Source organism: Oncorhynchus gorbuscha, linkage group LG25, assembly GCF_021184085.1.
Source record: "Oncorhynchus gorbuscha isolate QuinsamMale2020 ecotype Even-year linkage group LG25, OgorEven_v1.0, whole genome shotgun sequence".
Taxonomy (NCBI): domain Eukaryota; kingdom Metazoa; phylum Chordata; class Actinopteri; order Salmoniformes; family Salmonidae; genus Oncorhynchus; species Oncorhynchus gorbuscha.
In genome coordinates, this window is record NC_060197.1 from 23,668,350 (window position 1) to 23,740,438 (window position 72,089).

The following is a 72,089-nucleotide window of genomic DNA, read 5'->3' on the forward strand; positions in this document are numbered from 1 at the left end:
GAGACATAAACTGAACAAGTTCCACAGACATGTGACTAACACAAATGGAATGATGTGTCCCTGAACAAAGGGGGGGTCAAAATCAAAAGTAACAGTCAGTATCTGGTGTGGCTACGAGCTGCATTAAGTACTGCAGTGCATCTCCTCCTCATGAACTGCACCAGATTTGCCAGTTCTTGCTCTGAGATGTTACCCCACTCTTCCATCAAGACACCTGCAATTTCCAGGACATTTCTGGGGGGAATGGCCTTAGCCCTCACCCTCCGATCCAACAGGTCCCAGACGTGCTCAATGGGATTGAGATCCGGGCTCTTCGCTGGCCATGGCAGAACACTGACATTTCTGTCTTGCAGGAAATCACACACAGAACGAGCATTATGACTGGTGGCATTGTCATGCTGGAGGGTCATGTCAGGATGAGCCTGCAGGAAGGGTACCACATGAGAGAGGAGGATGTCTTCTCTGTAACGCACAGCGTTGAGATTGCCTGCAATGACAACCAGCTCAGTCCAATGATGCTGTGACACACCGCCCCAGACCATGACGGACCCTCCACCTCCAAATCGATTGCGCTCCAGAGTACAGGCCTCGGTGTAACGCTCATTCCGTCGACGATAAATGCAAATCAGACCATCACCCCTGGTGAGACAAAACCACAACTTTTTGCCAGTCCTGTCTGGTCCAGCGACTGTGGGTTTGTGCCCATAGGCAACGTTGTTGCCGGTGATGTCTGGTGAGGACCTGCCTTGCAACAGGCCTACAAGCCCTCAGTCCAGCCTCTCTCAGCCTATTGTGGACAGTCTGAGCACTGATGGAGAGATTGTGCATTCCTGGTGTAACTCGGGCAGTTGTTGTTGCCATCCTGTACCTGTCCCGCAGGTGTGATGTTCGGATGTACCAATCCTGTGCAGGTGGTGTTACACGTGGTCTGCCACTGTGAGGACGATCAGTTGTCCATCCTGTCTCCCTGTAGCACTGTCTTAGGCGTCTCACAGTACGGACATTGCAATTTATTGCCCTGGCCACATCTGTAGTCCTCAAGCCTCCTTGCAGCATGACTAAGGCACTTTCACACAGATGAGCAGGGACCCTGGGCATCTTTCTTTTGGTGTTTTTCAGAGTCGGTAGAAATGCCTCTTTAGTGTCCTAAGTTTTCATAACTGTGACCTTAATTGCCTACCGTCTGTAAGCTGTTAGTGTCTTAACGACCGTTCCACAGGTGCATGTTTATGAATTGTTTATGGTTCATTGAGCAAGCATGGGAAACAGTGTTTAAACCCTTTACAAAGAAGATCTGTGAAGTTATTTGGATTTTTACCAATGACCTTGTAAAAGACAGGGTCCTGAGAAAGGGCCGTTTCTTTTTTTGCTGAGTTTACATGTACATATTACCTCAACTGTGCCCCTGCACATCGACTCTGTACCGGTACCCCCCTGTGTCATGCAGGTGAAAGAGGATCCAAAAGCGACTTAACAGAAACAGAGTTTATTTAAGTCCAAACAGGGAATAACAGAAATCCTCTAGTCTGTAGAGGGGAAATAACTGGAGAAGCGGCCACAGACTGCAGGTCGCTTTAGGCGCAGGCCGTATGACAGAGACACCTGCTCACACGCAGCATCTGATGAAGGCAAAAACACGACAGGACAGGGCGATACACAATCACAGCCACGACAGGACAGGGCGAAACGCAATCACAGCATGGTGAATACTAAACAAGGAACCGACGGGACAGGAACGGAACACAAAGGAATAAATAGGGACTCTAATCAGGGGAAAGGATCGGGAACAGGTGTGGGAAGACTAAATGATGATTAGGGGAATAGGAACAGCTGGGAGCAGGAACGGAACGATAGAGAGAAGAGAGAGCGAGAGAGTGAGAGAGGGAGGGGGAGAGAGAGGGATAGAAGGAGGGAAAGAACCAAATAAGACCAGCAGAGGGAAACGAATAGAATGGGGAGCACAGGGACAAGACATGATAATAAATGACAAACATGACAGTACCCCCCCACTCACCGAGCGCCTCCTGGCGCACTCGAGGAGGAATCCTGGCGGCAACGGAGGAAATCATCGATGAGTGAACGGTCCAGCACGTCCCGAGACGGAACCCAACTCCTCTCCTCAGGACCGTAACCCTCCCAATCCACTAAGTATTTGACCCCGTCCCAGAACGCATGTCCATGATCTTATGTACCTTGTAAATAGGTTCGACAAGGACGGGAGGGGGAGGGAAGACGAACGGGGGTGCGAAGAAAGGGCTTAACACAGGAGACATGGAAGACAGGATGGACGCGACGAAGATGTCGCGGAAGAAGCAGTCGCACAGCGACAGGATTGACGACCTGGGAGACACGGAACGGACCAATGAACCGCGGAGTCAACTTACGAGAAGCTGTCGTAAGAGGAAGGTTGTGGAAAGCCACACTCTCTGGCCGCAACAATACCTTGGACTCTTAATCCTGCGTTTATTGGCGGCTCTCACCGTCTGTGCCCTGTAACGGCAAAGTGCAGACCTCACCCTCCTCCAGGTGCGCTCACAACGTTGGACAAACGCTTGAGCGGAGGGAACGCTGGACTCGGCAAGCTGGGATGAGAACAGAGGAGGCTGGTAACCCAGACTACTCTGAAACGGAGATAACCCGGTAGCAGACGAAGGAAGCGAATTGTGAGCGTATTCTGCCCAGGGGAGCTGTTCTGCCCAAGACGCAGGGTTTCTGAAAGAAAGGCTGCGTAGTATGCGACCAATCGTCTGATTGGCCCTCTCTGCTTGACCGTTAGACTGGGGATGAAACCCGGAAGAGAGACTGACGGACGCACCAATCAAACGACAGAACTCCCTCCAAAACTGTGACGTGAATTGCGGGCCTCTGTCTGAAACGGCGTCTAACGGGAGGCCATGAATTCTGAATACATTCTCAATAATGATTTGTGCCGTCTCCTTAGCGGAAGGAAGTTTAGCGAGGGGAATGAAATGTGCCGCCTTAGAGAACCTATCGACAACCGTCAGAATCACAGTCTTCCCCGCAGACAAAGGCAGACCGGTAATGAAGTCTAAGGCAATGTGAGACCATGGTCGAGAAGGAATGGGGAGCGGTCTGAGACGACCGGCAGGAGGAGAGTTACCCGACTTAGTCTGCGCGCAGTCCGAACAAGCAGCCACGAAACGGCGCGTGTCACGCTCCTGAGTCGGCCACCAAAAGCACTGGCGAATAGACGCAAGAGTGCCTCGAACACCGGGATGACCAGCTAACTTGGCAGAGTGAGCCCACTGAAGAACAGCCAGACGAGTGGAAACAGGAACGAAAAGGAGGTTACTAGGACAACGCGCGGCGACGCAGTGTTGAGTGCTTGCTTAACCTGTCTTTCAATTCCCCAGACTGTTAACCCGACAACACGCCCATAAGGAAGAATCCCCTCGGGATCAGTAGAAGCCACAGAAGAACTAAACAGACGGGATAAGGCATCAGGCTTGGTGTTCTTGCTACCCGGAGTAAGAAATTCGAAACGAGCGAAAAACAACGCCCAACGAGCTTGACGGGCATTAAGTCGTTTGGCAGAACGGATGTACTCAAGGTTCTTATGGTCTGTCCAAACGACAAAAGGAACGGTCGCCCCCTCCACCACTGTCGCCATTCGCCTAGGGCTAAGCGGATGGCGAGCAGTTCACGGTTACCCACATCATAGTTGCGCTCAGATGGCGACAGGCGATGAGAAAAATAAGCGCAAGGATGAACCTTATCGTCAGACTGGAAGCGCTGGGATAGAATGGCTACCTCTGAAGCGCCAACTCGACAATGAATTGTCTAGTGACGTCAGGAGTAACGAGGATAGGAGCGGATAAAACGTTCTTTTAGAAGATCGGAACCGGACCATAAAACACGTCTTGACAGAAGTAAGAGCTGTGAGAGGGGCAGCAACAAACCGAAATTACGAATGAAACGCCGATAGAAATTAGCGAAACCTAAAAAAGCGCTGCAAACACGTGACCTTGGAACGGGCCAATCACTGACAGCTTGGACCTTAGCGGAATCCATCTGAATGCCTTCAGCGGAAATAACGGAACCGAGAAAAGTAACGGAGGAGACATGAAAAGAGCACTTCTCAGCCTTTACGTAGAGACAATTCTCTAAAAGGCGCTGTAGAACACGTCGAACGTGCTGAACATGAATCTCGAGTGACGGAGAAAAAATCAGGATTCAAGATAGACAAAAACAAAAATGTTCAGCATGTCTCTCAGAACATCATTAACTAATGCCTGAAAAACAGCTGGCGCATTGGCGAGACCGAACGGCAGAACCCGGTACTCAAAATGCCCTAACGGAGTGTTGTTTTCCACTCGTCCCCCTCTCTGATGCGCACGAGATGGTAAGCGTTACGAAGGTCCAACTTAGTAAAGCACCTGGCTTGCAGAATCTCGAAGGCTGATGACATAAGGGGAAGCGGATAACGATTCTTAACCGTTATGTCATTCAGCCCTCGATAATCCACGCAGGGGCGCAGAGTACCGTCCTTCTTCTTAACAAAAGAACCCCGCCCCGGCCGGAGAAGAAGAAGGCACTATGGTACCGGCGTCAAGAGACACAGACAAATAATCCTCGAGAGCCTTACGTTCGGGAGCCGACAGAGAGTATAGTCTACCTCGAGGAGGAGTGGTCCCCGGAAGGAGATCAATACTACAATCATACGACCGGTGAGGAGGAAGGGAGTTGGCTCGGGACCGACTGAAGACCGTCAGATCATGATATTCCTCCGGCACTCCTGGGCCAGGTTCCTCCTGAGAAGTAGGGACAGAAGAAACGGGAGGGATGGCAGACATTAAACACTTCACATGACAAGAAACGTTCCAGGATAGGATAGAATTACTAGACCAATTAATAGAAGGATTATGACATACTAGCCAGGGATGACCCAAAACAACAGGTGTAAACGGTGAACGAAAAATCAAAAAGAAATAGTCTCACTGTGGTTACCAGATACTGTGAGGGTTAAAGGTAGTGTCTCAAATCTGATACTGGGAAGATGACTACCATCTAAGGCGAACATGGGCGTAGGCTTATCTAACTCTCTGAAAGGAATGTCATGTTTCCGAACCCATGCTTCGTCCATGAAACAACCCTCAGCCCCAGAGTCTATCAAGGCACTACATGTAGCACCCGAACCGGTCCAGCGTAGATGGACCGACAAAGTAGTACAGGATTTTGATGGAGAGACTTGAGTAGTTGCGCTCACCTGTAGCCCTCCGCTTACAGATGAGCTCTGGCTTTTACTGGACATGAATTAACAAAATGTCCAGCAACTCCGCAATAGAGGCACAGGCGGTTGGTGATCCTCCGTTCCCTCTCCTTAGTCGAGATGCGAATCCCTCCCAGCTGCATGGGCTCAGACTCTGAGCCAGAGGAGGGAGATGGTTTTTGCGGAGCAGGGAAACACCGTTGATGCGAGCTCTTCCACGAGCCCGGTGATGAAGATCTACCCGTCGTTCTATGCGGATGGCGAGAGCAATCAAAGAGTCCACATCTGAAGGAACCTCCCGGGAGAGAATCTCATCCTTAACCACTGCGTGGAGTCCCTCCAGAAAACGAGCGAGCAGCGCCGACTCGTTCCACTCACTAGAGGCAGCAAGAGTGCGAAACTCAATAGAATAATCCGTTATGGACCGTTCACCTTGGCATAAGGAAGCCAGGGCCCTAGAAGCCTCCCTACCAAAAACTGAACGGTCAAAAACCCGAATCATCTCCTCTTTAAAGTTCTGGAACTTGTTAGAGCAATCAGCCCTTGCCTCCCAGATAGCTGTGCCCCATTCTCGAGCCCGGCCAGTAAGGAGTGAAATGACGTAAGCAACCCGAGCTCTCTCTCTAGAGTATGTGTTGGGTTGGAGAGAGAACACAATCTCACACTGCGTGAGAAAGGAGCGGCACTCAGTGGGCTGCCCGGAGTAGCAAGGTGGGTTATTAACCCTAGGTTCTGGAGGCTCGGCAGGCCAGGAAGTAACAGGTGGCACGAGACGTAGACTCTGGAACTGTCCAGAGAGGTCGGAAACCTGAGCGGCCAGGTTCTCCACGGCATGGCGAGCAGCAGACAATTCCTGCTCGTGTCTGCCGAGCATGGCTCCTTGGATCTCGACGGCAGTGTAACGAGCGTCTGAAGTCGCTGGGTCCATTCCTTGGTCGGTTCCTTCTGTCATGCAGGTGAAAGAGGACCCAAAAGCGACTTAACAGAAACAGAGTTTATTTAAGTCCAAACAGGGAATAACAGAAATCCTCTAGTCTGTAGAGGGGAAATAACTGGAGAAGCGGCCACAGACTGCAGGTCGCTTCGGGTAGGCGCAGGCCGTAGTTGACAGAGACACCTGCTCACACGCAGCATCTGATGAAGGCAAAAAACACGACAGGACAGGGCGATACACAATCACAGCAAAAACACGACAGGACAGGGCGAAACGCAATCACAGCATGGTGAATACTAAACAAGGAACCGACGGGACAGGAACGGAACACAAAGGAATAAATAGGGACTCTAATCAGGGGAAAGGATCGGGAACAGGTGTGGGAAGACTAAATGATGATTAGGGGAATAGGAACAGCTGGGAGCAGGAACGGAACGATAGAGAGAAGAGAGAGCGAGAGAGTGAGAGAGGGAGGGGGAGAGAGAGGGATAGAAGGAGGGAAAGAACCAAATAAGACCAGCAGAGGGAAACGAATAGAATGGGGAGCACAGGGACAAGACATGATAATAAATGACAAACATGACACCCTGTATATAGTCTCGCTATTGTTATTTTACTGCTGCTCTTTAATTACTTGTTACTTTTATTTCTTATTCTTATCCGTATTTTTTAACCTGCAATTTTGGTTAGGGGGCTCGTAAGTAAGCATTTCACTGTCAGGTCTACTACACCTGTTGTATTCGGCGCATGTGACTAATTTGATTTGAGATGTCAGTGTTTTTACGAGTACAGTTATGAATGTTCTGTTTGAGTCTTATGGGATAGTCAGGTCAAGGGTTATTTAAAGGAGCATTCAGCAGTTGCTATGTCCATTTTTTTAACGAAATGTACGCATTGATTCTTAAATAATATAACTTATGAGCTTAGTTCAACTGTCGTACCCCATCAGAATCCAAAATATAAGCTTGTTTTATTCCAATATTTGTAAACAAAGTAATTGGAAAACAAACACTTTATAGCCTCAAAACGTCGTTAAAACTATCATTTTGATATCATGGATGGTCAGTCCTTGCATCCATAGCTCTGTATATGAGTTTTAGAGAGGTTTCATATATCCAGCCCCATCCCTCATATTTTTACCGAAACAGGGGAGGGAAGGATGCTTTGGTATTATTTCGACTGCTGATTGCCACTTTAAAGGTTTTGATTTCAGTCCCATCAAGTCACAAACACACAAAAAATGGACTATAACTTCTTTGGCGGAAATTCAGTTCGGGTGACAACAATGTCAGCATGTTGTTGAGTTACTTTAAAATGTTTGTATTGCTGGTATTGTATACTATCTAGTATAGGGCAGGAGATGTTTACACGTTTGTACACAATTGTTTTCAAATTACTGTTCATACGCTAGTGTGAGTTTGTTAATCTCACTCCCGTTCCTTACCGTTCCTGACTGACCATCATAGTAGAGGGATGGAGAGGGCGACGGTGAAAGGCCAGATGGTGAAATATGTTCCGAGAGAAACAAGGGAGCGACGGAGGGGGGTTAACGGGAAGGGGTCAGTCAGACAGATGAAAATAAGGCTGTGAGAAAGATAGACTGATACAGGTAGTTTACACGGAGAGCTTGAGCATTTTGAGGGGATAGCTGCTCAGACAGGATGGACAGCAGATTGGTAGCCGGACAGCATTGAGAGAAAGAGGGGAGAAAAGAGAAGGAAATATGGAGAAATGAAAGAGAGACTTAATAGGTGACTGACACAGCATGGCGGGGTCCCAGAGAGAGAGAGAGAGAGAGAGAGAGAGAGAGAGAGAGAGAGAGAGAGAGAGAGAGAGAGACTCACTCATAGGCCGACGGACAACAACATGGGCTTGCACCTCTTTACGACCTCCTATAAAACCTCTTATCTGCCACTCAGGGTGGGGCTGCTCTGCGGTGACGGAACAGTGATTCCCAGTCCAAACTCCGAACAGCGTTTCCAAGACTAATCGTTGGGAACATGTCCAAGTATGGAAGGACTTTTCTAGCCTCTCTGGCAGTCCCCATGAAAACATATTACTGCCAATGGATAAGATGTTGACAAGATTTATTTGCTTGTAATTGTTTTAATTGAGCTCCTAGAGTGTGCAGCTCTCCTTTTCTTTTTCAAGCCTGGACTCGAACCAGGGTCCGTAGTGACGCCTCTAGCACTGAGATGCAGTGCCTTAGACCACTGCGCCACTCAGGGGCATCCCTGCCCATTCTAACTGTAAACTGTCTTCAGATGAAGCACACAAGTCGAACACACCCATGCCATATCACTCATTGTAACTAATTTACTCATTGGGACAGTGGTTTTGTAATGTGCAAAGCAAGATAATAAACAGCATGAGACATAGGCTGGTGATTTCTAATACACCCCAGTCCCTTACCCTCCTACCTCTCTTTAACTCCCTCTCTCTTTACTTTCCTCCCACCTGTATACAGGTTACAGAGTCATAGAATTTCCAATACACTCCCTTTTTCACCTCCTGCTTCTCTCTCTCTCTCTCTCTCTTCACCTCCCTTCTCCCCTCTTTTTTTTGAACTACTCCATTCCACCTGTATATGTATAAAAGTCCCCTGATCCGTCAGATCGGCCTCACTCCCTGCTAACTGAATGGTCAGCCTGCTAACTGAATGGTCAGCCTGCTAACTCTGAAGTTAGCCATGGGTCAATTAAAGATCATTGGTGTACTGCTGTTGATATGTGGGTACTGCACAGTGGCTAGCACAGAAGAAGGGTGAGTAAACAGATAGGCTGAGATTTTCATATTGATCCATAAACAAGTGCTATTTTGGTGGATGTCTAATTGCATCATTTGAATGAAGTGGTTCAATGTTAAATGGATTTTGTCATTATTATACCTTATCAATTGTTTACTGATAAGTATTTTTTACCAGCAACGTTTTTGAAGGATTTGAATTTAGTTGGATGATTTGTAGAACTTGATGCTTATTGTGAAGACATCATTTTTATTTTATTTTATTTCACCTTTATTTAACCAGGTAGGCAAGTTGAGAACAAGTTCTCATTTACAATTGCGACCTGGGGGACATATAGTGTATACCCAGAGCCAAGTATTTAGAGAGTTTGCCTGTTGAGGTTTTATGATGCATGTACATGACAGCCATGTTAGGGTCCCATTAACACATTACATAGGAAATACACAGAGTGTACAAAACAGGAACTCGATATTAGGAAGGTGTGTTGTACGCTCAGTGTATTTCAATAACGCCAAGTAACTGAATGTCTAGATTTAGAACAATATTCAGAAGTTGGCCCAACTCTCTAAATACACGGCTATGACTGTACTCAACCATTTTTGTATTTTAATAGGAAAGTCAGTTAAGAAGACATTCTTTTTTTCAATGATGACCTAGGAACAGTAGGTTAACTGTCTGTTCAGGGGCAGAATGGCAGATTTGTACCTTGCCAGTTTGGGGGTTTGAACTTGCAACCTTCCGGTTACTAGTCCAACACTCTAACCACTAGGCTACCCAGCCGCCCCATGTATTGTTCTGGTGGAACCGGTTTAAACAGCGGCGACTTTGGACGGTTGAATAATTGGTCGCTCCTGTCTCACGAGGTATCTGTGAATGGCTAGTTTCCTCTCAAGTTATTCTGAATGATTTTAAAACAGCCACTTGTTTTCTGATGCGTTAATGCATTGATGCTTTTAAATAATTGTACTCGACTTGTACAGTCTAGGAGATAACCTCTGCGGGTGTATTTTATACGATGATTTCTTATTCTTGACATCGAATAAGGATAGATCATGTTCTGTACCTTTTCTATTCACGATTCATCTGACTGTGGATTAGTCAGTAAGTCGCTCTGGATAAAAGTGTCTGCTAAATGACTCAAATGTAAATGTAAAAAATGTCATCTGAAACTCACTATTCACCAGTGTTGGGGAGTAGTGAACTACCTTTAGTTCAGATAGTAATTGAATTGCATTTTGTGGTAGCTTGGTGGTAATTGAACTAAATTCAACTCTTGGTAGTTCTTTCAGCAGTGAATTACTTTTTTGCCATCTAGTGGTGCAGCTAGCTACTGGAACTACACACGACTTTTTTAACCCTCTAAGCCTCTGAGAACGTTCTAAGAACGTCACGTGATGGTCCCAAGTGAATGTTCACGGGGTGACCTTTGTCTAGTTCCCTGTTACGTTCCCAGGACGTCACTGAGGACCATGTTATAACCGGTTTAGGACGTTCTCAGGACTTTCATTTTACTAGTCCTCAGGATGTTGTGTGATGGTCCCAATGGAATGTTCTTTAGGGGACATTTTTATAGCCCCCTTAGGATGACGTTTGCCCCTGGAGGTCTAGTTCCCCGTCCCGGGGATGTCCCCTAGGATGTTTTTAGGAAGTTCTTTGGATGCTGTGTCATGGTCCCGTGAAGGTTTTGTCTAGTTCCCGGTTTGTCCTGGGGATTTCCCCTAGGATGTTTTTAGGGCATCCTTGGTATATTGTGTCATGGTTCCCTGAAGGTTTTTGTCATGTGATGGTCCCAGGTGTCCCAAACCATTATAAGTAAAGTAATGAAATGGTATGGGGGTTCGAGTCGATTTCCGCGGCCCTGCGAATCGAATTACCATAATGCAAAAATCCCTATCAAAATCAGTCAGTTTAAGCTAGAAATATGTTTTTTCCATTGATGCATCCGCCGATGTCGCACTCTCGTATCTGCAGTGAAAGTTGGCAGAGCTAGAGCGGTGTTTGTCAGACTATGAGACATCCCGAAGATCGGTCTTCTCACTAACTCGTCTGTAGCATCCGGAACGGTTTGGCCTACAGACTATTCTGACCCCTCTATGGAGAGATGAGACTCTCGTGTACAAGATGGCGTTTGCTCTCTGACCCCCACAAGCGTCTGAAGTCGCTACAGCCGATCAGCCAACTTCTGTCTTCCCAGTCATGTGAAATCCATAGATTAGGGCCAAGTCAATTTATTTCAATTGACTGATTTTCCTTATATGAACTGTAACTCAGAACGCCATCTGCACTGCTATTTTAGTGACTATTCTCTCATTGATTTCATTTAGTTAGTTCAGCACTTTGAGTTTGTGTTTTCAGGATTGTTGTCTAATGTGGGCACAGCATATTATTCTGTTTTAATGTTACTCCTGAATCACTAGGATAAATGTAATTCCAGTGTGAATTAATTGGTAGCTTGAGTACCTTCCCCAACACTGCTATTCACCTATTCATTTTCATTTCCTGTTTTAATTTAGATTTGTGTTTCTTTTACACAGCTATGAAAGAACAGTGAGAGATGCTGGTAAGTTTGTCATATAAAAAGTACAAAATTGTTTGAATCTTGCTCACATTCTGCCTAACTAATGAGGTGACAGTAGTAGCAGGGATCCACCTGATTCAACCGATCAAGAGCTTGATTATTAAATGATTAGTTGAGTCCAGTGATTTAGTGTCGGGCTAGAACAAAGATGTACACCCCACCGCTGTGGGTCTATTCTAGCATAGATGATAGAATTCAAGACAAGAGGCTCAGTCAGTACTATCCAGCCACGTGATCCAGTCCCAAATGGCATCCTATTCCCTATAAAAGTGGACCATGGACTCTTGTCAAATGTAGTGCACGACATAGGGGAAAGGGTGCCATTTGGTGTCGTTGGGAACGTGATGGACTTTCCTCCTTTTACTCTTATCTTCGTATACCTATACATCCCCTCCCCTATACAATGCAACCTGCTTATCACATCCCTAAACATGCGTGCACACACAAGCACACACACAGATACCCTTCCTATAAGACAGCGCAGGAGGGTGCCATACAGTGATGCGTTTAGGGCCTGAGTGTTCCATAATGTTTTCATAACGCAGATTCCAAATGCATTACTGTTGATACGGTAGTCAGTGTTCTGTTGCCAACTTGTTGCGCAATGTCACCTTGACTTTGTAGCAGTGAGGACAACACGCGACGGCCAATATGGTATAATGCTATTTAGCCATGACTACTTGCTTTGATCAACCAACTGATCCATGATATTTGCCTTACTGGTAATATAAACTGGCACAAATTCTTCACAGTAACTGGCCTTCAGTGATGCCAGTTGAGATCAAGTATTTGCTGTTATTTGAATGTTCGGTGATGTCAGAGAGATTTGTTTGCTATAGAGAGAAGAACTTTCAGAGCCTCGCCTAACTCTCCCTCTTTCCCGCCCCTCTCTCGTCATCTCTCCTCCCGTCTCTCTCTGTCACAGCCATCCTGACCTCCTGTGACTTTAACCAGGAAAGTACGCCGTTCTGTCAGTTCCAGCAGGACAGTGCGGACAACAGTGATTGGACAAGACATAAAGGCGCCACCCCTACACTTGGAACAGGACCCCCCGGGGACTACCCTGACGGCAGTGAGTAGTGTTTGACCTTAAAACGCCCACCTGAAACATTAGACCATTCAATGATTGGTTCCCTCTTATATCCACGTAATGGGGGAAAAAGGAGCTCCTTTGAGATTTACCTACCTGTAGTAATAACTCATATTGCCCAACCAAGATACAAGAGAATGCCACGTTCCACGAGTCATGCTACGAGTCATGGTAGCCTGGATGCCAGTCAGTTTCGGTTGTCTTTGTTGTCACTATCGAGACGTGTGTGTGTCCTGAGAAGACACAGAAGGCTTTGTCCAAAATGGCACCCCTTGGCTCTGGTCCAAAATAGTAGACTAAATAAGGAATAGGGTGCCTTTTCAGACGCTGCCACAGTGTAGTTCAACGCTTCTCCTTCGTCTCCAACCCCCTATTCTCCATCACCGTTTCTTTCTCAGTTTCTGTTTCTCTCTCTCTCTCTTTCTGTTTCTCTGTTTCTCTCTCTCTCTTTCTGTTTCTCTGTTTTTCTCTCTCTCTCTCTTTCTCTGTCTCTCTCGTTCTCTCTTTTCCCTCTCTCTGGATAATATCGTTATTAGCTTGTCCCGGTACATACCTCTTTACTATGTATCTGGGTTCTTTCTCTTTCAGATGGTTTCTACATCTACCATGAGTGTGACAACGTGGCCAATGGGCAGAAGGCTCGTCTCCTCAGCCCAGCTCTCACCTCGCCCTCAGCCCAGATCTGTGTCCAGTTCCGCTATTACATGTACGGCTCGGACAACCAGAACCACCTGCGTGTGCTGGCCAAGCGGCCCAGCTCAGAGGACAACGTCTGGGAGAAGACAGGGATCCAGAGCCCCTCCTGGCTTGGAGCTTCCATTACTGTGGCCAAACCAGCAGGACAGAGCCTAAATGTGAGAGAGAGTGTGTGTGTGTGTCGCTGGTTCAGACCTGGGTTCAAATACTATTTTAAATCATTTTAAATACTTTATCTGGGCTTGATTGATCTTATGGACCAACAGTTAGTAGTTCAAAAACTGCAACAACAAACCTTTTTTTTATAAGGTTTAGGGAAAGTAGTTGCCGAGACACTAATGTTTATATGTGTCCGCTTTCAACAAGTTTCACCTAAAGTTGTTGCTAAAACACTGGTGTGTGTGTGTGTTCAGATTAGTCAGGTCACAATTCTCCATATTAACTCTACATTAACATATTAACTCTCGGTTTACAGATCGTGTTTGAGGCACAGCGAGGGCTCAGCGATTCGTGTGACTCAGCTCTGGATAATATTGTCATTAGAGAGGGAGCTTGTCCCGGTACATACCTCTTTACTATGTATCTCCGTTCTTTCTCTTTCCCTCGCTCTCTTCACCTTTATACCCCCCTTTATACCCCCCTTTATTACCCCCTTTATTTCCCCCTTTATACCCCCTTTATACCCCCCTTTATACCCCCTTTATACCCCTCTCTCTCTCTCTCTCTCTGTTTGTCTAGACGTCTGTTTTGATCAATCCCATGTATTTCCACAGCCTGTCTTACTGGTTGCGACTTCGACACCTTTGATGAGCTGTGTGGGTGGGATGCCAAATCACCTACAAATCCTGAACTCTTCGGCTGGGAACAATTCACTGGAGGCACTGAGACCCCTGGGACTGGTCCTGACGATGATTTCTCCAAACCAGGCTGTGAGTATCAGTATTGTATCATTTTCACACTACTTAGCCGAGGAGAGCAGAGACGAGCTGTAGGCAACTGGACTGGCCTGGTAACACATCCACCATAGTTGCTGGAATGGTACTGGAAAAGACCATACGAAAAGAAAATATACGAGCCAGCCCAGTACTGTTTGGGTTCGATATGACAGTGTGAAAATGCTTGTCAAATCATGTCATCACTATTCGATTTCTGTGTCGAATGTCTGTCCCGGTCTTCTTTCTCCATAGTCGGCAGCTATCTGCTTATGGACTCAGTATATGCTGTCCCTGGAGAGAAAGCAGAGCTGTGGAGTCCCATCACCTCCAGCGGCTCCTCTGGCTGTCTGGACCTCACCTTCCATTACTACATGTGGGGAACTGCCACCGCAATGAAGCTCCAAGTGCACGCTGTGACCGCAGGTAAGACCCAACAAGCCTACTGAGGGCAAGATAATAGAAGGCTTGCAGTTGTCACAAATCACCTAGCAACCACACCAGGCGCCATGTTGGAAGACCAAAGTCAGGTGGCAAGTAGCCTAGCAGTCAAGATCGTTGGACCAGTAACTAAAACCAAACTGAATCCCCGAGCTGACTAGGTGACAAATCTGTCGATCTCCACTACATATTATTATTATTATTATTATGTTTCAGTCTCTAGCTCTCTCTCTCTATCTTTCTCCATAAACTCTGACCACCTCTTCAGGCCCCCCCCACCCCCCCAGGAGGAAACCTTGGAGCCCCCATCTTCTCATTGACAGGGAACCAGGGCCAGAGCTGGAAGCCTGCAGACATACGCTACATTGGCTCAGGTGACATGCAGGTAAACCTAGTAGGGTTTTATTCTTTATTTGGATCCGCTTGAAAACCGCTAGTCTTCCTGGGGTCCAAAATAACTTTAGAACTGGGGGGAAGAGACCAAAAAGACTTTGCTTTCAAAGGCATGTTGATCTTGAATCTGGTTTTCAACCCTTCCTCCTAGAAGCACAAATATGGTTGTATTTTGTGAAGAGTAAAGAGCTAATTGACTGAACCTTAACTTTTTTCCTTTTCTTTGAACGTCCGTTTGATGACGAGTGTTTCGGTCACAGCCTATAAGGTTACGGTTGTGCTAAATATGTCCCTTGTGTTTGTGTACCAGTTTGTGATTGTTGGTGTTTTCGGTGAGACCCCTATGACAGACATCGCTATAGACGCAGTATGCATCACAGCCTGCACAGGTAAGGAATAATCTATGATCTGAGATAATACAGTATAAAATCTATTGGTGTTTTATGGTCTTTGAAAACTGCCAGCCTCGAGTTTATTTGTTATTCTGAAATTATCGTTTTGTATATTATATGTTTTCCTTGGTTATTTCAGCTCTACCAACTCCCAGCCCAACTACACCAAAACCCTCAACTCCTGGACCAACTACACCTAAACCCTCAACTCCTGGACCAACTACACCTAAACCCTCAACTCCTGGGCCAACTACTTCTGGGCCAACTACACCAAAACCTTCAACTCCCAGCCCAACTACACCAAAACCCTCAACTCCTGGACCAACTACACCAAAACCCTCAACTCCTGGACCAACTACACCTAAACCCTCAACTCCTGGGCCAACTACTTCTGGGCCAACTACACCAAAACCTTCAACTCCCAGCCCAACTACACCAAAACCCTCAACTCCTGGAGCAACTACACCAAAACCTTCAACTCCAGGACCAACTACACCTGGGCCATCAACACCAAAACCTTCAACTCCTGGACCAACTACACCTAAACCCTCAACTCCTGGGCCATCAACACCAAAACCCTCAACTCCTGGACCAACTACACCTAAACCCTCAACTCCTGGGCCATCAACACCAAAACCCTCAACTCCTGGGCCAACTACGCCAAAACCTTCAACTCCAGGACAAACTACTTCTGGGCCATCAACACCAAAACCTTCAACTCCTGGACCATCAACACCAAAACCTTCAACTCCTGGACCATCAACACCAAAACCTTCAACTCCTGGACCATCAACACCAAAACCTTCAACTCCTGGACCATCAACACCAAAACCTTCAACTCCAGGACCATCAACACCAAAACCTTCAACTCCAGGACCATCAACACCAAAACCTTCAACTCCAGGACCAACTACTCCTGGGCCATCAACACCAAAACCTACAACCACCAAACCACCAGGTGAGATTAACAGCCAATCAGATGATTTCATTCTCACAATCAGAATCAAACACCACTTTCAGTATTCGCACAATTTTGTTTATACAGTCCTAATGTTAACCACTTGTCTCCCTCTTCTTCCTCTCCCCATCCCTCTCTTCCGCCCTTCCCCACCCCTCTCTTCCGCCCTTCCCCACTCTCTCACTTATTCCTCCTCTCCATTGACCCTCCTTTTCCTCATCCTCTCCCTCTCTCTTTTGCCCTCCCCCCCATAGTGAAGTGCCCTCCTAATGCTGAGTACATAGAGTGTGGCCCAGCCTGCATCCCCAGCTGTAAGGAACCCTCTACTAACTGCACTGGCTCCTGTATCAGCGCGTGTTTCTGTAAACCAGGCTTCGTGTTCAGAGGCAGTCGCTGCGTCCCCATCGAAACATGTGGTTGTCTGGAGGGAGGTGACTACTATGAGGTACGAGACCATCTGGGATTTTTTTTGTCTGTGGTTAAAAATGTTCGATATGATTTAACACAATGCAATAGTATATAAATATGATATTATTGTCTGGGGATAACAACAATGACCCGAGGTATCTTTTTTTTTTTAAACCTTTACTAGGCAAGTCAGTTAAGAACAAATTCTTCTTTTCAATGACGGCCTAGGAACAGTGGGTTAACTGCCTGTTCGGGGGGCAAAATGACAGATTTGTACCTTGGGGATTTGATCTTGCAACCTTTCGGTTACTAGTCCAACGCTCTAACCACTAGGCTACGCTGCCACCGCAATAGCATGAGACAATCTGTAATAGTTAGTATGTGGTCCATGACGTTCACGTTGGGAAACACTGTGATATACGACACTATTTACGATACAGTATACGATACAGTATACGATACAGTATACGACACTATTTACGATACAGTATACGATACAGTATACAATACAGTATACGATACAGTATACGATGCGATATCTGAAACACCCCGCCCGATACTTTTATTTGCAGAATGTCCACTGACATGGACATTGATGTTGCTCAAGTCAGCACGTCACAAATATACATTAAAAAAGCACCAACGACGCAAGGAAAACACACGAAACCATTCACAAATAAACCATGCTTATTGTCAGAACAGCAGGTTAATAATCCACCTCTCTCCCCGTCCCTGTTGTTGTAGCCAGGAGAGATCGTCTTTGGTGACGGCTGCTCCAAGCTGTGTCGTTGCGCCGGCAACTACACTCTGGACTGCGTGGACAACGCCTGCTCGCCCGGGGAGGAGTGCCGCAACGGGGCATGCTATCCCAAAGGTGCAGTTGAGTTGAGTTGCCACAACTTGCAGAGACCTTGACATGTTCTTAGAATCGATAGTAGTGATAAGGAGGAGGAATCGTTGGGAAACCCTCGGGTAATTGTGCCCTGTTTGATTCCTAGCTATGCAACAAAAGAGCATATATTGTGTGCATTTATGGCTCAGCACAAACCCTGTTACCGTTATGTCAGGCATCACCGGCTGACAACTCTAGCGCGACGCAACAAGGAAGACATTTGAACACTAGCTATGTTTACATTAATTTGTCCAGTGATTTTTTTTTTTTTTTTTTTTTGGAGGGGGGGGGGGGGGGGGTCGACATTTAGAAAGTTTGCATAGAAATGTTGGGCTGCCTGTGTAAACACAACCGAACTGTCCACCAGCCAATTACTAATTCCGCTTACAACTTTATATCACTAGTCCCCCACAGGCACCTCTATCAATCAGTAGTATGATATTACCAATCTTATCCACCTGCTTAGTATTCGCCACACAGTCTAGACACATTAGACACACATTTATATTGACTGCTATTGATTCCCAGCTATCTGATTAATCGATTGATTGATTACTTGATTACTTGATTCATGAATTGTTCCCTCCAGGCACATCTACCTGTATAGCTTCCGGTGACCCTCACTACACCACCTTCGACAAGAAGAAGTACAACTTCATGGGGAACTGCAGCTACCTGATGTCCGAACCTTGTAACGACACCTCAGTGCCTCACTACGAGGTGCACGCCGACAACGAGAACCGCTATAACCTACCAACCATCTCCTACCTGAAGGCTGTGCACGTGTACGTGCGCGGGGTGAAGATCTCTGTGCTCAAGGGAGGCACCGTGCAGGTGAGAGAAAGATGGATTGAGAGATGGGGGGGGGGGGCAGAGAAAGAGAGTGGGAGATGAGGGGTATGATGGGAGGGATGGATGACATTTGAAACTTTTTTTTACACATATTATAGCAATAGGAAAGATGACTTATAAAATGCGAAGCCCTGTATATGCGCAGACTAATTAACACCAATATAAAGTCACGACACAGTATGAAAAGTACATATCATTTTTCACCCTTGCCTTTAGCCTTCAATATAAAGTAACAGACACAGTAAAGGAAAGTTAGTGACCGGAGGGCCATTCCTGCGCATCATTCAAACCGTAAAAAACATAGACACAGAACAGCACATAAAGAGGAAGCCAAAAAAAAGAAGAATAAAAAAAAAAATGAATGCGCATCAATCACTAAAACCCATTTCTGTGTTTTCCTCCTCTTCTCCGTGTAGTTGAACGGTACCAAGGTGAACATCCCTCTGACCCCAGCGACAGGAGTGTCTGTGCTGATGTCTGGTAAACACTACACCGTAGCCACGGACTTTGGTGTGACGGTACGATACGACGGAAACCACTTCATGGATATCAAAGTCACCAAGGAGTGAGTCAAAACTGCTTCACACACCTGCAGAGACCAAATATGGGGTTTAGGCATATAGGTTCCCCTCCTACAGATTTGGGGACCCCAATATGATATGTCCTAAAAAATAACTATAAAAGTAACATTTTAAAAGAAAACAAATATAAGCCTCTCACGTTGTCATATGTTTACGATATAATTCTGCTGTGATTAAAATGCTTGAGAAAGCGATTAGCTCATAAACTTGTTTTGCTCCTCTGTATTCAGCTATAAGGACAAGCTGTGTGGACTGTGTGGAGACTACAACGGAAACCCCAACGATGACTTCAGGAAACCTGATGGTTCTCTGACCCCCGACCCCAATGACTTTGGACACAGCTGGCTCACCGATCCGAAGTGAGTCACGCCACCAGTTAGACATGCGGACGCAGGCAGGCACTCACACACAGAAAGACATGCACCTGTGCACATGCACACAAGCACACACGCATGCGCGCACACACACACACACGGTTTCACGGATTCACTCTGTCTCACCCTCCAGTTGTAACAAGCAGCCCAACATCACCATACCTGGCTGTACTGATGATGAGCAGGACAGGTACGAGAGCTCAGGATACTGCGGGATGCTACTGGACAAGAACGGACCTTTTGCTGTCTGTCACCCCAAGGTCAACCCCAATGTGAGTAATTACCTTACTTGTAATCATTATGAATCTGCCCTCTAGATAAAGATACAGTATGTAATTCCCGGGATATCTAGCTATGTGGGAAACTAAGAAACTGGCAGTGTGGCAACGCAAGACTGCAGTACTCTAACTAAAGTCCTCGAGCTTTGTCTGCCATGTGTGTGTGTTTCTGTGTGTGTCTCAGAGTTTCTTCAAGGACTGTCTGTTTGACCTGTGTGAGCTGGATGGTGCCAAGCACATCCTGTGTGAAGCCATTGAGTCGTACGTAAATGAGTGTCAGGACCGAGGAGTCACCATTGGACCTTGGAGGAACAGCACCTTCTGCCGTGAGTAGAGATCACGGCTGGAGTCAATTCCATTTCAATTCCAGTCAATTTAGAAAGTTAAGCACATTTCAATTCCAGATTGTTCCTCATTGAAAAGCATTTGAAGAGATTTGGAATTAGAATTTTGAGTGAACTTCCCGAATTGACTGAAATTGAAATGGAATGGACCCCAACCCTACACGATGATAACGAGGAGGAAGAGGAGGATATTCATGTTTTAAGATGATCAATATGATAATAATGATTTGTTCACTCGCCGAAGACACTGTTATTAACACATCAATACACTCCGACAGTTCTGTTCTTTAAAATCAACAAAGTCGTTCCCGAGAGACCGTCATGTTTTAAAGACCGGCCTCCTGATGTCTCCTCCCTCCTTCTCTCAGCTCTGAAATGCCCCCCCAACAGTCACTACATACCATGTGCCGCCCCATGCCAGCCCACCTGTGCCGCCAAGCCCCCCACGGGGTGTGACGGACTCTGTTCAGAGGGGTGTGTGTGCAACCCTGGGTACATCCTCAGTGCCGGGAAGTGTGTCAAAGAGAGCTCCTGTGGCTGCAAACACACTAACGGAGAGTACTACGAGGTAAGAGGGTGTGTGTGTCATGTTATCAATGCCATTGTCTGAGTTGGAGGTTTTTCAAACATATTATACTGGACGGTGAAAGTGCAACGGCCCTCGCAGGCCTCGAACCCAGGACTCCCAGAGCATAGTAAACTTGCTAAGATTCTAACCCACTTCGGGAAGAACATAACCCCCCCCCCTTCCTCGTCCCTCCAGCCTGGTGATGAGTGGTACATGGAGAACTGTAAGCTGAAGTGTTTCTGTGACGCCTCCTTCGTCACCTGCAAGCCCTCTGACTGCCCTCCGCTGCACGAGTGTAAGGTACAGGGAGGAGAGCTGGACTGTTACCCTACAGGTAAGTCCCTTTACATAAACGGTCTGAACGCGCACACAAGCACACACTCAAAAGGGTGTCTTGATGTCTGACGTCTTGGAAGTCAGGGTCGGTGACCAGGCTATGACCATATGAGTTGGCAAGACAACACAAAGAGGTCTGGAAGCAGGCTCTTATATCTCATGATATCTCCCTCGGCTCCATTTTACCCCAGGTTCTCAGGACTGTGTGATCTCTGGGGACCCCCACTACAACACATTTGATGATAAGTTCTACAGCTTCATGGGAACCTGCACCTACACCCTGGCTAGGGCCTGCAAGAACAACACTGGTAATTACATGAGGATGATGTTCTGTAGTTCTACCTCTGTCTTATCAGTTCTAGATGATGTAGTTCTAACACTGGGTTCTAGGTTCTGTAGTTCTAGCTCTGTCTTAACAGTTCTAGATTATGTAGTTCTAACACTGGGTGCTAGATTCTATCATTCTAACTCTGGGTTCTAGGTTTGTAGTTCTAGCTCTGTCATATCAGTTCTAGATTACGTAGTTCTAACGCTGGGTTCCAGATTCTGTAGTTCTAACTCTGGGTTCTAGGTTCTGGCGGTTTCGAACTCTGGGTTCTAACTATGTTCTGCTGTGTTCTCAGGTCCACAGTTCTCCGTGGAGGGTAAGAACGAGGAGCGTGGTCTGGCCGGAGTGTCGTACCTGAAGAAGCTCTACGTGACTGTCGACGGAATCACCGTCACACTGATGAAGAGCAGGAGGGCTCTGGTACTTGTTGATCCATCAATCAATCAGTCAAATTTATAAACGCCCGTTTTACATCAGATGGTGTCACAGTGCTTTTGAAATAACGAGGCCTAGGCCCCAAAGAGCAAGAGCAAAGCAGAAGCAAACTTGTCCGAAGGAAGAAATAGACTTGCTATTACAGTAATGAATATAGACCTGTGACACTAACACAGTTATTAACATGTAATAACACTTTCCCATAAACATTGTTTTTTTTTATCATTCACATTCAACATCGCAGATGTGGTGGTGTCACTCAATTATCTCTGTCTTTCAAACTCCATGTCTCCCTTAATCAATTCGTGAAATTGCACAACGGCGATACACCCAAAGCCTTTCTTTCCCTTTTCAATACACATTTCATCCATCTTTCTCTTTCTCTCTGTCTTTGTCTCTTCTTTATCTTTTATCTCATTCATCGTCTATTTTACCAGTAATCCTTCAGATCTGTCCATCAATTGCGCCCTCCTCTTCTCTCAGACTGCTTTTTCCTCCTTTTTTTGTCTATTTTTCTCCGGATCAGCGGAGACTTTCCTAGAATTAATCTCTCTTTCTGCCTCCACAGGTGAGCGGAAAGCGCGTGTCCCTCCCTCACTACCCCTCTCCACTAATCTCTCTATCGCTAGCGGGCCAGTACATCACCCTGCAGACACCGTTCGGCCTCAAGGTGCGCTGGGACGGAAACCACTACGCCCAGATCTCAGTGCCCAGGTGTGTACTACGGACACAGGAAGTAGATCTCTAGCAACTTCCTTTCCCCTCTTAAGGCTCAAATTACACCCTATTCTTAAATTAGGTGTCTACGAACGTACGGGCAATGCCTTTGTTGTACTTTATCAATATTCATGCAGATAATTGATCAACATTTATACATCATTTAGAACCATTTCTGTTCCAAACATTCCACATCTTTCAGCCTTTAGAGGAGTTTCAACTCAGTGTCAATCCACTGTATCAACTAAAATCAACTAAAACCTTTTTTTTGTAATTCTCTCCATTGTTTTGTGTCTTGATATCTTTGTGGTAATCCAGAGGTTTGGTATCTTGGTATCTGTTGTGATCTTTTGGTAATAATCTGGTAGTCGTAATAATCTATTGGTTGTTGTCTATATCGGTGTCAAATCTATTGTGTCTTGTATTTTGATATTTGTAGTAGGATCTCTCTATTAATCCATATCTTTGTATCTTGACCTTTGAACTAATCTACTGTGTTCAAATCAAATCACATTTTATTGGTCACTTGCACATGGCTAAGCAGATTATTGCGAGTGTAGCGAAATGCTTGTGAAATGCCGTGTGTCTTGGTCTATCCGTCAGCTCCTACTCTGAACGGATGTGTGGTCTGTGCGGCGACTATGATGGTAACCCTAGCAACGACTTCACCAAGCCAGATGGATCCCAGGTCACCAGCTCCAAGGACTTTGGAAACAGCTGGAAGACTGAGGACGATGAGGATGCCACGTGAGTGGAAATTATGTGGGAATTTTCTCTTGGGAATACTGACCAATGAAGTCAGGAATATTTCTGCCTAGTAATGTATGTAGTAGAATGTAGGTACACGCTTTAGGAAGTAGTTCAGGAACTGAGTGTGCACTTTATCCTATATGCACTTATTAGGAGTAATAACTGTATTGTGCACTGTATTGGTGTTACATTTCCTATTTTAAAGTGTTTACTAATTGTGTGTGTTTCCATAGATGCAAACCCGACACCAACCCAGACCCTGTCTGTGATCCATCACTGGAGGCGGAAGTGTCCAAACCAGAGAACTGTGGGATATTAACCGATACCAAAGGACCTTTCAGGTGAGCAGGACCAACAACATATCCCTGCTGTGCGTGATCCATACCATATGTATCATTTAGATATAAACACCCTGTTTAACACACCATGCACACACGTGAAAACATACACGAATCCATAAGTACACGGATACCTCCAAACTCACGTGCTATGACCCCTGGTGCTTACAAACATGGATCTCTAGTCTATTGTAATATCTGTTTACAATAATCCATGACTTTAATCCAGATTGCGTGGTAAACACATGTTGGGCTGGCAATCTTACTCCTTTACCATTCCACACTGCTAAGAATACCTAAGATTGTCTTATACATACAAGCCTACTATAGTTCACATGCCCTGACATGATTCAGGTCATAACACTTAACTCCCTCCATGTGTTCAAAACAAACAAAATGGTTTATGGATTTGTGTGTTTGTCTTTACTTCTCTCTCTCTCTTTCTTCCTTTCACCCTCCCATTTAGTTTGTTCTTTCTTTCTTTCTCTTTCTTTCTTTCTTTCTCTTTCTTTCTTTCTCTCTCTCTTTCTTTCTTTCTTACTTTCTCTCTTTCTTTCTTTCTCTCTCTCTTTCTTTCTTTCTTTCTTTCTTTCGCTCTTTCTTTCTCTCTTTCTTTCTTTCTCTCTTTCTTTCTTTCTCTCTTTCTTTCTTTCTCTCTTTCTTTCTCTCTTTCTTTCTTTCTCTCTTTCTTTCTTTCTTTCTCTCTCTCTTTCTTTCTCTCTTTCTTTCTCTCTTTCTTTCTCTCTCTCTTTCTTTCTCTCTTTCTTTCTTTCTCTCTCTCTTTCTTTCTTTCTCTCTCTCTTTCTTTCTTTCTTTCTTTCTTTCTTTCTTTTTCTTTCTCTAATTATTAACTTCCTCACACATTAAATCCCCCTCCCCCTCTCTCTCACCCTCCTCTTCTCCCCCATCAGAGAGTGCACAGCGTTGGTGGACCCCACTCCGTTCTTCCAGAGCTGTGTGTATGACATGTGTCGCTTCGTGGGCCAACAGCAGATGCTGTGTGACCAGCTCCAGGCCTACACTGACGCCTGCCTGGGTGCAGGGGCCACGGTTCACCCCTGGAGGAAGCCAGACTTCTGCCGTGAGTCTCATATATAAATATATATATATATATATAGACACACTCTGTCAGGCCCTCGAAGATTGGACCGAAATTTGGTTTGAAAACAGTTGGCAGGTCACAATGATGTGTCAGCTTGAGCAAAAGTTGAAAGAAGAAGCAAAAGTCCATATCTCAGGCTGCCACTTCAAAGTCACACATTAACACAGTTACGGAGAAAATATTGTTGTCCGTCAACAGTAAAGTTATTCCTTTTAATGTTGCAGCAAGCTTAAAGTGGCAATGCAGTTGCTACATTCATTTGTGGACTTATAAATGAGAGATATGTAGCATTGATTCTTGAAGAATATAATTTATCAATGCCTTAAGAGCTTAATTCAACTGTCGTACTCCATCAGAAACCAAAAATATAAGCTTGTTTTACTCCAATGTTTGTAAACAAATAAATGTGAACAAACACTTTATAGCCCCAAAATATGGTTTTAATATCATGGATGGTCAGTCCTTCGATCCATAGCTCTTGAGAGTAGTTACAATCCTCCAGCCTCATCGCTCAGCTTTTTATAGCAGCAAGGGGGGGAAGCATGAGACAGCCTATAGGGAGGTGGTCAGAGACCTGGCCGTGTGGTGCCAGGACAACAACTCCTCCCTCAATGTGAGCAAGACAAAGGAGCAGATCGTGGACTACAGGAAAAAGCGGGCTGAACAGACCCCCATTAACATCGACGGGGCTGTACTGGAGCGGGTCGAGGGTTACCGTAGCGCCAAATCTAGGACCAAAAGGCTCCTTAACAGCTTCTACCCCCAAGCCATAAGACTGCTGATCAATGAATAAAATGACCACCCGGACTATTTACATTATGGCCTTCCCCCATTTGTTTTTACACTGCTGCTACTCGCTGTTTATTAATTATGCAAAGTCACTTTACCCCTACCTATAAATTCGCTCGACTAACCTGTAACCCCGCACATTGACTCGGTACCGGTACCCCCTGTATATAGCCTCCACATTGACTCGGTACCGGTACCCCCTGTATATAGCCTCCACATTGACTCGGTACCGGTACCCCCTGTATATAGCCTCCACATTGACTCGGTACCGGTACCCCCTGTATATAGCCTCCACATTGACTCGGTACCGGTACCCCCTGTATAAAGCCTTGATATTGTTATTTTATTGTGTTATTTTTTATTATCTTTTACTTTAGTTGATTTGGTCAATATTTTCATAACTCTTTCTTGAACGGCATTTTTGGTTAAGGGCTTAAGTGAGCATTTCACAGTAAGGTCTACGCCTGTTGTATTCGGCGCATGTGACAAATCCTTTTTGATTTGATGTGAAGCATGCTTTGTTATTGTTTCAACCGCTGACTGCCCCTTTAACCCAGATTTGTTACAATATGTTGTAACCCTGTTTCTGCGTTCCCCTTTCTTTTTGCTCTCCCTCCGTAGCCCTGCCCTGTCCCCCTAACAGCTCCTACTCCATGTGTGTGAGCTCTTGTCCCGAGACCTGCCTGGGTGTCAGCGGCGCCCCTGGCTGTTCAGAGCTGTGTGTGGAGGGTTGCGAGTGTAACCCCGGCTTCATCCTCAGTGACGACAAGTGTGTCCCTGTTAAAGACTGTGGCTGTGTCGACTCCTCCGAGGACTACCACCCTGTGAGTACGATTCTCTCTTTCACTTTGACCATTTCGGTGTGTTCTGTAAAGCATCGAGGTTTGGTAAAGGTACATTAGAATAGAGTATGAATACAATACATTGCTAAATCATCCGAATATAAAATAAAATATGCACATCCAAAATGTCACTACACGTGCACATTCAGAAATACCCAAAACTTGATACTGAACTGTACACAACGTTTATATGTGCTGTATCTTGTATTTTTCATGTTAGACTTTTTTTGTAGAAGATACCTGTTGACTTCCCTGTAAAATATAAAGGTTAATAAATTAAATTAAATGAACATGTCCCTGGGCTATTTATGGCAGTCAGGTACTGTAGTCTGAACATGGTGTGTGTTTTTCAGGTGGGCGATGACTGGTACCTGGAGGGCTGTAAGGAGAAGTGTGTGTGTCTGGGCGGGGGGGTGATACAGTGTCACAACACCACCTGTACCCTGACAGAGAGCTGTGGCCTGCAGGACGGAGAGTTGGGATGTTACCCACTGGGTACGACACACACACACACACACACGCACACACGCACAAACAGGAGGGAGAGTTAGGATGTTACCCACTGGGTACGACACACACACACACACGCACGCACAAACAGGAGGGAGAGTTAGGATGTTACCCACCTGGTACGACACACACACACACACACACACACACACACACACACACACACACACACACACACACACACACACACACACACACACACACACACACACACACACACACACACACACACACACACACACACACACACACACACACACACACATGCACAAACAGGAGGGAGAGTACAGATGCCAATGTAATTTGTTTTTGTGTGTGTCATTTATTTTACTTGGCCTTTATTTTGGGGGGTAAGATTGAAAAGCGTCTTTCGGCGACAAGCACTATACAATTGCGGGGTCTCAGCCTCGTGCAGTTGTAGCTTTTGAAATGTGTACGTTCTCATAAGAAATATTGTAAATGGGGCTATCAGTGCTCCCTCAAAACATCAGTTTAAACTTCTATGAAAATCAAACATGATCAACTCAAATCTAAACTCGACCCTCCTCTACTCACAGAAACGGGAATCTGCACGGTCCAGGGTGACCCTCACTACACCTCTTTCGATAAGAGGGTGCACAACTTCATGGGTTCCTGCTCCTACGCCCTCACCAGGCCCTGCAACGAAACCTCCGGGATGCCGCACTTCACCGTTGACGCCCAGAACGAGCACCGAGGCAGCAACAAGAAGGTGTCGTACGTCAAAGCCGTCGTGGTTAAGGTGTACGGGGTCACCGTCGTCCTGGGGAAAGGGCGCAAAATACAGGTGAGGGACATGGGAGGTAAAGCTACAGCACGACCTGGTTTATTCAGTTATGCTGGCAAAGTGGCAAGATATCAGTAGATAACCACGTACTGTACAATCTGCTAACTTAACTCCAATTTAAAATGGTTACACCCTCCTCTCATCTCTTCCAGGTCAACGGAACCCTGGTGACCCCTCCTGTGACTCTGACCAGTGGGGTGAAGGTCTACCTGAGCGGGAAGTTTGTTGTCTTGGAGACGACCTTTGGCCTGAGGGTGAGGTTCGATGGCAACCACCACTCTGACGTCACTCTGCCCTCCTCCTACAACGGTCTGCTCTGTGGACTCTGTGGTAAGAGATAATCAATCAATCATGTGATTAAAAGAAACCAGGCATGTGAAAAAAAGCCCTCGTAAGTTATTTCACCCACTTTTATCATATCCCCTTTGTAGCGGGTAGTAGATTTATGTAGTCTTGTCTGAACACCTCCTTGAATATCATTTTATATCTTAACTTGACTGCTTTAAAATATAATTTTACCCCAACCCAGCTAACAGTTTGTATGCAAAGTAGCTGTTGATGTGGGCAGTAATAACTGGTTCCATCTATCCTCTATTGTAGGAAACTTCAACGGCCAACCCGGTGATGACAACATCAAGCCGGACGGTAAGCCAGCCGGCAACCCAAACGAACTGGGAGAGAGCTGGCAGGTGCCCGACGACCGCCCCGAGTGAGTCACACACACCTAAAACACACGACACACATTCATGTTTCAGTTTCAATGTTTTTATTTATCCAGCACTGTCAGGAAGAACTGTCGTCTGAACTAAGATACCAGACTATGTTACATTTAGCCTAGATTCCATTGTTTTTGTATGAATTATGACCTATAGGTCTGACGCCATCGAGGAGATTTCGTTTCCATCCTCGACGGGGACGTCTTTGACATTCATCCCTTCCTTTCTTCCTTTCATCAATCCCTCCGTCCCTCTCTCTTCTTTCAGCTGTACCCACGGGGGAGGAGAGGAGGGGTGCGATCCCAAGGTTGAGGCAGAAGCTGAGAAACCCACCAGCTGTGGCATGATCTCTGACCCCAGCGGTGAGACTCACATACACACACACACAGAGAAACACACACAGACGCATGGAAACACAAATTACAGCTGTCGGACATTAACACCAGACAGAAAATCATAGACATGTTCAATCCACGTACACTCTTTCACAAAACGCGTTATATTCATGTTATTACATACCACTTGTACTGTATCTTTTAGTCTCCATTTACTAAAGCCATTTCTCATTTCTGTAGAACAAGAAATTGTATTTAAACGAAACATAATTGATTCTAGAGATAAGTGAGAGAGTTGTGCCTGAATGGTCAGCTAACTTACTACGACCATTACTCATCGGTCATTTGTCCAATTCTCTCTGTTGTCTTACAGCATTTTTTGGTCTATTGTGTTACTACATATAATTTGAACAATGTTCAAACTATTTATTGATAATTCTTCACTGTCCCAGCTATTTAGCACCATTCATTTCTCCATCCATTCTCTCTCAGGTATCTTCAAGCCGTGCCACGCGGTGGTTCCCCCCAACATCTACCAGGAGAACTGTGTGTACGACCAGTGTGCTACAGGAGGGGAGACAGTGGCCCTGTGTCAGGCTATAGAGAGCTACGCTGACCTGTGTGCCTGGGCTGGAGTACCCATCGCATGGAGGAATAACACCTTCTGTCGTAAGTCACATACCGACATGCGCGCAGACACGCACGCACATTGAAACACAGGTATGCATGCAAACGCATTCACACACACCTTCCCGACTGTGTGTAGTCTAACTAACACGCTTGTGCTCCATATGCTTTAACAGGCATGTGCTGTAACACACCTGTGCTCCATGTGGTGTAACAGACCTGTGCTCCATGTGGTGTAACAGACCTGTGCTCCATGTGGTGTAACAGACCTGTGCTCCATGTGGTGTAACAGACCTGTGCTCCATGTGGTGTAACAGACCTGTGCTCCATGTGCTTTAACGGACATGTGCTGTAACACACCTGTGCTCCATGTGGTGTAACAGACCTGTGCTCCATGTGCTATAACAGAACCGTGCTCCATGTGCTGTAACAGACCTGTGCTCCATGTGCTGTAACAGACCTGTGCTCCATGTGCTGTAAAGGACCTGTGCTTTAACACACCTGTGCTCCATGTGGTGTAACAGACCTGTGCTCCATGTGCTATAACAGAACCATGCTCCATGTGCTGTAACACACCTGTGCTCCATGTGCTGTAACACACCTGTGCTCCATGTGCTGTAACACACCTGTGCTCCGTGTACTGAGTCCTATCTCTATTGGGTAACACCAAGATCGTGAAAGTGGTGTGCCACAAGGATTAGTCTCACTACCAATTCAAATCCCATGTTCACTCTGTTCTTCCCCTTTCTTGGGCAGCAGTAACACAGATGATTATCATTGCCCATCAGTAACCCATGTTTTCCCCCTCTTTCTCTCTCTTCCCCTCTCCCCCCAGCTCTCAAGTGTCTCCCAGGCAGCCACTACGAGCCATGTGGTAACGCCTGTCCTTCCAGCTGTCAGAACCCTACCTTCAACGCCACCTGTGCCCAGCCCTGTGTAGAGGGGTGCGTTTGTGACCCCGGCCTGCTACTCAGCGGTGACAAGTGTGTTCCACCCAGCCAGTGTGGCTGCACCGACAAGGATAACAACTACAGGCCTGTAAGAATGAAGGAACCAAGTTATGACTTGACTAGTGAAGTTTACAGAGTAGTCAATACAATGACCTGAGACTTATAGGAAGGATGTAAACAGAGGCTAGCTCATTTAGCTCATGTGGTTGATTGACTAAAATAATGAAGTGTTTTATTGACTAACTAAGATGGTTGATTGTTATATGTCTTATGTCCATATCTCTGTGTGTGTGTGTGTGTGTGTGTGTGTGTGTGTGTGTGTGTGTGTGTGTGTGTGTGTGTGTGTGTGTGTGTGTGTGTGTGTGTGTGTGTGTGTGTGTGTGTGTGTGTGTGTGTGTGTGTGTGTGTGTGTGTGTGTGTGTGCCCTAGGTGGGAGACAGTTGGTTCACTGAGCTGGACTGTTCGGAGCGTTGTAAGTGTAACCCTGGCAACAACATTGTCTGTGAGCCGTGGCAGTGTAGTCCCGCCCAGGAGTGTAAGGTGTTGGAGGGAGAGCTGGCATGTGTTTCAACAGGTAAATGCCACACCACCTTTCAGGGCTTTTTCTTAGTCTTTGTTGTGTTGTTTATTTTGCTACTGTTATTGGGACAGAAATGTTTTGGTTTCCCAGATACAGATTCCTAATTATAATGAATTATTAGTCCTGAACTAAAAAGCATTTCAAGAATCTCCATTGAACATGCTTCTGGCCTCCCGGGTGGCACACTGTTAGCTGTGCCACCAGAGACTCTGGGTTTGAGCCCAGGCTCTGTTGCAGTCGGCCGCGACCGGGAGGTCCATGGGGCGACGCACAATTGGCCTAGCGTTGTCCGGGTTAGGGAGGGTTTGGCCGGTAGGGATATCCTTGTCTCATCGCGCACTAGAGACTTCTGTGCCGGGCCGGGTGCAGTGCACGCTGACTAGGTGTGTGGTGTTTCCTCTGACACATTGGTGCGTCTGGCTTCCAGGTTGGAAGCGTGCTGTGTTAAGAAGCAGTGCAGCTTGGTTGGGTTGTGTTTCGGAGGACACGTGACTCTTGATATTCGTCTCTCCCGAGCCCATATGGGAGTTGTAACGATGAGACAAGACAGTAACTACTAATAATTGGATACCATGAAATTGGGGAGAAAAAAAACAAACATGCTTCCAAGACCTAGTCCAGGACTAGGCTTAATCTGTGGCTGGAAAACCAGCTCTTCACTTGTGATTTGAAGTGAATGTGCCACTGCCTGTATATGAAGAGCTCCCAAGAAAGCATCACTAACCCAGATATGAATGTCTCTGTGTCTCTCCCCAGGTTTGGGTGTGTGTCATGTGGCCGGAGATCCTCACTACTACACCTTTGATGGTGTCATGCACACCTTCATGGGCACCTGTACCTATACACTGGTGAAGGTATGTAACCGTCGTCTCTCAACCTCTCTTCCTCTTCCCCTCTGTCTCTCCCGAAACCTGTAACACATCTCCCTCTCACCTTCCCTCTGACCCCCCCCCCTCTCCCTCAGGTGTGTAACTCCACCAAGGTAACTCCGTTCACCATCGTGGCGAAAAACGAGGAGCGTGGCCAACCGGAGGCGTCGTACGTGCGCTCCGTCACAGTCTATCTTCCCAACGCCAACATCACGCTTCAAAAGAGCAACAGAGTTCTGGTGAGATGGAGTTCAAGGTCAAACCTCGGTTGTCTGTTTTTGGTGAGAGTAGAAATGTGTGTATGGCTTACAGGCTTATGCCTCAGTCTCATCGCAGCAAACATAGACAGAAAACACAAAACAGGGAGAGGGATCCATTGGTAAGCATGCTTAGAATCACGTTCGTCAAGAGTAGCGAAAAGTAGAAGTTTGACGCTTTGGCTCAATCCTGAGCACAGTTTCCTTTGTTTTCTCACCTCATTAGTCAGATAGTAGAGACACAGTTATGGTATCTCATCTTAATGAAGCTGGCAGGGTAGCTCGGTCATTGCCTAGGGATCTATGGTGTACTAATACATTATCTTTTGGGGGGGGGGGGGGGTTAATTGGGGTGTTAGGCCTATTCTTGAGGGGGCTTCAACACCGGCAAGCCAAGTGAAGTTTGAGGAACAACAACCCATATGCCTTATTCGTTATTGATTTCCACTAATCACCTCTACTTTATCCCCCCCCCCCCCTCTCTATTTCTCTCTCTCCTCTCCAGTTGGATGGGCGCAGGGTACGTACTCCTCTGTCCGTCGGTGTGGCCGGGGCCAGGGTCTTGAGTAGTGGTGTCTACAGTCTACTGGACACTGATTTTGGCCTAATGGTCAAGTTTGATGGAGTCCACCACCTGGAGATCACCGTCCCTGGAGAGTACTTCAACAAGGTATGACTGAGCCCAACTATAGTAATGCTGCTGTACAATAATGCATATTATACAACTTATAATGATGGTAAAATTAACCCTTTTACACAGTACATGTCTTGGCCATACTAAAATACTCCGACCTACATTTTAAAGGGACTTCTAATGATTTTCTCTGCCCTTTTCATTCTTGGAATTATCCACACTGTTCAATTTGATTTGATTTTATTTGACCCGTTTTCTCTCCCCAATTTCAATCTTGTCTCATTGCGGCAACTTCCCAATGGGCTCGGGAGGCGATGGTCAAAGTCATGCGTCCTCCGAAACATGACCCGCCAAACTGCGCTTCTTAACACCCGCCCACTTAACCCGGAAACCAGTCGCACCAATGTGTCGGAGGAAATACCGTTCTCCTGACGACCGAGGTCAGGCACGCTACAAGCAGCCGGTAGAGCGCGATGAGCAAAGTAAAACACCCCCAGCCAAACACTCCCCTAACCCGGACAACGCTGGGCCAATTGTGCACCACCCAATGGGACTCCCGATCAAATCAAATGTTATTTGTCACATGTGCCGAATACAGCAGGTGTAGACATTACAGTGAAATGCTTACTTACAAACCCTTAACCAACAATGCAGTTTCAAGAAAAATAAGTGTTAAGTAAAATCTGCCTTGCGGTCGGAGGCCGAGCAGTTGCTATACCAGGCAGTGATGCAACCAGTAAGGATGCTCTTGATGGTGCAGCTGTAGAAATTTTTGAGGATCTGAGGACCCATGCCAAATCTTTTCAGTCTCCTGAGGGGGAATAGGCTTTGTCGTGCCCTCTTCACGACTGTCTTGGTGTTTTTGGACCATGATAGTTTGTTGGTGATGTGGACATCAAGGAACTGGAAGGTCTTAACCTGCTCCACTACAGCTGACAATGGGGACGTGCTTGGTCCTCATTTTCCTGTAGTCCACAGTCATTTCCTTTGTTTTGATCACGTTGAGGGAGAGGTTGTTGTCCTGGCACCACACTGCCAGGTGTCTGACCTCCTCCCTATAAGCTGTCTCATCGTTGTCAGTGATCAGGCCTCCCACTGTTGTGTCGTCGGCAAACTTAATGATGGTGTTGGAGTCTTTCCTGGCCATGTAGTCATGGGTGAACAAGGAGTACAGGAGGGGACTGAGCACTCCCCCCTTAGGGGCACCCGTGTTGAGGATCAGCGTGGCAGATGTGTTGTTGTCACCCTTACCACCTGGGGGTGGCCCTTTAGGAAGTCCAGGATCCAGTTGCAGATGAAGGTGTTTAGTCCCAGGGTCCTTATCTTAGTGATTAACATTGAGGGCACTATGGTGTTGAACGCTGAGCTGTAGTCAATGAATAGCATTCTCACGTAGATGTTCCTTTTGTCCAGGTGGGAAAGGGCAGTGTGGAGTGCAATCGAGATTGCATCATCTGTGGATCTGTTGGGGCAGTATTCAAATTGGAGTGGGTCTAGGGTTTCTGGCATGATGGTGTTGATGTGAGCCATGACCAGCCTTTCAAAGCACTTCATGGCTACATACATGAGTGCTACAGGTCGGTAGTCATTTAGGCAGGTTACCTTAGTGTTCTTGGGCACAGGGACTATGGTGGTATGCTTGAAGCATGTTGGTATTACAGACTCGGTCAGGAACAGGTTGAAAATGTCAGTGAAGACACTTGCCAGTTGGGCAGCGCATGCTCGGAGTACATGTCCTGGTAATCCGTCTGGCCCTGAGGCCTTGTGAATGTTGTCCTGTTTAAAGGTCTTACTCACATCTGCTACAGAGAGCATGATCACACAGTCGTCCGGGACAGCCGATGCTCTCATGCATGCTTCAGTGTTGCTAGCCTCGAAGCGAGCACAGAAGTTATTTAGCTTGTCTGGTAGGCTCGTGTCACTGGGCAGCTCATGACTGTGCTTCCCTTTGTAGTCTGTAATAGTTTGCAAGCCCTGCCACATCCGAGCCGGTGTAGTACAATTCGATCTTAGTCCTGTATTGACCTTTGCCTGTTTGATGGTTCGTCGGACGGGATAGCAGGATTTCTAATAAGCGTCCGGGTTTCAGTCCCGCTCTTTGAAAGCGGCAGCTCTACCCTTTAGCTCAGTGCGGATGTTGCCTGTGATCCATGGCTTCTGGTTGGGGTATGTACGTACGGTCCCTGTGGGGACGACGTCATCAATGTACTTATTGATGGAGCCAGTGTGGTGTGGTGCACTCCTCAATGCCATTGGAAGAATCCCAGAACATATTCCACTTCTTTACTGACCGAGTCGCTCATGCTTCCTGCTTTAGTTTTTGCTTGTAAGCAGGAATCAGGAGGATAGGATTATGGTCAGATTTGTCAAATGTGGGGCGAGGGAGAGCTTTGTACGGGTCTCTGTGTGTGGAGTGAAGGTGGTCTATAGTTTTTTCCCCCTCTGATTGCACATGCTGGTAGAAATGAGGTAAAATGGATTTTAGTTTCCCTGCATTAAAGTCCCCGGCTACTAGGACCGCCGCCTCTAGATGCATTTTCCTGTTTGCTTATGGCCGTACATAGCTCATTGAGTGCCATGTTAGTGCTATATAATGTCATAGAGCCCGACCGGTTGTGATAGATCCCGGAATCGAACCCGGGTCTGTAGTGACGCCTCTAGAACTGCAATGCAGTGCCATAGACCGCTGCAGCCACTCGGGAGGCCCAACTGTTCAAATTCTATTCACATTTATTTTATTGATCTTTTTTTTATCCCTCAGTTTCAACTCACAACTCTTTCCTTCCGTCTGTCCAGGTGTGTGGCATGTGTGGTAACTACAACATGAACGCCAAAGACGACAACCTGAAGCCAGATGGAAACCCGGCCAAGGACGTGATAGAACTGGGCAACAGCTGGAAGTCCGAGGGAGACTCAGATCCAGGGTCAGTAACCTCTAACCCCTCACCTTTGACCTTGTTCTTTAGGCCAGAAGGCTACCACTAAAGCTTTTTCTTGGTCAGATCATGTGTTACTGTACACCTGAGTGTCCCTGAAACACTGACACCTGTCTATGTCGTTTATATTTTAGATACCTGGATCTTTAATAATATATAGCCTTAAGGCAAGCCAATGTTCAAATAGACCAGGTACAAATAGACCAGGAGTAAACCACTCTGTCTGTACAAGGCTTGCAAAAAATATGTGTAATGAAACATTCTAGCGACACTTATTGGTGATTGATCATTAATCATTATGGTCTGGCAGGAGGTAACATTTTTGGGTACTCTCTCTCCCTCTTCTCCATCCCTCTATCTAACCCATCCCTCCCTCCATCTCTCCCTCCATCCCTCCAGCTGCTCGCCAGATGAGCGTCCCAACATCCACCCTAACTGCACGGCAGAGGAAGAGAAACAGTACGAGACCCTGTGTTCTTCTATCATCCTCGGCGACAAGTTCAAGCCCTGCCACTCTTTCCTGCCCCCGGAGGCCTTCCTGGGGAACTGTGTGTACGACATGTGTGAATACGACGGCATGCAGGCCACGCTGTGTGATAACGTGGAAGCCTACGCACAGGCCTGTCAGTCATCTGGGGTTACCGTCGACTGGAGAAACAACACATTCTGTCGTAAGTGATGGGGGGAGATGGGGGGTAGGGGGAGGGAGATGGAGATGGAGAGGGTGGGGTGAAATGGGGGGAGGGAGATGGAGAGGATGGGGGTAGGGGGAGGGAGATGGAGAGGGTGGGGTGAGATGGAAGGAGAGAGTATGGGAGGGAGGTTGGGCATAGGACGCTATATAAATGACTGAAAATGGAAGGAAATGAGTGGACTTTGGAATTTAATTTGTAAAAGTACTACATGTGTAGGCCTGTACTGTCGACCAATGATGCCGCAATTACCAGATGAAAAGCATCCATAGAGCCAATGTTACTGTAACTGTTACTGTACTGTACAGAAAGATAGGATCTTTGATTATTGTCTAACTCCACCATCTCGCTTTCCCCCTCCAGCCCTGCCGTGCACCCCCAATAGCCACTACTCTGACTGCACGCCCCCCTGCCCGCCCACCTGCTCCGACCTGTTCCCCATGTTCTGCCACCTTCCCTCCACCACCTGTGTGGAGGGGTGCCAGTGTGACGCGGGGTTCGTACTCAGCGACGGGAAGTGTGTCCCTCTGGCCAAGTGTGGATGTGTGGACTCCAATGGAGAGTACCATGACGTGAGCGCTTACTGTTTCGTTGACCAATCATTGCCCGCTTACCCGCACTACTTTACCAGTCATACACCCCAACTAAACATCGAAAGGTTCCTTTCAACTTAAGGGGGTTGTCAGATGACAAACATATTTGTACCACAGCCGGCATGATATTCAACTGTGAAGCAAGTTTGGTTAGACAAGAATCCAAACTCCACCAGCCAGACACAGATTCAACACATTCTCTATAATACCATTCATACAAGGTTTCTTTAGACATACTGTATAAACGGTCAGCCGTAATCCTAACGTGTGTGTGTGTGTGTGTGTGTGTGTGTGTGTGTGTGTGTGTGTGTGTGTGTGTGTGTGTGTGTGTGTGTGTGTGTGTGTGTGTGTGTGTGTGTGTGTGTGTGTGTGTGTGTGTGTGTGTGTGTGTGTGTGTGTGTGTGTTGCAGATGGGAGACTTGTGGGTGACTGACCACTGTGATGGCAAGTGTACCTGTAACCTGGGCGGCTCCATCACCTGTTCTGATTTTCAATGTAAGGATGATTCTGTCTGCACTCTGGACAAAAACGGAGACCTCTACTGCAAACCTGAGAGTAAGTCCCAACTCTCCTCTCAAAATAGTCCCTGCAACTCTGCCCCCACTGCCTTTTCTACCTAAAATATATTTTAGGAGAAAGTTCATATTTGTCATCTATACTTCCTCAATACAAACTTTTCTGTCTCTCTCTTTCTCTCTCTCTCTCTCTCTCTCTCTCTCTCTCTCTCTCTCTCTCTCTCTCTCTCTCTCTCTCTCTCTCTCTCCCCACCTTACTTCATCTCCCTTTCTCTGCCACCCCCCCAACCCCTCTCCAGAATTCGACAAGTGCAATATCCACGGCGACCCCCACTACCGTACATTTGATGGGTTCACCCACCACTTCCAGGGCCCCTACACCTACACCCTGACCGAGGGCCACTCCCTCCTCAGCTCACTCGCCTCCCTCCAGGTCAGAGGGAAGAACGTCCGTCGCGGTGGCAAGAAGATCTCCTACCTGGATGAGGTGTATGTCGATGTCTATGGAGTCAGCATCCGCTTCCTGCAGAAGAAAGTTGTCCTGGTGAGTTCAATATAATATAATCCAACCATGCCTGTTGCCTTGGCGACGGTAATCTAGCTCTAAAACCATGAGACTCTCCTCTCTGTTACCTTCCAGGTCAACTATGACATCACCATGAACAGTTAGAACCTCTTGTGTCATCTCCATGAACAGTTATAACTTCTTCCTCTCACTACCCGTGTAGGTGAACGGTGAGCGTGTGGCTCCTCCTCTCAGTCCTAGAGACGGCCTGACCATCACGATGAACTCCAAGAACGTCCAGCTGGTCACCGACTTTGGCATGACGGTCCGCTTCGACGGCAAAATCCACGGAGGTGAGAGGGAGGGAGGGGAGGGAGGGAGGGAGGGAAGGAGATGACGTCACGTCCATAGGGCAGCTACAAAGAGTTATCAGACGGGCTAGGAGAAGAACAGTGTGGTCTAGAAAGTTCATTTAATTTACTTAATCATTTAATTAATAAAATGATTAAATATCTTATTAAGAAGAGCACTGCTTGTACTCGGGCAATACTCTTTCTCCCTCCCTAACAGAGGTGATCCTACCCAGTACATACAAGAACAGGGTGAGAGGTCTGTGTGGGAACTACGACGGATCCTCCAAGAACGAGTACATGAAACCAGACGGAACTGTGACGCGGAAACTTGACGAGTTCGGCGAAAGCTGGAGAGTGACTGACAGGCAGGGGGCGGAGGTAGTGACAGCAGACCTCCCCAAGATGGTGCACCTGCACAGGTGGGAAGGAATCACTCGATTATATAGAAAAACATTTAATTCATTAATTTATTTGTTGGTTCATTCATAATCTATTTATAAACACAACCGACTGAAAAATAGGTTTGTTGAGATGATCAAGTATTCATAACTAAATATGACTCTCCTTCCTTAGTTTTATTTCTCCTTCACTCACCCTCTTCTTCAACCTCTTCTTCCCCCTCTTCTTCGCCCTCTTCTTCAACCTCTTCTTCCCCCTCTTCTTCCCCCTCTTCTTCCCCCTCTTCTTCGCCCTCTTCTTCACCCTCCTCTTCAAACTCTTCTCACCCTCCTCTTCAACCTCTTCTCACCCTCTCCCTAGGCGTGATGTGGAGACAGACCCAGAGTCTGGCTTTGAGACAGCAGGTTGTACTGACGCTCAGCTGGCTGAGTTGAATGGTAACAAACAGTGCGGAGCCTTGTCCGACCCTACAGGACCCTTCGCTGGCTGCCACGCCCAACTACTGGCCAACAGCTTCCAGGAGTGAGTAGAGAGTGTGTGTGTGTGTGTGTGTGTGTGTGTGTGTGTGTGTGTGTGTGTGTGTGTGTGTGTGTGTGTGTGTGTGTGTGTGTGTGTGTGTGTGTGTGTGTGTGTGTGTGTGTGTGTGTGTGTGTGTGTGTGTGTGTGTGTGTGTGTGTGTGTGTGTGTGTGTGTGTGTGTGTGTGTGAGAGAGAGAGAGTGCTACAGGTGGGTATGTTTGATATTTTTCTCTCAACATATAACTTGAATTTATATTCTGCTTTATATGTTCATACAACTGTGTTCGGATCTGTGTGTAGATCTGCACTATTCCCTCCACTCACTGTCGTGTGTGTGCGTTTTAGGGACTGTGTGTTTGACCTGTGTGCGGATCAGGAAACCGCATCTCTACGTTGTGACAGCTTTGAGGTGTACGCCCAGGCATGCCAGGAGGCCGGTGTCAAACTGGGCAAATGGAGACAACAGCTGGGCTGTGGTAAGACACACACACACACACACACACACACACACACACACACACACACACACACAGAAGGAGAGCTGGGATATGCAAAAGACACATTTCCAATTCACAAATGCGTATTAATACACACTTGTGCAACTGTGAAATATAAGCACCCAACAGATTATTATTATTACACACACTAATATATGTCATATATAAATGTGATTATACACACACACACACACCTTGTCTCACATACACACATTACTACAGAGATGTTATTAAACATAAATGAACGCATGCATACGCACACAGACACACTCTCAAACGTGTGCACACACACAAACACTCGCGGACACAAACGAGCACACACACAAGCACAAATGTACGCACACATGCATACCCAAACACACATGCACTAATACACACACACTCTGGTATTACACACACAAATTATTATATACACACAAGTACACACACACAATCTATCTGAAACACAACCAAAATACATTCCCTCACTGCTGTGTTCTTAATAAATTACGTTTTTTTTCTTCACTTGTAATCCCTAGCAAACTGCTAAACTGATTCTGCCAAATCATTTTGGCAGTAATACTTATTTTCAACTGCCCTCCCCTCAACACCCCTTATGTGTTTGTTGCTAATCCTGTGTCCTCACTTCCCCCCCTCTCCCTCTCTCTTCACTTCCTCCCTCACTCTCCCCCTCCTCTCTCCCTCTCTCTTCACTTCCTCCCTCACTCTCCCCCTCCTCTCTCCCTCTCTTCACTTCCTCCCTCACTCTCCCCCTCCTCTCTCCCTCTCTCCCTCCTCTCCTCCCACCTAGTCCTGAGCTGTGTGGACAACAGTACCTACTCTGAGTGTATGTCCCCTTGCCCCGCCTCCTGCGCTGACCTGGCCGCGCCCTCCGATTGTGACTTCACTGCCTGTGTTGAAGGGTGCCAGTGTGCCCCCGGTTTCGCCATGAGCACAGGCAGCTGTGTGCCCTATAGCGAGTGTGGCTGCAACTACCTGGATAGATACTACCCGGTGAGTTAATACAGCTGTTGCAGAACATTGCACGGCGTGGTGTGTATAACTCTGTCTCTTTCCTCGTACATGTCTCTCTCTCTACCCCATTTGAATGTCTCTCTCTCTCCCCATCCCTCCATTCCCTTCCTACCCAGCTCAAGGAGAAGTTTGTGACAGAGGACTGTGCCCTGTCGTGTGAATGTACGGCCTCGGGCGCCGTGTGCCAACCCAAGGGCTGTGCCGACACACAAGTCTGTACCATTTTCGACTACGCGCGTGACTGCTACAAAGGTGAGTGTGTGTGTCTTTGTGTGTGGCTACTGAAACATGCATTTGTGTCCCTAGTAGTTGCAATAAGAACAACTTCAGTGTGCAAAATGGACTGCCATGTCTTTGATAATAAACGTACCCTCTCGCCCTCTTCTCAGTGAGTCCGTGTCTGAGTTACCCCTGTCTAAATGGCGGTACCTGCTCTGACACTAACACTACAGTTGACTCATTCACCTGCCAGTGTAAAGAGGGCTTCGAGGGCAACCTGTGTGAGATCGAGAAGACCGAGACCAGTGGAGGCCTGGGTACGTGATTAACTGGAGCTAATACTATACCGTACTGTACTATACTATTCTGTACTGTATTTCACTGTACTGTATGGGACTGTACTGTATTATACTGTACTGTATGGGACTGTACTATACTGTACTGTATTATACTGTATGGGACTGTACTATATTATACTGAATGGGACTCTACTTTACTGTACTGTATTATACTGTATGGGACTGTACTATACTGTATGGGACTGTACTATACTGTACTGTATTGTACTGTACTGTATTGTACTGTACTATACTGTATTATACTGTATAGTACTGTATTATACTGTATGGGACTGTACTATACTGTACTGTATTGTACTGTACTATATTATACTGTATGGGGCTGTATTGTACTGTACTATACTGTATTATACTGTATAGTACTGTATTATACTGTATGGGACTGTACTATACTGTACTGTATTATACTATTCTGTACTGTACTATACTGTATGGGACAGTACTATACTGTACTGTATTATACTGTATGGGACTGTACTATACTGTACTGTATTATACTATACTGTACTATACTGTACTGTATTATACTATACTGTACTGTACCCGGTAATCCTTATTGGGACCGTTGGGGCAGTTGTTAGAAATAGCATACAGGCATACCAGTGTTGTAACTGTCTCCTCCTTCATCCCACAGATAAGAACACGATCATTCTCATCGCAGTCCTAGTGCCTCTGGGAGTCATCATCATAGCGCTGATCTGTGTGTTATGCTACAAATGCTGTCGAACGTAAGGACTGTACAACAACCACTAAAACACAGCCTATTATCGTAGTGCAAAATCTACTCTTGACAACATGAAATAATCAAAGATCAATTTGACCATGACAGTTTGCTTTATTATTCAGTGTACAAGACAGAAAAAAGCCAATGTCACCTGTCAGTGCAGTATTTGTAGTCCTATGTAAACGGATGCTAACTCTCTAAACCATTTGGTGTTTACAGGAACAAAAAAAACAAGTGTGATTCTGACAACACAGATTCAAGTAAGTGCCAATCTCAATCTCACTTAAAACACATGTCAACTTTTACCTTCACTTACATTATTTTTTACCTACTTAGCTAATATTATCCCAATAAAACCAGGCGAAGGATGTAGATGGGAAGGATATAGTAAACACTGAATTTGAACCAGTAGAACAAAGTTCCCATTTTAAATGAGTCAATTATTTTGAAGCAGACTATTGGCAGCCGGCTAAAGAGAAAAGCACAAGAAAAACACCTGTCACCTGTCACCAACCTATTCAGCTCATTGATTACAGAGGCAAGTGGACTCTGCCATGCCATAATTCTATAACCTCAACCCTTACCTTAACCTCACTGATATAACACTAACCTTAACCTAACCCTTGTTCCTAAACATAAACTTAAACATAACCTTCACCCTTATGCATAAACTTAAGTTTTTGTAATTCTATGAAGCCATGATCAGGAGGGAAATTGTGAAATCAATGCTCATACTGTGAAAAAGAAGTGCTTTCGTTCTTCCACTGGATTGCATGACAAGTAGTTCTGCTCTCCCATCCTTCCCAACTAAACCCTTGATGACCTTGGTGACCTGGCCAGGAGAAACTCCTGGACCGACCTAATAGTACCTGCCATAAAACAACAAATTCATGATAATAATAAACATTACACCTCTCTCTCTCTTTCCCTCTTTGTCCTTCTTCACTTTCTCTCTCTCCCTCTTTCCCTCTTTGTCCTTCTTCACTTTCTCTCTCTCTCTTTCCCTCTTTGTCCTTCTTCACTTTCTCTCTCTCCCTCTTTCCCTCTTTGTCCTTCTTCACTTTCTCTCTCTCCCTCTTTCCCTCCCTCGCTTATAATTCTATGAATTTCATTTCTACTAGGCATCCAATACCACATGCACCTTAAGGACAGCGACGTCATGTACGAAAACCTGGACAACCAGCAGACGAACGCAAGCGACATCATGACTCCCATGTAGATGGAGAGAAAGAAGAGTAGAGAACATAAGAGTTTCATATTTACTGGCAGATGAATGTTCGGATATCACACACACACACACACGCACAGAGACAGACACACACACACACAGAGACAGACACACACACACTCAATCACTCACAAACAATGCACACCAATTCAGAACAGTCCGTAACGTCAATGTTACATATTTGCCACATTATTCTTTTTGGAATTTGTTAATATTATTGTCATTATATTATCTGCTTTTATTAACTTATTAATGCTTTTGTTGTAATTTGAGAATGTATGAATTACGAGATGTGATCCAGGGAAAAGTGCAATTATAAAATGCCTGAAGTGCCTGAGATGTAATTTATTGAAGTGTATTAAATTGTTGCTGCAAGCTTAACATTACTTGTCATGTCAGTCTTGTGTCTGCCTTACCTGTCCTAAAGTAACACACCTGTGTCTGTCTAACATGTCCTACAGTAACACACGTGTCTGTCTTACCTGTCCTACAGTAATGCACCTGTGTCTGTCTTACCTGTCCTACAGTAACACACCTGTGTCTGTCTTACCTGTCCTACAGTAACACACCTGTGTCTGTCTTACCTGTCCTACAGTAATGAACCTGTGTCTGTCCTACCTGTCCTACAGTAATGCACCTGTGTCTGTCTTACCTGTCCTACAGTAACACACGTGTGTATGTCCCACCTGTCCTACAGTAACACACCTGTGTCTGTTTTACCTGTCTTACCTGTCCTACAGTAATGCACACAAACTTCCCAATCGCTCCAACTGTATTTATTCACACTTCAAGAGTGCAACAAACGAGGAGTGACCCAAAACATTTTTTTTCACCCCAACACTTTTCCCTGACAGACGTTTGCATTCAATGCATCTAAAAACAAGCAAGACCTCTAAACTAAGGCCAGTGAGACTGCTAAGCAAACAACGTGCCACAGTACATCTGTGACACAATCAACTGCATTTGTTGTTTGTGTGTCCAAAGAACCAAGAACAATACAAGTCAAATCAATTCAAGTGCTTAACAACAATGACTGTTAAAAATAAGTCACTAATATACATCATAAACAATCATATTGTGAGCTACTTTGGTCCAAGTAGTAATATAATACATTGTTTTAAAATCACAAGAGGAAAGGAATGGAAATGTTCGTGACCAAACTTGTGTTCATCAAGTGTTCGGGAACAATGACAATTGAGTTGGAATGGTTTTGTTTTTCAGTTAAATTCCAGGCTTAAGGAAACAAAACATCTAAACAAAATGAAACAAGAAACTAAATAACACACATCCTCTGCACACACAGTCTTGGGTACGTCTATTTCTTGCCTTCACGTAAAGATATAGAGACAAAAACGTCTAAATTAAACACAGAATACACAAGCAAGTACTTTGTGTCCAGGGAAAATAAGGCATAATACGCCCGGGTTATACCTGGTGTTAAAATGGGTCCTTTGTCCTGATCTGGTCTACATTCTGTATGTGCCCACATTTCCAAAAATGTGTCTACACATGGTATTAAAACGTGTCTGTTATCCATCCAATGTGTCTGCATTGTGACCAGATTTCCTGATCCCTTCCTTGATGCTAATTATTTCACTACTCTTTCAAAATAAGATTTATTTATGTATTGTAAGACACATATTGATGTAATCAGTCAATGGTGCCACCTGTCAATGATTTTAATGGGTGGAATAATGTACTAAAATGGTTTCTCTGTCCAGATCCGTCTACACTTGTAAGATACAAAGACACAATGCGTGCCTGACTACCCCCCGGAGGTGGGCAGAATGATCTGATCAAAATCATATCACAATGTGTCTTTTGATTGTCAACACCTGTCTAAAAATGTGGGCACAATCAAAATGTGGAAACGATCAGGACAAAGGATGCATGCTAGAACCAGGTATAAACAGGGCTTTTGACACACAGTAAAAAAAAACAAATCTGATCGTTTGAAATGTCCCCAACCTCACATTGTAATTTACATCAGGGATAAAGACCCATTGGTCATTTCCATTGGCAATTGAACCAGGAAAGAAAATAATATTTTAGACAAACATACAAAAAACATACAACAAATGCTTAAAGCGGCACAAACACACACTTATGCACGCACATACACATGCACACACACCTGCACACACACACACCATTGTTCAATGTTCTCAACACAAATGTAAACGTAGCTACAGTAACGGACGTTACGATTTCTAAATAATCCACTATTCTGGATTGTTACCCAGGACTAAATCCCTAATAATAAGGTAAAGTGTGAATGAATGACATAACAGCAACAATCAACAGGATCAACCACTGTAATCAACGTTTTAACAGCTGTGAACAACAGTGTAAGCCTGTGTCCCAAATGACACCCTATTCCCTATCTAGTCCACTATCTTTGACCAGGGTCCATAAGTAGTGCACTTTATAGGGAATAGGGCGAACATCAGTATAACAAGGGAAAGGGAAATTATTTGTTCCCTATCATGGAGTGTGGACTATGAAGTTTGTGTTACGGAGTGTGTCCTTCTATGTACAATATGTGTACTCTGGAGTGTACTAAGGAGTATAAGCACTTTTAAGACTTTTAAGCAGAAGTAAATGCTGATGAAAGAAAATCTAAATTATACAAATCGGACAATAAATATATTTAGCATAAACTAAAAACATCTCTAGTAGACTACTTGTTTAACTACTAAATACAGTGTCGAGACTGTGTGGCTCCAAGCCACTAAAATACAACACATTCTAATAAAGAGTGAACTCGATGACACTATCCACGGGTGAAACAGATCTAGCCTGGTCCCAGATCTGTCTGTGCTGTCTTGCCAATTCCTATCGTGACAATGACCATAGGAGTTGTGAAGACAGCACAAACAGATCTGAGACCAGGCTAGAGTTATTCCACAATGCAACAGAACTCAACCCTTTCCCTGTGGTCTCCTGCTGCTTTTTTTAATCACAAGTTTGACATCCATCACATTAGATAAGTGTATCTAACAGTGTGTAAACTAACAAAATCCAGTTTTTCAGTAACAAAATTCAGTCTTTCACTAATAAAATCCAGTTTTTCAGTAACAAAATCCAGTTTTTGACTCTTAAAATCCAGTTTTTGACTCTTAAAATCCAGTTTCTCACTAACATAATCCAGTTTTTCACAAAAAAAATAATTCTAACATCCAAGTATTACATGACATATACTGTGTAAAATGTATACCAGTGTATAACAATATGTATTAACAAGGTATTGACTATTACCATAACCCTGTACGGTAAACACAGTAATCTACAGTGAAAAAGTTCTCAAAATGCTTCTACAAATAGTCTGGATCTGTCTTCACCCTGTTTAAAACCTTAACAATTATTTACACATTAAATTACAGCATTACACAAGGAATAAAACAAGGAATGAAATGGAATGCTGACATTACAGTGATATAAAAACATCAAATGTTGTTGAGATAAAAATGTGAAATTATGTTGTTGAAAGTAACTTCTCCAGTGTCTTCAAATGATGTGGCTCACGTACAGTCAATCATTCAGTGTGTGTCAGATAGTCTATCTGTCTGTCTGGTAAATCATTGTTCATGCGTGCCTTGTAGGATGTAGGAAATGTTCAGCATGAGAGATGTCTCTCTCTCTCTCTCCCTTTTTCTATCTATGTCTCCCTTCTTCCTCCCTTCCATCTTCACAGTCTCATTGTTTCTACCTGGCTCAAGCACCAGCACTCCCCTCTCTTCCTCCACCTCTCCCTGTCTCTCGACTTGTCTCTCAGTCTCTTCCAGGTTCCAGCACCAGTACCTTACACTCTCTCTTGGCGATCTTGTCCAGTGAGAGGACCGGCCGATCGGGGGGGAGGTAGAGGGGTCGACCCACTGGGGATCCCACTGGAGGGGTGATGGCCCTGCGCTCCATCACACTGCCCGTCCTAGAACACACACACACACACACACACACACACACACACACACACACACACACACACACACACACACACACACACACACACACACACACACACACACACACACACACACACACACACACACACACACACACACACACACACACACACACACACACACACACAGAGACGCAAATACAAAGAGACATACGCACACACACACAATGGGGATTAGGAGAGAGGTCAGAGAGTCAGAAAGAGGTCAAGGACTCACTGCCAGAATTGAGGGATTACAGGGAGTGTGTGTGTGAGTGTGTGCGTCTGCGTGTATGTGTGTATGAGTGTGTACATATATGCTTATGTGTGTGTGTATCAGTTTATGCACTGCATGTATGCTGATGTGTGCGTATGCGTATGTGTGTGTGTATGTGTGTGTATGCGTATGTGTGTGTGTGTATGTGTGTATGTGTGTGTGTGTGTGTGTGTGTGTGTGTGTGTGTGTGTGTGTGTGTGTGTGTGTGTGTGTGTGTGTGTGTGTGTGTGTGTGTGTGTGTGTGTGTGTGTGTGTGTGTGTGTGTGTGTGTGTGTGTGTGTGTGTGTGTGTGTGTGTGCGTATGTAAGCCTTTAGAAAATATTCACAGCCCTTTGTCTTTTTACACATTTTGTTGGGTTACAGCCTGAATTTAAAATGGATTCAATTGAGATACTAGTCAAATTCATTAAAAATGAAAAGCTGAAATGTCTTGAGCCAATAAGTATTCAACCCCTTTGTTATGGCAAGCCCAAATAAGTTTAGGAATAAAAATGTGCTTAACAAGTCACATAATAAGTTGCATAGAATCCCTCTTTGTGCAATAACAGTGTTTAACCAGATTTTTGAATGACTACCGCATCTCTGTTCCCCACACATGCAATTATCTGTAAAGTCCCTTGGTCGAGAACTGAATTTCAAACACAGATTCAGCCACATAGACGAGGGAGGTTTTCCAATGCTTTGCAAAGAAGGGAACCTATTGATAGATGGGTAAACATTTTAAAAGCAGACATTGAATATTCTGCTGAGCATGGTGAAGTTATTAATTGCACTTTGGATGGTGTATCAATACAACCAGTCACTACAAAGATACAGCTGTCCTTCCTAACTCAGTTGCCGGAGAGGAAGGAAATGAGGCCAATAGTGACTTTGAAGCAGTTACAGAGTTTAATAGCTGTGATAGGAGAAAACATAGGATTGATCAATATTGTAGTTAATCCACAATACTAGCCTAATTGACAGAGTGAAAATAAGGAAGCCTGAAGAGAATAAAAATATTCCAAAACATGCTTGCAACAAGGCACTAAAGTAATACTGCAAAAAATGTGGCCAAGCAATTCATTTTTGTCCTGAATACAAAGTGTTATGTTTAGGGCAAATCCAATACAACACATTACTGGGTACCATTCTCCAAATGTCAAGCATGGTGGTGACTGCATCATGTTATAGGTGTGGCTGTAAATGCTAAGGACTGGAGAGTTTTTCAGGATAAAAAAGAGCTAAGCACAGGCAAAATCCTAAAGGAAAACTTGGTTCAGTCTGCTTTCCACCAGACACTGGGAAATGAATGAACCTTTCAGCAGGACATTATCTTCCTTTTTGACATTACAGAGTATGTTTGGTAGATTGTTGACAAAAAATGACAATTAATCCATTTGAATCCCACTTTATAACACAACACAATTTGGAAAAGTCAAGGTGTGTGAATACCTTCAGAAGGCACTGTATATACATTGCAAACGTATGTGGACACCTGCTCATCAAACATCTCATTCTAAAAGTTGGCCCCCCCTTTACTGCTATAACAGCCTCCACTCTTCTGGGAAGGCTTTCCACTAGATGTTGGAACATTGTTATGGGGACTTGCTTCCATTCAGCCACAAGAGCATAAGTGAGGTCGGGTACTGATATTGAGCGACTAGGTCTGACTCGCAGTCTAAGTTCCAATACATCTCAAAGGTGTTTGATGGGCTTGAGGTCAGGGCTCTGTGCAGGCCAGCCAAGTTCTTCCACACAGATTTCGACAAACCATTTCTGTATGGACCTCAATTGTGCATGTGGGCATTGTCATGCTGAAACAGAAAGGGCCTTCCCCAAACTGTTGCCACAAAGTTTGAAGAACAGAATCGTCTAGCATGTCACTGTATACTGTAGTGTAAAGATTTCCCTTTACTGGAACTAAAGGGCCTAGCCCGAACCATGAAAAACAGCCCCAGACCATTATTCCTCCTCCACCAAACGTCACTGTTGGCACTATGAATTGGGGCAGCTAGTGTTCTTCTAGCATCCACCAAACCCAGATTTGTCCATCAGATGGTGAAGCATGATTCATCACTCCAGAGAACGTGCTTCCACTGCTTCAAAGTCCAATGGCGGCGAGCTTAACACCACTCCAGCCGACGCTTGGCATTGCACATGGTGAACTTAGGCTTGTGCGTGGCTGCTAGGCCATGGAAACCCATTTAATGAAAGCTCCTGACGAACAGTTCTTGTGCTGACATTGTTTCCAGAGGCAGTATGAAACTTGGTAGTCAGTGTTGCAACCGAGAACAGACAACCTTTATGCGCTACACGCTTCAGCACTCGGCGGTCCCGTTCTGTGAGATTGTGTGGCCTACCACTTCGTGGTTGAGCCGTTGTTGCTCCTAGCACTTAAAGATGACCAGGGCAGCTCTAGCAGGGCAGAAATTTGACGAACTGACTTGCTGGAAAGGTGGCATCCTATGAGGGTGCCACGTTGAAAGTCACTGAGCTCTTCAGTACGGGCTGTTCTACTGCCAATGTTTGTCTATGAAGACTGGCTGTGTGCTCGATTGTATACACCTGTCAGCAACAGGTGTGGCTGAAATAGCCAAATCCACTAATTTGAAGGGGTGTCCACATTCCTTTGGCCATGTAGTGTATGTGTCTGTGCGTTACATGCGTGTATCTCCTACCTCATAAGATGTGACCGTGATGGTTGTTGGTGAGAGAAGGACTGTGATCTTCCCAGACTCTGTCTGTCCAGCAGGTCTCTAACAGCAGGGCTGGAGGGAGAGTTCTTCCTGGACAGGGACAGAGACATGGGCCTGGCCTCTGCAGGGGGGTTGGAACAGGACGCTGTGAACTGAAGCTTCAGCTTCATGTGCTGGCTTAACTGGAGAGGAGGAGAGGGGGGCATGTGGAGTGAGTAATGTTTGGTATGCAAAATCGGAGAAACAAAAGAGGCACACACACACACGCACACTCTCTCTGGTACCTCGAAGAGTCCTGCCTTGAGTATCTGGAAGCCGACAGTAAAGGAGAGGGTGGATCCTTTCCGACACTGGCCCAGGTTGTTAAGGGGGGGAATGACATACCACAGAACTGACAGAGGGGTCCTCCTGACGACCACGACCTGGGGGGTGGGGTTAGAGGGGAGGAAGCGGGTGACATTGATGGAAAGGGAGAGTGGGAGAGGCTGGTGTTTAGTTTACCCAAGGAGAGAGCATTATAATATAGCCTAAAGTGATTATGTTCCTCTGGTATATAGTTAGTTAGTTAGTTTTTGATTTAGTGGATCATTAAATAATTTTGACAAAATTATTGCAATATCGGTTTCAGGAGGCAGCATTCAATTGGGTACAGTTATATCTAACTGACAGGAAACAGTCCACCTATATCAATGGGTCGTTTTCTTCCCCTCATGCTTTAAACTGTGGAATACCGCAGGGTAGTTGCCTTGGTCCACTTCTTTACTTAATATATACCAATGACCTTCCTTATGCCTTATCTGAAACTCAAGCTACTATATTTGCAGATGATACTACAATGTATAGAGCAAGATAATCGGTTCAACAGGTATAGCAAGCTCAACAAGAAGATCTGGGAAATATCAGGGAGTGGGTTTGCCAGAACAAACTTATTTTGAACGCCAAGAAAACCAGGGTTATGTTGGTCTGTCCCACCAGGAAAAGGCCCACACAACATGGGATGCAATTAAGTACAGGGGAAGTACAAATTGACGAAGTGGCAGAAACCAAACTACTAGGGGTGCAGCTAGACAACTGCTTATCATGGTTGTCTCCAATAACTCATCTATGCAAAAAAAAAAAAAAATGCATGCATGATCAGAAGGAGAGCAAAATATTTACTGGGAAAGATTCTTAAGCAAACAAGCCAAGCATTAATTGGGAGTCAGGTGAACTACTGTTATGTGGTCTGGGGACGTGCATCAGCAAGTGAAATTAGGAGGATGCTGATTGCACAGAACAAAGCAGCAAGGGCTGTTTTAAGGTAGATATATGCTTATTCTGTTGTAGTCATGCACAATGCTTTTGGTAGTAATTCATCAACAAGATAATTTAAAAAAACATTGCTTATTTTATTTCAAAATGTACACCATTTAAAATGGCCAAACTCCATTTACAACAGTATTCAGCTGGTAAGAGACAGGCATTCAGTAAATACTAGGACTAGATTGTCCACCATTTACCTGAGCAAACCAGAAACCTTTCAATATATAAATTTAAACAATATTTAAGAACCATTTAAATATAATACATTGGAAAGTTGTGCAGGACTATGGTAGATGAAGGAATCAATCTATCTTTTCAGACTGTATTTATCTTGTCAATATGTCAGTGTAATATGTCTGTTGTTTGTAACAGTGTGCTATATGTGAAAATGTGATTGTATTATGAATTGTGTTTTAATGTTTAAGGACTCTTGGAAGATCAGTCCAAATGAGGACTAAAAGATCCTGATTCTGCCTCCTCAACCCTCCTCTCCTCCCTCTCTGCATCCTTTGACTCTCTATGTCCCCTATCCTCCAGGCCGGCTCGGTCCTCCCCTCCCGCTCCGTGGCTCGATGACTCATTGCGAGTTCACAGAACAGGGCTCCGGGCAGCCGAGCGGAAATGGAGGAAAACTCGCCTCCCTGCGGACCTGGCATCCTTTCACTCCCTCCTCTCTACATTTTCCTCCTCTGTCTCTGCTGCTAAAGCCACTTTCTACCACTCTAAATTCCAAGCATCTGCCTCTAACCCTAGGAAGCTCTTTGCCACCTTCTCCTCCCTCCTGAATCCTCCTCCCCCTCCCCCCCCCCTCCTCCCTCTCTGCAGATGACTTCGTTAACCATTTTGAAAAGAAGGTTGACGACATCCGATCCTCGTTTGCTAAGTCAAACGACACCGCTGGTTCTGCTCACACTGCCCTACCCTGTGCTCTGACCTCTTTCTCCCCTCTCTCTCCAGATGAAATCTCGCGTCTTGTGACGGCCGGCCGCCCAACAACCTGCCCGCTTGACCCTATCCCCTCCTCTCTTCTCCAGACCATTTCCGGAGACCTTCTCCCTTACCTCACCTCGCTCATCAACTCATCCCTGACCGCTGGCTACGTCCCTTCCATCTTCAAGAGAGCGAGAGTTGCACCCCTTCTGAAAAAACCTACACTCGATCCCTCCGATGTCAACAATTACAGACCAGTATCCCTTCTTTCTTTTCTCTCCAAAACTCTTGAACGTGCCGTCCTTGGCCAGCTCTCCCGCTATCTCTCTCTGAATGACCTTCTTGATCCAAATCAGTCAGGTTTCAAGACTAGTCATTCAACTGAGACTGCTCTCCTCTGTATCACGGAGGCGCTCCGCACTGCTAAAGCTAACTCTCTCTCCTCTGCTCTCATCCTTCTAGATCTATCGGCTGCCTTCGATACCGTGAACCATCAGATCCTCCTCTCCACCCTCTCCGAGTTGGGCATCTCCGGCGCGGCCCACGCTTGGATTGCGTCCTACCTGACAGGTCGCTCCTACCAGGTGGCGTGGCGAGAATCTGTCTCCTCACCACGCACTCTCACCACTGGTGTCCCCCAGGGCTCTGTTCTAGGCCCTCTCCTATTCTCGCTATACACCAAGTCACTTGGCTCCGTCATAACCTCACATGGTCTCTCCTATCATTGCTATGCAGACGACACACAACTAATCTTCTCCTTTCCCCCTTCTGATGACCAGGTGGTGAATCGCATCTCTGCATGTCTGGCAGACATATCAGTGTGGATGACGGATCACCACCTCAAGCTGAACCTCGGCAAGACGGAGCTGCTCTTCCTCCCGGGGAAGGACTGCCCGTTCCATGATCTCGCCATCACGGTTGACAACTCCATTGTGTCCTCCTCCCAGAGCGCTAAGAACCTTGGCGTGATCCTGGACAACACCCTGTCGTTCTCAACCAACATCAAGGCGGTGGCCCGTTCCTGTAGGTTCATGCTCTACAACATCCGCAGAGTACGACCCTGCCTCACACAGGAAGCGGCGCAGGTCCTAATCCAGGCACTTGTCATCTCCCGTCTGGATTACTGCAACTCGCTGTTGGCTGGGCTCCCTGCCTGTGCCATTAAACCCCTTCAACTCATCCAGAACGCCGCAGCCCGTCTGGTGTTCAACCTTCCCAAGTTCTCTCACGTCACCCCGCTCCTCCGTTCTCTCCACTGGCTTCCAGTTGAAGCTCGCATCCGCTACAAGACCATGGTGCTTGCCTACGGAGCTGTGAGGGGAACGGCACCTCAGTACCTCCAGGCTCTGATCAGGCCCTACACCCAAACAAGGGCCCTGCGTTCATCCACCTCTGGCCTGCTTGCCTCCCTACCACTGAGGAAGTACAGTTCCCGCTCAGCCCAGTCAAAACTGTTCGCTGCTCTGGCCCCCCAATGGTGGAACAAACTCCCTCACGACGCCAAGACAGCGGAGTCAATCACCACCTTCCGGAGACACCTGAAACCCCACCTCTTTAAGGAATACCTAGGATAGGATAAAGTAATCCTTCTCACCCCCCCCCTTAAAAAAAACACTTTAAACCGTACACTCCACAGAACTGGGCTTTACGGAAGAGTGGCCAAAACAATGCCATTGTTTAAAGAAGAAAATAAGCAAACACGTTTGGTGTTCGCCAAAAAGCATGTGGGAGACTCCCCAAACATATGGAAGAAGCTACTCTGGTCAGATGAGACTATTTGAGCTTTTTGACCATCATGTTTGGCGCAAACCCAACACCTGTCATCACCCCGAGAACACCATCTCCACAGTGAAGCATGGTGGTGGCAGCTTCATGCTGTGGGGATGTTTTTAATTGACAGGGACTGGGAAACTGGTCAGAATTGAAGGAATGATGGATGGCGCTAAATACAGGAAAATTCTTGAGCGAAACCTGTTTAAGTCTTCCAGAGATTTGAGACTGGGACGGAGGTTCACCTTCCAGCAGGACAATGACCCTAAGCATACTGCTAAAGCAACATTTGAGTTGTTTAAGAGGAAACATTTAAATGTCTTGTGTCATGACGTTGGCCTGTTGGGGAGGTTTATGATCCCCATAAATACCTTTCCCCTTTTCTCTCTCGCTCTACTTTATAGAGTTGACTCTTGTAAAGCCTTTGTAACATAGAGAGTCTGGTAACATTAAAAGGTGGGAAACGGAACCATATTTCAGTAATCCAACCAGTTGAAAATATGCATTGGTATGATGCATTGAATATGATCTTAGATCAGTTGTTGTCTGAGACATTACTACTAATGACAGGATGACATAAACTGTATCTTGGAAAGTCAACACATTCTAGTTATCAGATTCACATGGAATTGTTGTGCAATTTAACCTCTTCAACCTATGGGGGCGCTATGTCATTATTGGTTAAAAAAAAACGTGCCCGTTTTAAGCGCAATATTTTGTCACGAAAAGATGCTCAACTATGCATATAATTGCAGCTTTGGAAAGAAAACACTGACGTTTTGAAAACTGCAAAGATATTATCTGTGAGTGCCACAGAACTCATGCTACAGGCGAAACCTCAAACAGGAAATGAGCAGAATTTTTGAGGCTCTGTTTCCCATCGTCTCCTTATATGGCTGTGAATGTGCCATGAATGCACTTGAGCTCTCTGCCGTTCGTCCAAGATGTCTGCAGCATTGTGACGTATTTGTAGGCATATCATTGGAAGATTGACCATAAGAGACTACATTTACCAGGGGTCCGCCCGGTGTCCTGTGTCGAAATTATTGCGTAATCTCTAGGTCCATGTGCGTTCCATTTCTTCAGAAGAGAAAGTCAACTGCCACGATGGATTTATCGTGGATAGATATGTGAAAAACACCTTGAGGATTGATTCTAAACATCGGTTTGCCATGTTTCTGTCGATATTATGGAGTTAATTTGGAAAAAAGTTTGCGTTTTAATGACTTAATTTTCGTTTTTTTTCTTACCCAAACGTGATGGAGAAAACGGAGCGATTTGTCAACACAAATAATATTTTTGTAAAAACTGAACATTTGCAATCTAACTGAGAGTCTCCTCATTGAAAACATCTGAAAATCTTCAAAGTTCTTCAAAGGTAAATTATTTTATTTGAATGTTTTTCTGGTTTTTGTGAAAATGTTGCTTGCTGAATGTCAGGCATAATACTATGCTAGGCTATCAATAGTGTTACACAAATGCTTGTTTTGCAATGGTTGAGAAGCATATTTTTGAAAATCTGGGACGACAGTGTTGTTAACAAAAGGCTAAGCTTGAGAGCAAATAGATTTATTTCATTTTATTTGCGATTTTCATGAATAGTTAACATTGCATTATACTAATGAGCTTGCAGATAGATTTACACAATCCTGGATACAGGTTTCTTTTGTAGCTAAACGTGACGCAGAAAACGGAGCGATCTGTCCTGCGCAAATAACATTCCTGAACATTTGCTATCTAACTGAGAGTCTCCTCATTGAAAACATCTGAAGTTCTTCAAAGGTAAATTATTTTATTTGAATGTTTTTCTGGTTTTTGTGAAAATGTTGCCTGCTGAATGCTAACGCTAAATGCTACGCTAGCTATCAATAGTGTTACAAATGCTTGTTTTGCAATGGTTGAGAAGCATATTTTGAAAATCTGAGATGACAGTGTTGTTAACAAAAATCTAAGCTTGAGAGCTAGCATATTGATTTCATTTCATTTGCGATTTTCATTAATAGTTAATGTTGCGTTATGGTAATGAGCTTGAGGCTGTATTCACGATCCCGGATCCGGGATGGCTCGTCGCAACAGGTTAAATGTTTAAATATGAAACTATTTGTGAAAAGATTAAACGTAATTTTAGCTTCTTAAATGAGAGAACGGTTTGTCATAGAGAAACTATGCTCACTCAGAGGCCCCGCCCAAGTGAACAGATATTGGTTGTAAACTATGAAACACGCCCTTCTCTTCATCCCGAAAATCCAACTTTTTGTTCCAAGGACGTGAGGACTTGCGGTCCCCGCGTTGAAAGGACAAAGATCACCTACAGAACTAAGCTAACCCCAGCGTGAGCTCTGGTTGAACGGCAAGAACCAAACTAAATTAGCATTGAATTTCAACGTGAAGATGACGATCAACACGCCGAAAGGATGAATTTAGACTATACCAGCCAGAATATAGCATGAGCTTGAAGTATGGCAACTTGGTATGAACTTTGAATTCTTATTCACTTAAGAAGTGATACCTCCTAGCCGTTGTGTTAGCAACAGCAGCTGTAAACGTGGGCTAGGAGAGGACGGACAGAGTATGTATTCTACCACGCTCCAGTTCACCACTAGACATTCTTCAGAGGATAAGAGATCCATGCTGGACAACCCGGCAATCTACCGAAGCTCAGCTCAAGAGTAAATATTTATTGCATTTTCCTTTTTCAAATGAGCGGTTATTTAGAATGCATAAGATTCAGAGTAGCTGCCTACGGCCCAATAGAGACACAAAATAGTTGTTGTTCCTCAGTCTTCCTGCTCTTTCATTCAAGACCCAACCCCCTTTCTTTGTGTTTTCCTTTTTGACATAATTTGTAATCAATGTATGATCCATTCTGTGTAGATGTAATTCTGTGTGATTATTTAGGTTTTTAGTGAATCAATAATTAAACCAAATTTTGTTTTGCTGATTCAACTTGTTAGCCAGGGTTAGTGAAAATAACCAAGAATTTACAACTTTCAGATGAGACTGAATAAGGTGACGATTAAATATTGACTGCTATTGAGGTAAAAGATTACCAGGTCTTTAAGAGTTTATTCGGAAGATAACAGCTCTATAAACATTATTTAGTTGTTCCCCGACATTCTAGTTAATTATATTTACATGATTAGCTTAATCAGGTCATATTAATTACAGAGCAATTATTTTATAGAATAACATGTCATATCACTTAATCCGGCCTAGCCAAAGACACGACACTTGGAATGGCCTAGTCTAGACCTCAATCCAATTGAGAATCTGTGGAATGACTTAAAGATTGCTATACACCAGAGGAACCCATCTAACTTGAAGGAGCTGGAGCAGTTTGGCTGGCCTTGAAGAATGGGCAAAGATTCCAGTGGCTAGATGTGCCAAGCTTATAGAGACATACACCAAGAGATTTGCATCTGTAATTGCTGCCAAAAAGGTGGCTCTACAAAGTATTGACTTTGGGGGGGGGGGGGTTTGAATAGTTATGCACGCTCAAGTTTTCAGTTTGTTTGTCTTATTTCTGGTTTGTTTCACAATAAAAACATATTTTGCATCTTCAAAGTGGTAGGCATGTTGTGTAAATCAAATGACACAAACCCCCCCAAAATGTATTTTAATTCCAGGTTGTAAGGCAACAAAATAGGAAAATGCCAAGGGGGTGAAAACTTTCGCAAGCCACTGTATTTATTAGTTCAGTGTGTACGATCCTCTCCCTGGACTATCTCTCACTCTCTCCCGGTTTCTTTCTAACTGACCCTTTGTCATTACCCTCTATCATTATTTTTCTATCCCTCTCTTCTACTCTTTCTCTTGCTCGATCACACTCTTTTTTTGTGTAAAAAGGTATTAATCTTCTCCGTTTTCTACATCTCCCTCCCTCTCACCTCATCTCACTCCCATCTCCCTCCATAATCATTCCATCTCTTCTCCTCTCCCATCCCCTCACCTTCGGGCGTCCAGACCAGTCTTACAGCCAGGAAGTCTTGCAGGTTGTTTAGTAAGGTGTATTTTACCCGGAAGTGCTCCTGAGGCTGCACAGCACTGGGACAGGAAGCTGTCATAACCAGCCGGGGTTGGTCCATTCTCACGCTGGGCAGCTGGTAGTGGGTGGAGATGTACCTGGAGAAGGGAAGTTAAGTAGTAGAGTAATAATGGGGTAGGTATATTTGGACAGTTAGTCAATGTAAAGTAGTTATTGGGATAGTTCCAACTAGATCCATGTATTTAAAGAGTTGACCCCATAGAATTAGGAATTAGAATACTATTAACTTTCTTATGATGGGATAAAGGTCAACCATTTTGGTGAGGGAGTTGGTCAACCATGACAAGCCAGTGCTGTGATAAGATACTGTGTACAATATTGAATTTTAAGAATGTATCTGCACTGTATGTTTGTTAGCTACCTAGCCAGTCAGTTTTAGAGGAATGATTCCATACATTTTTCAGATTAACTGCCAATATGCCAACATTCCATTCAAAAATGCAGTCAATCCACAGCCATATACTAGCTGAAATCAGTTGATGAAAGTACATAGACAAGTTGTAAATGCAAGTACTGATGTTGTATCATATAATAGCACTCACATTTTCTTATATATCATATGCCTTAATTTTCCTGCAAAAGTCAAATCAGGACTATGTCCCTACTGAAATTAATTTCAATTAGAGTAGTTTTTTGGATTTCTCACTGACCAACATGGCTGCCATTTTCACCCCATTCTGGAACTTTTAGGATTTATGACATAATTTAATAGGTCGTTATCAATAAAATGTTACAATACAGCAGTGTTGCCAACTTAGCAAATTTTTCGTTATATTTAGAGGGTATTCAGAACCCCTCTAGCAACACATCTTCAAAATAATAGACTAGCGACAAATCTAGCGACTTTTTTTGGTGTTATTGGAGACTTTTGGAGGCTCTGACTATCATATCATTCTTACTCTTCTCAACGAGCAGCGGGAGCTGCCGTGGGCCCCACCCTGGGCCCCACCTCCGTCCCAGTCCTCGCGCAGCAGTCCCTTCCAGCTGCAGTCAGAGCAGGAGGTCTTTTACCCCTCTGCGCCCAGACTGCAAATGAATCGTGCATGCGGGAAGCTGCCGCTGGCTGATCCCGCCCTGGCTTACATTCAGGGCGGGATGTAAATGTAAAATGTTCTTTGTCTAAAATAAATCACTGCACAAAAATAAATCACTGCATTTCTATAGCCTGTGCTGTTGTGGCTTTCCTCGAGAAGTGTTGTCTTAAAAAAGAGAAACTCCTGGGGATAGGGACTGACAATCCCTCTGTTATGAAGAGTATTAACAATGGGGTCCATAAAGTGCTGAAGGAGGAGTATGGCCTCAAATATCTGGTTCTTATTCGCTGTGTGTGCCACTCTCTGCATCTTGCTGTAAGTCATGCTTCCAATGACACCATCCCCCATAGTGTGGAGTAGAGGTCGATCGATTATGATTTTTCAATGCCGATGCCGATTATTGGAGGACCAAAAAAAGCCGATACCGATTAATCGGCCGTTTTTAAAAATGTATTTGTAATAATGACAATTACAACAATACTGAATGAACACTTATTTTAACTTAATATAATATATCAATAAAATCAATTTAGCCTCAAATAAATAATCAAACATGTTCAATTTAGTTTAAATAATGCAAATACAAAGTGTGGAGAAGAAAGTAAAAGTGCAATATGTGCCATGTAAGAAAGCTAACGTTTAAGTTCCTTGCTCAGAACATGAGAACATATGAAAGCTGGTGGTTCCTTTAATAACCTTTTGTGACTAGGGGGCAGTATTTTCATTTTTGGAAAAATAACATTCCCGTAGTAAACTGGATATTTTGTCAGGACAAGATGCTAGAATATGCATATAATTGACAGCTTAGGATAGAAAACACTCTAAAGTTTCCTAAACTGTAAAAATATTGTCTGTGAGTATAACAGAACTGATGTTGCAGGCGAAAGCCTGAGAAAAATCCAATCCGGAAGTGCCTCATGTTTTGAAAGTGCTACGTTCCAATGCGTCCCTATTGAGCAGTGAATGGGCTATCAACCAGATTACTTTTTCTCTGTATTCCCCAAGGTGTCTACAGCATTGTGACGTAGTTTTACGCATTTATGTTGAAGAATACCCGTAAGCGGCTACATTGCGCAAGTGGTCACCTGATGCTCCCAGAGTGATTCTCACGTAAAATACAGAGGTAGCCATTATTCCAATCGGTCCTACTGAAAAACTAATTGTCCCGGTGGATATATTATCGAATAGATATTTGAAAAACACCTTGAGGATTGATTATAAACAACGTTTGCCATGTTTCTGTTGATATTATGGAGCTAATTTGAAATATTTTTAGGTGTTTTCGTGACTGCAATTTCCGGGAGATTTCTCAGCCAAACATGAAGAACAAACGGAGCTATTTCGCCTACAAAAATAATATTTTTGGAAAAAAGGAACATTGGCTATCTAACTGGGAGTCTCGTGAGTGAAAACATCCGAAGCTCATGAAAGGTAAATTATGTCATTTGATTGCTTTTCTGATTTCCGTGACCAAGTTACCTGCTGCTAGCTGGACAAAATGCTACGCTAGGCTATCGATAAACTTACACAAATGCTTGTCAAGCTTTGGCTGTAAAGCATATTTTGAAAATCTGAGATGACAGGGTGATTAACAAAAGGCTAAACTGTGTCTCAATATATTTCACTTGTGATTTTCATGAATAGGAATATTTTCTATGAATATTTATGTTCGTTGCGTTATGCTAATTAGTGTCAGTCGATGATTACGCTCCCTCATGCGGGATGGGGAGTCTCTAGAGGTTTTAACATGAGTCTTCAATATTCTCAGGTAAGAAGTTTTTTTTCCGGTTGTAGTTATTATAGGAATTATAGGACTATTTCTCTTTACACAATTTGTATTTCATATACCGTTGACTATTGGATGTTCTAATAGGCACTTTAGTATTGCCAGTGTAACAGTATAGCTTCCATCCCTCTCCTCGCCGCTACCTGGGCTCGAACAAAGAACACATCGACAACAGCCACCCTCGAAGCAGCGTTACCCATGCAGAGCAAAGGGAACAAGTGCTCCAAGTCTCAGAGCGAGTGACGTTAGTAACGCTATTAGCGCACCCCGCTAACTAGCTAGCCATTTCACATCGGTTACACCAGCCTAATCTTGGGAGTTGATAGACTTTAAGTCATAAACAGCGCAATGCGTGAAGAATTGCAAAGAGCTGCTGGCAAAACGCACAAAAGTGCTGTTTGAATGAATGCTTATGAGCCTGCTGGTGCCTACCATCGCTCAGTCAGACTGCTCTATCAAATCATAGACTTAATTATAACATAATACACACATAAATACGAGCCTTAGGTCATTAATATGGTCGAATCTAGAAACTATCATTTCGAAAACAAAACGTTTATTCTTTAAGTGAAATACGGACCCGTTCCGTATTTTATCTAACGGATGGCATCCTTAAGTATAAATATTGCTGTTACATTGCACAACCTTCAATGTTATGTCATAATGTACATTTCTGGCAAATTAGTTCGCAATGAGCCAGGCGGCCCAAACTGTTGCATATACCCTGACTCTGTGTGCAATGAACGCAGGAAAAGTGACACAATTTCTCCTGGTTAATATTGCCTGCTAACCTTTCTTTTAGCTAAATATGCAGGTATAAAAATATATACTTCTGTGTATTGATTTTAAGAAAAGCATTGATGTTTATGGTTAGGTACACGTTGGAGCAACGACAGTCCTTTTTCGCGAATGCGCACCGCATCGATTATATGCAACGCAGGACACGCTAGATAAACTAGTAATATCATCAACCATGTGTAGTTATAACTAGTGATTATGATTGATTGATTGTTTTTTATAAGATAAGTTTAATGCTAGCTAGCAACTTACCTTGGCTTCTTACTGCATTCGCGTAACAGGCAGGCTCCTCGTGAGGCAGGTGGTTAAGAGTGTTGGACTAGTTAACCGTAAGGTTGCAAAAAATCTGTTGTTCTGCCCCTGAACAAGGCAGTTAACCCACCGTTCCTAGGCCGTCATTGAAAATAAGAATGGGTTCTTAACTGACTTGCCTCGTTAAATAAAGTTGTAAAAAAATAATAATAATAAAGAATTGGCAAAAATCGGCAAAATACAGATTTCCGATTGTTATGAAAACTTGAAATCGGCCCTAATTAATCTGTGTGGAGTACTTCATACAAGAGACTTATAACTGGTTTTCAGTGTCTCCAAAGCGCAGGGAGGCCTACAGGGCCATATATGAGACCATCAACTGTGGGGAGAAACCTTTACAGATAACCAAGGTGTGTACCACATGTTGGCTCTCCATTGAACCTGCGGTTTCACGCATTTTGGACCAGTGGGAGGAGCTTAGGCTGCATTTCGCAGTCACCAAGTCCAGTGAACACTGCTACATGGCTGAGGTTTTATACTCCATGTACAGTGATCCTCAAAACATATTGTATCTGAATTTTTTAAAAGTCAGTGCTGGGTGAGGTACAGTTGGCCATCAAGGCTTTTGAGGGAGAGCAAGTAGATCCTCTTAAGCTACTTGACAGCTTGCTTAGCCTGATCATGTCTGTGAGCAGCAGGGTGCTGAATCCACTGGCAAATGTTGATGTACTCAAAGGGCCAATACATGGATTCATCAGTCCCAAGCCGTACCTTGGTTACCTTTTTGAGTCAAAGGCAGCTGTGCTCCATTGAAAACAATGTCCGAAAGCGGTGTGTAGCCTTCACCATCTCCCTCACTAATGAGTTGAGGGTGAGACTGCCGGACAACATCGAAGCATTGCAGTACATGTCAGTTTTCAATGTGGAGGAAACTCAAAAGCACAATAAGAGCCCTGGAGAACTAGAAAAAATAGCCAAGCTCCTTGGCTCCTCCCCTGCAGATATAAATGAGATGGTCCAGCAATGGCGTGCCATCCATCTTAGTAAATGGAAGGAGACAAAAAACACATTGGGTTTCTGGAGTGAGATTTGGAAGTTCAGGGATGCAGTTGATATCAACCTATTTCAAGAACTTGCCATGTCTGCTGTGTCTGTGTTGTCCTTGCCACACTCAAATGCTGAGGTCGAGAGATTATTCAGCCAGATGAGTGTGGTAAAAAGCTGACTTAGAAATCGGTTGTCCTTGCAGACCCTTAACTCCATCCTGTACATTCGATATGGACTGAAGCTGTCTGGTGAGGCTTGCTATGAGCACCAGCTGCCTGATAATGTTTTGCAGCTTTTTGGCACATCAGCTGCTTACTCATTTAAGTCAGCTCCCTCAGTTGCTGAACCTGCCATAGAGAGCCTTGACCAAAATGACGATGGCCCACTCTTTCTGTGAGCCAGCACAGCCTGTGTGTTTGTGGAGGGGGGTCTGGAAAACATTTTTTTTAACCAGAATTAGGGCCAGACTAGTTACCATAATTTTCTCACATTGCCATTGACAGTTTTTTCTATTGTCTCTTTTTGGACAATTTAGATTGTTAATGTAGATTGTATACAAAAAAAATGTAAAAATGTTATGGTTAAAAAATGTCATGTTTTACTATGACTTGTTGTAGGCTCCTAAGTGGACCATAAGGTTAAAAACCAAACCAAACTAAGAAAACTAAACTAAAAATAAAATAAACTAAGTAACTCTGCCAGAGTGTCTCTTTTGGGTCACTTTTGCCGGTCCCAAGGAGGAGGGTTGGAATTGTGACATTAACAAAAACAAGAATCGACAGAAGAAAGTTAGTTTGTTTTTTACACACTTTTTGTCCCCCCCACAACATTATTCTCTCTCCTACAGCATCCATCACAATTACATGCACATGGCCAATTATGCAAATTAGGCGATGACTTAATCTAGCGACTTCTAGCGACTTTTAGGACAGCCAATAGCTACTTTCCTTACTGAGGAGTTGGCAACACTGCAATACAGTGCAGTGTTCGATTTGGGTGCTGGGGGTTAGCCCACAGCTCCGCTAAAACCATTGACAACCTTGTACCGTTTTACTAAATAAATTACTAAATAAATGGTGTAACTATTTCGTTTTAATATCATCAGGTCTTGAAGAGCCTAGTCAGAACTACACATCATCAGAGTTATACAGCAGGTAATGGCACGCTTTTCATGATTAGTAAACATCAATTGCTCATGTATTTTCTGACATTTGGCATGTAGCTAGCAACATGTGCCATTTAGCTTGCTTCATCAGAGATTTGGCTTTTGGAAAAAACTTGACATCGGCAAGTCCTCGTCCTGGTAAATTTGTCAGTCGGACTACTGTTATCACCACCATAGATGGCAAGCAAATCAAACAATATTTGAATATAGCCATCTAGTTTATTCCCTTAAAGTTAGCTCGTTAACTAGCCATATTAACATTATCTGTTATTAGCTAGCTAGCCAATTTGTGGTCCATCAATCAATGTAGCCTCACCCGCGTACCGGCAGTCCCCACAAGGTGGAGTGGATCAAGAAACTCTGAGGGCCCATGCGCCTGTCATCAATGTCTATTTTTTATTTATTTAATAAATCAATTTGACAGTAACCCTCCAAAAAGTCATTAATAAATATTTAAAATTGACATATGTACTAAGAAGCTACATGTTTGTTTTTGGGCTTCAAGAATGTGACTGAAAAAGTGCCTCAGACCTTGAAAAATAACAAATTTAACTGATTGAAAGTATGAGGTGACATCTGTAAACAAATGCCGTGGCTACGAGGCTACGACTGCGCCAGTGCAATGAGTGGAGCCTACTCAGGTGTTCAAAAGAGCATATCAGACCGAGAGCCTAATGCTTCTTAGATAGTTCTTTATGAGTTTTTGAATTTGAAAAATATCACTCCGCAGAAGCAAGTTGCAGGGATGGTAAAAACAGCTTGATTGCCATAGCAACATCAGGGAGACTGGGCAGAAGGGAGTGGTGCTTCAAATGCAGCAGTTCTGCAACATATTTAATTGCGCCTCTCATTCTTCTTAATTGCCAGCATCAACACGGTACGGAAAGAGATTAACTGGATAGGAAGCTCTGGGGACAGGTCGTCTGGATACTGGACAGCCAATTAATTGGCAGATGCGAACAGATTATCATCTTTAGCGGACAACAGTTCTTGAGAGTTTGCGATTTCGTCTTCAAACTGGTGAACTGATGTTTGAGTTGTGTGGTTGCAATATCAACTGTCCCTTATCTCATCTCTGGTGTATCTTGGCATGTATCATTCAAGACTAAGTTTAAATGAACGGTGGCCCGTTCCTGTAGGTTCATGCTCTACAACATCCGCAGAGTACGACCCTGCCTCACACAGGAAGCGGCGCAGGTCCTAATCCAGGCACTTGTCATCTCCCGTCTGGATTACTGCAACTCGCTGTTGGCTGGGCTCCCTGCCTGTGCCATTAAACCCCTACAACTCATCCAGAACGCCGCAGCCCGTCTAGTGTTCAACCTTCCCAAGTTCTCTCACGTCACCCCGCTCCTCCGCTCTCTCCACTGGCTTCCAGTTGAAGCTCGCATCCGCTACAAGACCATGGTGCTTGCCTACGGAGCTGTGAGGGGAACGGCACCTCAGTACCTCCAGGCTCTGATCAGGCCCTACACCCAAATAAGGGCACTGCGTTCATCCACCTCTGGCCTGCTCGCCTCCCTACCACTGAGGAAGTACAGTTCCCGCTCAGCTCAGTCAAAACTGTTCGCTGCTCTGGCTCCCCAATGGTGGAACAAACTCCCTCACGACGCCAGGACAGCGGAGTCAATCACCACCTTCCGGAGACACCTGAAACCCCACCTCTTTAAGGAATACCTAGGATAGGATAAAGTAATCCTTCTCACCCCCCTCCCCCCTTAAAATATTTAGATGCACTATTGTAAAGTGGTTGTTCCACTGGATGTCATAAGGTGAATGCACCAATTTGTAAGTCGCTCTGGATAAGAGCGTCTGCTAAATGACTTAAATGTAAATGTAAATGTAAATTGTGTGCATCACAATGGACATATAATGCACAATGTCTCTGGAAATACTGTCTGGGTTGGCAATACTCAGTATAGAAAACAGTCAGGTTCGGGGGCCAAACACCTTGCGGGGGGGTCCAGAGAAACTGTGTTAAGCTAGTGTGTTGCCTATCGCGTCTGTCAGCAGCAATCGTGATTAAACACTTCAAAACAATGATGAAAATGGATAAAGTTAGCCAACATCGCAAGGTAGGCCTAGTGAAAAAGGTACATTAGGTCTACTTACCACTATGTTTAGCCAGCTGTACAAAGTTTCTACTGGTCCGGTAGCTTGCAAAGTAAACATTATCAGCTAACAGTACATCGGCAAATGCGCCATCGAATGCTCTGCACCTTATTGTGACGTCTTATTGATAACGACCTACAGGATTTCTATGGTTGGTCTATTGAGGTTTCTGCTTTACAATGCATTTACAGTTGAAGTCGTAAGTTAACATTCACCTTAGCCAAATACATTTAAAGTCAGTTTTTCACAATTCCTGACATTTAATCCTAGTAAAAATTCCCTGTCTTAGGTCAGTTAGGATCACCACTTTATTTTAAGAATGTAATAGTAGAGAGTGATTTATTTCAGCTTTTATTTCTTTCATCACATTCCCAGAGGGTCAGAAGTTTACATACACTCAATTAGTATTTGGTGGCATTGCCTTTAAATTGTTTAACTTGGGTCAACTGTTTCGGGTAGCCTTCCACAAGCTTCCCCCAATAAGTTGGGTGAATTTTGGCCTATTCCTCCTGACAGAGCTGGTGTAACTGAATCAGGTTTGTAGGCCTCCTTGCTCGCATACACGTTTTCAGTTCTGCCCACACATTTTCTATAGGACTGAGGTCAGGGCTTTGTGATGGCCACTCCAATACCTTGACCTTGTTGTCCTTAAGCAATTTCGCCACAACTTTGGAAGTATTCTTGAGATCATTGTCCATTTGGAAGACCCATTTGCGACCAAGTTTTAACTTCTGACTGTTGTCTTGAGATGTTGCTTCAATATATCCACATAATTGTCCTACCTCATGATGCCATCTATTTTGTGAAGTGCACCAGTCCCTCCTGCAGCAAAGCAACCCCACAACATGATGCTGCCACCCCTGTGCTTCACGGTTGGGATGGTGTTCTTAGGCTTGCAAGCCTGCCTCTTTATCCTCCAAACAACAATGGTCATTATGGCCAAACAGTTCTATTTTTGTTTCATCGGACCAGAGGACATTTCTCCAAAAAGTACGATCTTTGTTTCCATGTGCAGTTGCAAACCATAGTCTGGCTTTTTTATGGCGGTTTTGGAGCAGTGGCTTCTTCCTTGCTGAGCGGCCTTTCAGGTTATGTCTCGTTAGGACTCGTTTTACTGTGGATATAGATACTTTTGTACCTGTTTCCTCCAGCATCTTCACAAGGTGCTTTGCCGTTGTTAAGGGATTGGTTTGCACTTTTTGCACCAAAGAACGTTCATCTCTAGGAGACAGAATGCGTCTCCTTCCTGAGCGGTATGACGGCTGCATGGTCCCATGGTGTTTATACTTGCCTATTGTTTGTGGTCCCATGGTGTTTATACTTGCCTATTGTCTGTACAGATGAATGTGGTACCTTCAGGTGTTTGGAAATTGCTCCCAAGGATGAACCAGACTTGTGGAGGTCCACCATTTTATTTCCTGAGGTCTTTTGATTTTCCCATGATGTCAAGCAAAGAGGCACTGAGTTTGAAGGTAGGCCTTGAAATACATCCACAGGTACACCTCCAATTGACTCAAATGATGTCAATAAGCCTATTAGATGCTTCTAAAACCATGACATAATTTTCTGGAATTTTCCAAGCTGTTTAAAGGCAGTCAACTTAGTGTTTGTAAACTTCTGACCTACTGGAATTGTCATACAGTGAATTATAAGTGAAATCATCTGTTTGTAAACAATTGTTGGAAAAATTACTTGTGTCATGCACAAAGTAGATGTCCTAACCGACTTGCCAAAACTATCATTTGTTAACAAGATATTTGTGGAGTGGTTGTAAAACAAGTTTTAATGACTCCATCCTAAGTGTATGTAAACTTCCGACTACAACTGTACGTGACACTACCACATTCTATGGCAGCCATGTTCGCACCCCATTAACATTACATGGGGAATGGCATGTCACTAGAATGGGCATTATGATGCATTTACATGACACTACGACATCCTGTGGCAGCCATGCTAGCTACATTAACATTACACGGGCGATATTTAAGCAAAGCTATGTAGCTGACTGTCTAGAATTAGAGCAATATTCAGAATTCTAAAAGTTGGCCCAACTCTCTTAAATATATGGCTCTGGTTCCAGCTAATAATCGGTGGAGATGTACTGTACCTGGGGAAGGCTAGTAGTTATAATGAGGTCGTTATAATAGAGTAGGTATAGTGAGCTTCTGGGGTAGTTATAGTGATTATGAGCCAGTTCTATATTTTAGTAGATGTAGACCTACCTGGTAAAGGGAAGTTTAGGGGTTGACCACTGCAGCACAGCTAACAAAGGAACCTCCAGACCCTTAAGCAGAGAGCAAAAAAACATTCACATTCCTCAAATGATTTCATGCTGTGCATGCACACAAGGACATTCATGGCAGATTTTTCATGCATATGTTTAATCTAAAACAGATTAAATGATCCAACACTAAGTATGATATCATATTACCTGAAATGTATCTCACTGCCCTTTACATCACAAACTAGGACCATTTATTTGATATTACACATTGTCCTTGCCCCCCCCCCTCTCTCCTCTCTCTATACCCCCCCTTCTCTCTCCCTATTCCTCCCTCTCTCCTCTCCTCTCACCTCGTTGCTCTCTTCCTCCGGCTGGTCCCTGAGCTGCAGCTGAAACAGGAAGTTCTGCTCCTCCAGGGCAGAGAGCATGCTGGGAAGGTGAGAGGAGCTACTGTTCATCCTGTGGAACGACGCCATTCCAACCTCTGCCGATTGGTGGCTGCAGACAGGAAGTAATGGATGACATCGCCATGGTTACAAAAGTGATGTACTTTCTATCAAGGTTCATAAAAAATAAACAACAGTATGGGACATTCAGGCACTCATTACATCTTTATGCAACATTTTAGAACAAAATATACAATATGTTTCAACACTTATAAACAGCTTCCCTGAAAAGCACTTGTGTGAGCGTTCCAGACCTTGTCCGGCAGACACTGATGCTTTTCTACCCTTAACTGCAAAAGTTGGTATTAGTAGTACTGTAATCTGATTCTTGATCTGTGGTTAAGGGAGTGTACTAGACATTGTCCACCAGGAGGACAGAGCCATCAGGCACTGATCTACAGTCAGTTTCGGTCTCACCCCTAATGGTTAAGTTAAGGAATGGGGGGAGTCCCAAAATCCTAGATCCTAGATCTGTACTTACCAGACATTGTCCACCAGAAGCACAGAGCCATCAGGCATCATGGGGAGGTAGGACACATTGAAGTTAGGAATGATTCTCACGTCCCTCACACAGACCTCCTCCTGAGAACTGGAGTTTAATACTGGGGGGAGAGAGTGAGAGAGGGAAGGGAGTTAGAAAAGGGATAGAGGGGGAAGGGGGAAATGGGGGGAAGGAGAGAGAGAGAAAAGGAGACAGGAAAGCATAAGAGAGGAAGAAGTTTAGATGACGTCATAATACTATTGTCAAAAACAATAGTCAATTCCACTTCAGAGGAAGGCCCAAAAAATTGCCAAAGACTCCAGTCACCCAAGTCATAGACTGTTCTCTTTGCTACCGCACAGCAAGCGGTACCGGGGCGCCAAGTCTAGGTCCAAATGGCTCCGTAACAGCTTCTACACGCAAGTTATAAGACTGCTGAACAATTCATCAAATGGCCACCTGGACTATTTACATTGGACCCCTCTTTGTTTTTACACTGCTGCTACTCGCTGTTTATCATCTTATCATCTATGCATAGTCACTTTACCCGACCTACATGTACAAATTACCTCGACTAACCTGTACCCCCGCACATTTACTCAGTACCGGGCCCCCTGTGTATAGCCTTGTTATTGTTACGTAATTCTACTGTTACTTTTTATTTATACTTTATTTAGTAAATATTTTCTCAATTCTGTTTCTTGAACTGCACTGTTGGTTAAGGACTTATAAGTAAGCATTTCACAGTAAGGTTGTTTAACACCTGTTGTATTCGGTACATGTGACAAATAACATTTGATTGGATTTTATTTGATATGGGTACTATTTATATACAGTACATACATGGTATATAGCTATATACACAATAGGGTTCGGCGGTATTCAGATTTTCATACCATCATATCGTTTCTGTACCATACTAGGGTATACTGTATTACCGGAAGTGAACACAGGGGGCGCTATAATTATACATTTTTAACGCACAAAACAATTTAGGCAACAGGCATCTTGATCTAGGAGGGGATTGAATGTCTCTGCTGTAACCAAGAAGCTTGATCTTGACATCTAGCCACTTAGCTAGCAAGTTAGCAAACCAAATGCATAGCTGGATCCCTGAGCTGGATATCATTTATAGTTATACTTAAAGGTGCAATATGCAGAAATCTCTAAGCCATTTCCTGGTTGCTTAAATTCTAATAGTTAAACTTAAGAACGGGAAGCATTTAAATAACGAACATAGAACAGATTTACAGCTTCTTAGACTTGCTTTCAATGAGAATGACATATCTAGAACTCCCATTCCTATGTGAATTTGGCCAGGTTATCCAAAAAGTTACATATTGCAGTTTTAACTTAATAGTTATAAGCAGTGGCATAGTGTTTAGAAATCATTCCGTCGGTATTTCAAAATAACCCGGTAACCTGGCATGACCGGTATATTGCCCAAGCTTAATACACAAACCTCACTAATGTAATCCACATCCCATAAAGTAAATACACAATACTGTAAACTTCAGGGTAATTTCAAAGGGTACTCTACTATACATACTGTAAATATAAATCCACATATGTGAGCCAATATCCTGTACAGCATGTACACGTAAGAGCTACCTCCTACATACACTATTGAGCTATTGTGTAACACTGCGATAACACTGTGATAACACGGGGATAACACTGTTGTCGGTGTAGTTAATTACTTGGGACACGTTTCCTAACCATCTATTAAAGAAGGTCTTGTCTATTTGTAATACTTTTCTCTCCCTTTGCCCTTTGAACATTGGGTGGAGCTCTGCTATTGTCCAGGGCCTGTATTTCACAAAGCGTCTCTGACTATGAGTGTTTATCAAGGATCAGGCCCTCCCATTTATGGATTTAATATCTAAAAGACGCTTTGTTAACGTGGGATCATGATCGCTAGCTGGGGACTTTGCTTTTGAATGGGCCCAACCTAACTATGAACCTGCACTATTACTGGGTCAGACTCGGTACCACCAGAGAGTCAGTGATTACCCTGGTGGTTTATTAATTAAATACAGTGACTTAACAGGATTTTACACATGAGAGGGTTGTTATTAATCTTAGCCCTGGGCTGAGGACTAGGATACAGTTCGGTGGCTCTCTGTGGCTAAACCCCTTTCTTCATAGGCGAAAGCACTTCCTTAAACCAGCTAAGCCTTGTTTCAATCTTAACTTTGTTCACCAGGAGTCAGGAGCTCTTGGCTCTGCTTCAGAGTAGTTATCGGACTCATATATTCTTAGCCCCTACCCTCACAGTTACAGGCTACAGCGAGGGCCTAAAGGTTTCTCTTTTCAGGTGGTCAGAAACAACTCCTGGTCATAAGCATTTGTGGTTAAGTATAGCATAGGTTATACTCAAACAATAATGCATGTGAAACCTTGGATTATAGTGAACAACACACAGTTAAGGGGAGTTATTTGGCGTGATGCAAAGTGGAGTATAAATAAATAAGCCACACTATGGCCCAAGTTTAACAAAGTTAGCCCCCCTCTGCTCCCTACCTTTGAGAACGGTCAGGTGCAACAATGTTAGTATTCCCCCACCACAATATACAGTGGGTCAGAAAAGTATATTTAGTCAGCCACCAATTGTGCAAGTTCCCCCACTTAAAAAGACGAGAG

At 44.6% G+C, this 72,089-nt stretch overlaps 2 protein-coding genes across 2 annotated transcripts in view; one reads left to right on the forward strand and one right to left on the reverse strand.

Annotated features, from left to right (window-relative positions):
* The first annotated feature begins 8,680 nt into the window (after window positions 1-8,680).
* LOC124013800 (zonadhesin-like) lies at window positions 8,681-43,540 on the forward strand. Its single transcript, XM_046328332.1, has 52 exons — window positions 8,681-8,927; window positions 11,445-11,470; window positions 12,414-12,560; window positions 13,167-13,432; window positions 13,750-13,834; window positions 14,048-14,203; window positions 14,462-14,632; window positions 14,935-15,032; window positions 15,351-15,429; window positions 15,572-16,390; window positions 16,645-16,835; window positions 17,543-17,672; window positions 18,280-18,524; window positions 18,959-19,107; window positions 19,354-19,482; window positions 19,631-19,769; window positions 19,960-20,101; window positions 20,488-20,687; window positions 20,883-21,021; window positions 21,215-21,331; window positions 21,647-21,771; window positions 22,355-22,500; window positions 23,107-23,250; window positions 23,487-23,594; window positions 24,503-24,672; window positions 26,104-26,306; window positions 26,678-26,819; window positions 27,392-27,639; window positions 27,792-27,969; window positions 28,240-28,348; window positions 28,623-28,717; window positions 29,183-29,359; window positions 30,153-30,355; window positions 30,697-30,841; window positions 31,604-31,701; window positions 31,812-31,955; window positions 32,479-32,643; window positions 35,404-35,531; window positions 35,943-36,214; window positions 36,599-36,807; window positions 37,239-37,383; window positions 37,643-37,887; window positions 38,072-38,201; window positions 38,419-38,620; window positions 38,961-39,122; window positions 39,464-39,594; window positions 40,406-40,608; window positions 40,746-40,881; window positions 41,019-41,165; window positions 41,842-41,935; window positions 42,151-42,191; window positions 43,053-43,540. The coding sequence occupies exons 1-52, from the start codon at window positions 8,824-8,826 to the stop codon at window positions 43,148-43,150; spliced, it is 8,475 nt and encodes a 2,824-aa protein (XP_046184288.1). The 5' UTR covers window positions 8,681-8,823; the 3' UTR covers window positions 43,151-43,540.
* Window positions 43,541-46,232: 2,692 nt separating this feature from the next.
* The window catches only part of trappc14 (trafficking protein particle complex subunit 14), a 30,945-nt gene continuing 5,088 nt past the window's right edge, over window positions 46,233-72,089 (reverse strand). The window contains 8 exon segments of the mRNA XM_046327905.1: window positions 46,233-47,087; window positions 50,034-50,233; window positions 50,336-50,422; window positions 50,424-50,473; window positions 58,003-58,175; window positions 68,518-68,579; window positions 68,870-69,017; window positions 69,447-69,567. Of these exon segments, the coding sequence (XP_046183861.1) occupies window positions 46,931-47,087; window positions 50,034-50,233; window positions 50,336-50,422; window positions 50,424-50,473; window positions 58,003-58,175; window positions 68,518-68,579; window positions 68,870-69,017; window positions 69,447-69,567 (998 nt within the window). The 3' untranslated portion in view covers window positions 46,233-46,930.

Bases quoted from the DNA above. Each gene is read 5' to 3' on its own strand.
- LOC124013800 (XM_046328332.1), top strand. From the start codon at position 8,824: ATGGTCAGCCTGCTAACTCTGAAGTTAGCCATGGGTCAATTAAAGATC. The intron at 19,483-19,630 runs GTGAGTCACGCC...CTCACCCTCCAG, and splicing joins AGCTGGCTCACCGATCCGAA to TTGTAACAAGCAGCCCAACA. The intron at 23,595-24,502 runs GTGAGCAGGACC...CTCCCCCATCAG, and splicing joins GATACCAAAGGACCTTTCAG to AGAGTGCACAGCGTTGGTGG.